Raw genomic sequence first — 72,089 nt, forward strand, 5'->3', positions numbered from 1 at the left:
GCAGTTATGTGAGGCAACGCGACCAATAAGTTAGGTTCAGGGAAAACATCGTGGTCCAATTGTGCACGTAAACTAAGTAAAATACAAGAAACACAAGAAACAAACATGTCATTAACCTGACTTAAAAAAAAACGACAACACTTTGAGAAAGGTCTCCTGGTTGGAAGTCCTGTTTGTTTGACCACTCCACCACCTGACCACCATATCAGACTTCCTCACTTATACAAAGGATAATATATTTACGTGGATGGATAAATGCATCTGTGAATGATTTTAGAGCATTTGATCCAAGTAGGATGTCTGTTCTACTTTTATCAAAAGTTACTCCGTCTGGTCTCCCCGTACACTGACTCTCATTTGAATAATTCGCTCGACAAATGTCAAAGAGCGGCGATCCAGAAACTACAGTAGACCTTGAAATGCAATCACCCCTTAAGTTTGAATTTCCTTTCAGGCATGATCCGTTAACACCATCTGTGACTGAACATCTCAGCGACAAGTATCGGTTCAGACGCAGGATGTGATATCCCTTCTCAGTCATGTGTACCGCTTGATTCAGAGAAAGTCGCCCGTTGGCGCAGACTCTGACACTGAACGGTCCGTACAGTGAACCCCTGAATGCAATTAACCCAAATCCACATCAGGGAGTAACCCAGGCAGCAGCTGAAAATACAGTACAGCAGACTTCCAATTATGATGCACAATCTGGATGTGAAGCAGACCTCCACATATGATGAGGTGAACCACTGACGAACTGTAGATCTAGGAACAAGCTTCTCATTCTACCATGAAAACACCAACAAATAACAGAATCGCAGACTTTTTTACCATGTGAGAAAATGAAAACCTTCGCACCCACAAACTTGAGTGAGTCGTCTGGATTTTAGAGGCGGAAAATGAATCATAATCTGAATACGATAAACTGTCCTCTCCAAAATTGGATATGATGAATAGCTGCAGTTCATCTCTGTGAAGTGCAGAATCCTGTGCACACCGATCACGTTGAACTCTTGTGCAAACAAGAGCTGGATGCTCCGTGGTTCTAGCAATCCACTTAACACAAAACACCACCGGCTTCTCAGCTGCAGTGCCATTCATTTCTGACCGTCTGCTGAGCAGAAACACACTGAGGGACACTGCTCCAGACACTGAATGATGCAGAGTAAACAGGACAGAGCACTGCCAGTCATGACTGTTCAGACTAAGCTTGGGGATGCGGTAGAAGCGCAATAGTGTACACAGCTTCTCGCAGAGCTTCTCGTAGAGCTTCTCGCAGACCCAGAGAATAATACAGCAAGGCAAAATCTGCCACATCACTGAGACTGAGCCGTTCCTCTCCAAAGTACAGAATCAATGTTGCCGAGGACGAGCAAAGCAGAGTGAAAATGCCACAAGGAAGCAACACAGCAAAGTCAAAGTAAAAGCAGCCTTACCTCCTTAGTCAGATGCCAAAATCGCAGTCTTGGACAAGTCAGAAAACCATAGAGCTGGTTATTAAGCAGCTGGTGCTCCTCGAGATACAGTGGCACAGGAATCTCTGGCTTGTCAGAAAGGAACTCTTAGGATCCCTAATTTGCGGATAATCTCAAGTCTGGTTTAGAGGCTGGAGACCAGCAGAACCAGCAGCAGTCGGCTCATTTCCATGTGCAACACGGGTGCCTCTGACATGCTTCTTCTTCCCTTCAGGGCGCCTCAGACTGCGATCTGGTTGGGGCGGAGAAGTGGACGGCAGCAGCGAGAGTATTTGTAGTTGTTGGAGTAATATTCCTGATTTTGGAGAGAACTGAGCATCCTTCAGTGGAGATATTAAGAGGAGGAGAAGAAAGATGCAGCGCACCAGAACCGCAGAGCGCACAGCCGGCGCAGCACACTCTCTGTCGCTTAAATCCCCCCGAAATGGGCTGATTCTAGGCAGCAGGCAGGCAGATCAACACAGCGCAGAGGGAAGACCTTCTGTTGCATCAACATTGTTCTGAGTCGAGTATTCTTTTTCTTTTTATGAAGAGCAAAAAGAAAAAAATCACAACTAAAGCTCCAAAAGAATCACCACCAATATCATCTCCTCTCCGGGGCTCCTGAAGTCTGCACAGGACAAAGTGTGTCTGAGAGAGGGGAGACAGCGAGAGAGGGGGAGAGGGTATGCATGCATGTGTGTGTGTGTGTGTGTGCGTGCAATAGAGGGAGATAGGTGTAGAGAGGAGAGCGGAGAGCAGCGAACGGGCAGGAGGCTGCGAGCGCAAGTGGGGACGGAGAGCGGTGTGAGAGGAGAAGAGGATGCTCGGAGAGGAGGGGGAGGAGGAGGAGGAGGAGGTTGGGGGGAGATGCACAGGAGAGGGAGAGGGAGAGGCACAGAGAAAACGTGTGCGCGAGCGAGAGAGAGAGAGAGAGAGAGAGAGAGAGACAGAGAGAGAGAGACAGAGAGAGCGAGAGAGAGGCTCACACTGTCAGTGACTACATTAACAGCGCTGAGTAGGTGGAGTTTTCCTTGCACCAGCAGAGGGGGATCATGATTTGAAACCCAAAAAGAGAGACACACACACACATGCACACACCCACAAACACACACACACACACACACCTACACACACACACACCCCTCACACACACTTATAAGAAAGAGAGAGATGGTGAGACAGAAGGGGATGCAAAGGAAAGAATGAGAGAGGAGTAAGAAAGGACAGAGGATGGAATCAGGATGTTTAGAGGTTAGAGGAAGCTGTGAGAGGAGTGGCAGCAGCTGAAGGGGAGAGAGTGAAGCAAATGAGTGGCGAGAGAGAGGAAAGGTGGTTGTGTGTGTGTGTGTGTGTGTGTGTGTGTGTGTGTGTGTGTGTGTGTGTGTGTGTTGGGGTGGGGGGTGCAGAGTCCCCAGCTGCAGTGATGCTGGCACAGTGACAGCCCTCCTCTTGCCAGGGGTCGTAAACATCGATTAGAATATTTAAAGACGCACGCGCTCATGCACCAAAAGAAAACACACGGACACTTACAAGCCTTGGCACACACTCAGACACACAGTCACGTACAGTACGTGTACACGCACACACTTACAGCACACCAACTTACTTCATAGAGCATTCGTATGTCCTGGTTTATTTCTTTTTTATTCTTTTCATTACATTTGTTCATTATTGTTTTTCTATTAATTTGGGAATATATTGTTTTATTTTATGTGTCTGCAAAGCATTTTATAGATTCATAGACTTTCAATTATTTTATTCTGATTATGTTATGTGCACTACTTTGCATAGATGTGTGTGGGTGTTCGTAGAAAAGCATTTTTTAAAATAACTCAAATAATTTATTTCTCGTGCTTCCACCGTAAAGCAATTTAGATTTTAGTTCTTGTTTTATTTCCATTTAAGTGACATTGAGTGCACTTGTATTGAAATGTGCTTTGCAAGTAAAGTTGTTTGCAATAAAAAGATAATGTTCAATAATTACATTTTAAAGACTGTAAGAGCCCAACGATGTTTGAAGACGATTTCAATATATCAGATACAAAAAAAAATCTGATGTGTTGACTATCCTTCCAACTAAACTTTTTAAACAAAATTGTTGTTACTTCAAACATGTTTTGGTGTATTTCTACTGCAACTTCTTCCTTAAAAACGTCCATGACTCCCACACTGCTGAATGTGCTGAGAGAGCTAGAGAACCAAAATACTCAAAAGCTTTAAATATCAGTGTTGTTGCTGTTTTAAAGTGATAGAGAGTGAGAAACAGGATTTTCTAAAAGTGCTTTAGGCTCGAAACTTTTCATTGTTGGGGCGGCTAACGGCGTGTCTGGGTTGCACAAAGACACGCTTCCTTAAGTCAATATTAACCGCTGAGACTCTGCTGGCTGCTGATTATCCATTATGGATCTGCCTCTGAAGAATTAGTGCTTTCCAGGACACAGAATGCGGTTGAGGAAAGGAGATCATTACTGGTAACAAAACGATAAACTGGTTTGCCCCGATGTGCATCGTGGGTGCAGCCTGAGAGGAAGAGCGGAGCTAGCTGTGACACACACGACGCAGCTTTAACTCTGTTGCATGCTCAGCTGCACACCCGGCTTGAAAAAGAGCTCATGCTTTTACTTTTTCATTTATCTGAACCCATCATTTTTCCTCCTCAGCCAAGAAAGACTTTGCAACAAAGACAAAACATGTCTTCAGTCCAAAATTGTTTTCACTTTGTCATCATCATTAATCATTATTTAATCACTCGGTTCAAGTGCCTGGGTACTCAAAGCCAACAGTAAAATGACCTTCTGTGTAGTAAAAAGTCAATCACACTTTAACTAAACATAACTACGTGGTTTCATTGGCTTAACATGAACTTCCTGTACAGCGAGAAGTTTATTTTGAAAAGACTCTACGGACGTAACAAATGAATATTGACACGCGACCACCAGCAATACTGAGGCTGGATGGCAACGCAGAGCGTCATAATTAAAGATTAGACGCACTGACCAAGCTCACTTATTTGACGCATTGGTGTGAGAATCTGTTGCTTCTGGGTCAGCTTTAATTAATCTACTGTACTTAATGTAGTTGTGCACAGTTTTCCTACGCAATACCAACATTCCAGGTGTGTTCACTTTCACTTTTACACCCAAAAGAATCGGCTTTGATTATCTGGAAAAACTGTTAATGTTGATTTTTATAAAGACGATGTTAAGCTGGCATATTTTCTGTCACCACCGTCAATTTTGGAAACATCAAGCAACAAAGCATCATCAAGTACTGATCAAAGTGAACCCCCATATTCAGCTGATTTGTGAATAAGTGAGTGTAAAGAGAGTCTTCCTGACTGAACTTCAACTTAGCTTCATTTGGCTGTTTGTAATTAAAATAATACATACTATCATATAGTAAAACTTTTACATTTATGCCACAATATGTTTCCATGTTATTCGGTTTCTGGTCGCAAAACAATCTAAATTTCAGTTCAATTAAGTGTACACTTGCAACAGAAACATCCATTTGTACACATGGTCAGTCATGATTTTTCTTTGCGTTCTTTGCAGAAGTTGGAAATTTCTACTGGGGGAAATTCCAACATCCAAGTTGTCTGGAACGCAGCATGAGTACAGCCTCACAGTGTCGCATTCAGACTAAAAGAAAACAGCCCGACATTAACGCAACAGGAAGGAGCTGAATTGGGGTGGACGTGTTGCTTCTGATGAGACAATGAAATATGGAAAGAGAAGATCCAGGATTTTGGGGGCTTATCAGATTAAAAAGTGCAGCACTGTTTATTATATGCTGAGACTACATTTTACTACTCAAATGAAAGTTAATCATGATGTGAGGAAAGAACCATCATCATCAAAATGATTTCAATGTTTCATGAATCAAATGTAACCAAATAGATTCAGTTTACCTTCAACAAAAGAAATGAAATGGTAGATGTTTCACAGGTGTTCAGATGGTTTCTATCTCACTCTTTTGTCTGTGCTTGTTGCCTCTTACAATAATACCTGTTTCCTGTCGGGATGGAGCTACTTGGCAAGTGAAAGCGGGCTGTGAGTGCTGATGGTGAAACAGCTGCATGAAAAGCATTTCGTACCAATGGAAACCGTGCAGCTTCAGCATAGGATAAAAGATAACGCTCATCTGAATAATGCATTCATGTAATGTTTTGTTGCTGGCACAGAAACACGTCGCTTTAATGCTCTCTTGGAAGTGGCAAACATGCAGATGCTAGGGGGAATATATATATATATATATATATATATATAGATGTTTTGTTTGTGTGTCACAGGAAGCACAAACTGCACTAAAGGAAGTTACACATGAAAAGTCATTTACATGTAAAAAGATGTGATAATCTGAGACACATGGTCACACTGCAAAGAGGCTCTTGAGCACATTACTGATTTAGGCGATATGCCTTCAGAAAAGATGAAAAATACGTTTTGTTTGACACAAAAATCCGGTTGTATCCTTTTAGTATCTTTGAAGAGTTCCTCTAGTTGACCAAGACAATCAATGAATGCTGATTTAAGGAGGGAAAACACACCTATACATATATATATATATATATATATATATATATATATATATATATATATATACACATATCATGTATGTATTATTGTCATTGTAAGGCACAGATGTGCCTTCAAGATATAATAGATAGAGAGAAGGGATCTTTTGGACATTCATCATAATTCTCTCACCATCTAACAGTTGATGATGTAGTGATGAGGAGAAATAATGACACAACCTCATAGATGAGCTTATTTAATTGTGTTTTGGCAAATTAAAGCTTGTAAAAGGGCACAAGGGACATTTCTCCTGAATAAACTACGGCTGTCTTTATGACAAATCCGTCTTTCACACTCAATTCCTTGTTTTAAAAAGTTCGTCAATCATACATTTAAGGTTTTTTTCCCCTTTTCTTATCCGTTCAAACGGTGTGAGAAAACTCATATATGTAAATAATAATAAAATAAAAAGATTTGGAGTATACATCAGTTTTATCTGTACAAATATAAACACACACACATGGACAACCTTACAAAAGGGAAATAATGAAACAATCCCATAAATGAGCTTATTTAATTATGTTTTGGCAAATGCAGGAACTTATTTATTTTTCCATAATAAATCAATGAGGATTTCTTTTTCTGCCCGACAGAACAGTCTTTGACAATAAAATATTTATTTTTTAAAACTTTTTCAACAGTCGTCCATTAGATTTGTATCCTTTCAAACAGTGTAAGCCAGCTGTTAATCTGGATTTACGAAACAGCTCCTCTTTTGAGTTAGAGCCAAAATGCAGCAAAAACAGAGCACAAAATGCTACATTGGTTTCATATGCACACATATATACACACACTTGGACGAGGCTGTATTGTTCGTACTGAAAACAAGTTGTAAAAATCAAGATACATTTTTCACTGAAACTAGTTTTTCCAGCAGCATTAGTGAGCTTCACAGGACCACAGTCTGAATCACACTGACAGGGACAGAATGAAGAGTCGGCAGATGGGGAGACGGCAGTGAGAGAGAGTGAGAGAGAGAAAATCACGAAAACACAAAGAGAATCAGGGGAAAAGGTGAATTTGTTGTGGGCGAAGTGGGCGAAGCGCCGGCCATGGAGGTGATGATGAAGAAGGGGACAGATCAGCTGTTTGCAGCCCGGGAAAGAGACGTCTGGGGATCTCATCTGCTGTCACTTCCCATGCTATACCCTCTCACTGGACAGTGTGTGTGTGTGTGTGTGTGTGTGTGTGTGTGTGTGTGTGTGTGTGTGTGAGAGAGAGAGAAAGTTAGTGTTTGGGCATGTGTGAAACTGTAATATTGATTCATTTAATAATGTGTTGTATGTACATATATGTGTGTTTGTGCTTACATGTCATGAATGTCTTTTTTTGTCTGCTGGGATTTATATATTTGTGTGTGTGTGTGTGTGTATGTGTGTTGTTTTGGTCGCATCGAATCTCTACACAACCCAGTCGCCAGAAAAAACAACAACATGTTGACATCAATGGGATGCGTTTGACGTCAACATTTCTAAATCAAAAATCTGCCTCGTGAATACGTTTGATATGAGCCTCGTATGACGCTTGGTTAATGTTGTGAAACGGTTGGTTAGGTTCAGGCAGCTTCGTGAAGACTAGCAAAAACTGTGACTGTGACTACCGTAAATAAACAACAACCATGAACTTTGTAAAGTAACTTTATGTAACGAGCACAAAGCCACTGTTTACTTCTGGTTTCACACAGGATGCGAACAGCAGCCTACTGGGTGAAAGTCCTTTGTTGGACCCATCCAACACACCTCACACACCTGCCCTTTGTGGTCACTTGAAAGGACTTTGTTTTGTTCGGTGAGGAAAAGCATCATGGGTGGGCTGAGAATAACTGCATACAGTCAGGTTTAGGAAACAAAACCACGTAGAGTTAGTTAGTTATTAAGGAAAACAGTCACAACTGTTATAAAACCGTCAAACACAGGTCTCTTGGTTGAAAGTCCTGGGTTTGTTGGACCCGTCCACCATAAGTGGTCTTTTGTGATATTTGATACTATTATTTTTTATAGTCACCTTGATGCATGTTTCCACCATGAATAATGATCCTAACTGACTTTCCATTGGCTTTGTTTTTCTCCTGAGCAAAACTGTATGTCCACACACACACACACACAACATAAAGTTTGCATGTCGTGCCTATTACAGGACCGGCCGTGATACTGAGCTGGAATGTGAGGATGGGATTTGATTTTTTCACAGTGCACATGAATTTTGCCGTATTACCTCGGTTTCACGTTTGTCCGATTAGGTTGCATCAGCGGTTACAGCAACTCTTTCAGATCAGTGAATAATAAAACCAAGAAGCGAACATGACACTGAAACTGTTCAACAAGTGTAAAAGCAGCAGATTCATTCCTCTACGGATGCATTATTCATAAAAACCTTCCCGTATCCATGTCGGCTTTTTTTTGTGTAGTTGGGTAAGCAGCGACCACATGCAGGAACACAGCAGCAGCATCCACTCTTTAAATTCAATTACTCTCCATAGAAAGCAGAATACGCTTCTTTTTTTTTTTGGTCATTGAGGGGGGGGGGGGGGGGGTTTGATGATTGCGATGGATTTCTCACCGGTATCACCTTCATCATCATCAGCTTCATTGCTGTTTCTGATTAGCTGCTAATGGGTTCACACGTCATTATGTTCAATCATTGTGGGAAGTCCCTATCGCTCCAGCTGAGTTATGCAGCCGCTGCTTTTGGCTGAGGAGGGCAAAAACGCTTCCTGTCTGCGCTGAAATGACAAGAACAAGAGCTCAGTGGAGGCCAAGAGGACTGCTCTTCTGCCATGTCTGCCATGATGATTTCCCCCCAAGTTGGGATGTTGTCTTAAAAGAGGAAAGAAGTACAATCTAGATGCTAAATACAAAGAGCAGGTGCATGAGAGAAATAGCAATAATCCCACATCCATTGCATTTTGTTCCCGGACTCCTTGACTAATATTCATTGACCACATTCTGAATTTTTCAAACACTGAGAGCCAAGATTGTTTAATCTCAGAGTAGGGGTACAACTTTTGCTCACCGTGGTGCTGATACGCTTTGACAAAACGGACACAAATATTTCACTTCCACTCTTGAAAGCTAAAATCTCAGTTTATTTTTTTGGCTCCGTTCACATTGTTTTGTCACATGCATTGGGACAAAACAGCACACTTTAAAATGAAATAAAAATGATTTTCGTCAGACTGGAAGTCCAAGTGCGCAGCTGATACACGTCGAGCGACGGTAGGCTGCTGAGGAAAGGGGCTGAACTGAGGAGACGTGGTTGGCCAAGCCTGTCTGCTGGAAATGAACTTCACAGCCATTACCCTGATTGTTCATCTAGGCTGACGTTTTTATGTTCTGCGTTGCCCTGGAACTCGATATTATCAAGAGGACAAATCGTGATGACGATGATGTTGATCTCCAGCCATCGGCTTTAGTGTCAACAACAGGTTTACGTCTGTGTTCCAGAGTGAAATATAACAACTGGTGTTGGATGCCTAACAAAGTGATTTGTTCACACTGACCATATCAGCAGAACACGTCAACACATTTATTCATCAAGGATTCTCATTAGTTTATTCTCAGTTTTATGTTGAGTGTCGAATGTCAACATCAGGTGTGTGGGGCTACTTTTTGAATTGGTTCTCATTGTGTTCTCTCTACTCCATCAACCAACTCATCAAACACAGACGCTTGGTCAGTGCCCATAGGCGTCTGATATCGACACAGCACACTTTCAACGTCCAAAAAACCCCCATCCCCTCAGAGCCAACTGATGTTGTATAAAGAGAGAGATAGTCAACATGTGTCAAACAGACAGAGGACTTCCTTCCAGGAGTCCACTGTTTGTGTCCCATGCAAAAGTAATTTTGCCATATAGTCAAATGAGTCGTTCGTGTTGTTATTCACATGACTTGCTAGTCAGTGAAGTTAACCTCATCCGTGGTTTTGTTGCCTAAACCTAACGTCCTGTGAAGATGAAAGTTTATTTGAAAAGACACTATGCATGTAACTAGTGGACGGAGGGGTACTTAGAGCGCCATTGTTTGAAGCTTATGTTGTCATCCTAACAATGGCCCCCTGACAACATGCAACACATTGTTGAAATGCTCGTCCCTCCATCTGCATTGCGCAGTCGGCTGCAGCAGAATGCGTCCAGTAGAACCCCAGAAGTGCATGTGAGCATCGTGCTGTGACTCAGTGGTTCCTTTGCAGGATGGTAACACGTGAAATTATCCCGGGCCATGTGGAGCACTGACTCAACTGTGGATAATTAAAAGGAATCTAAATGTAAATGCAAGTCCAATCCATATTTTTAGTTTTTATTGTGGTGAGTTCCCAGACAGGAAGCAGTATCCTAAAACTGCAGAGCAGTCCTCTAATTTACAGGCTACAACAAAGCATGAATACAAAGTCTAAATGTAAGTACACCGTCCTTTTAAAACACCACAGGTCTCATCAGTGTTTCAGCCTGAACAGAGTGGGCATACGTGATGACAGGTAAAGGCAGTGGAGGATCCACTTGCTCTCGAAACAGCAATCTCTCAGACGGAGGAATGTGGCTGTTCACACGCCTCTCTGTGCCAAAGGAGTGTCTTCATTTCACTGAGAGCGGTAGCATCGTATCAAGGCTTCCAGCATCACCATACTTCAGATCTCAATTTTCAAGATTTGTGAGAGAGAGAGAGAGAGAGAGAGAGAGAGAGAGAGAGAGAGAGAGGATAATCAGAATGAGGGAGAGGGAGAAATAGAGGATGATGGAAAAGGGAATAAGTGGGACATGCAAGAGAGTACTGTAATCATATCAGGAATGTTTTTTAATTGAGTATACTTGAAGACGATTTTCAAAAACAGAGATGGGGAAACGGGGGGCGGGATGTCACAGAGAGGATAGAAAGATAAAGACAGCAATTCCAAGCTCTCACCAAGTAAATGACAAAGTAAAGCACAAGGGTGTATCGTCTCCTTATTATTGATCACATATGTTGTGGTACTGAATGGTGCTGAAATATTTAAACCAAGTCTGACTTTGAGTCTCTCTCTCTTTGCTGGAACAGTCAAAGAAACGACGTCTTATCTCTCTTCCTAAACACTTTATCTTGACCTCGATGGAAATCGTCATGAGCTCAAGAAAAGGGAATTCATGAGGACTTGTGAAAGACAACCATGGTACGAAGATAATCCAACTTTACTCATGCCACAGCAAATTGTTTTTATTTTGTTATTAAGGCAACTTTATTTATAACACATACAGTATTTGTACAGTGACAAACTCAACACTGTACGATTCCAGAAAGGATTCCTGTCCGGAGCAGAATCACACTTCCTCAGAAGGATGTCTTCAGTTCATCCATAGTGTTCACTGACAGCGATGGCTGATGACCGAATGGTGCGTCACTTTGAATGTTGCTGCCGCAAGGAATTGTGGGATGGCATTATCTCCTTTCTTTTCTTAAAGGATGTTCCAGTGCACCCTATGCTAAAGGAGATAAGAAAGGAAGCTTATTTCCTGAGCATTTAACGGCTTCGTCCAGCTATTATCATACCACATAATGCTTTTAGGTCATTTCATGCAGTTAGGAACCTTCCTAAGCAAAAGAAAACGATTGGACTGCAGCCTCGTTCTCTCTGTGGGTCTCTCTCCATGGTGCTGAAGCAAACTCTTCGGCCTCTGTTGCTTTCTATTGATATTCAGTTCACCCTGTAAACACACTCACAGGCAAACTAACGTGACTGACTGGATGACCTACTGACTGAATGCCTCTGTGACTTACTGAATGTCAGGCTGTTTACTAACTCAGTGCGTGGCCCCCGGTAGTTCACTGACTGACTGACTGGACAGACTACGGGCTGCTACTGACAACAACAAGGGGGGAAAGACAACTTTGGTAGTTTCTGAAATCTGCAATTTCAAAGTTTTCAGTACAGAAATTATAGTGTTTTCGGGCGCGACTGTTAATATATATTTGTACCTCCTGTTGTCATATTCCTCTTGATTACCATGTTAATGGTTCTCTAAACTATTCAGCAGTGATTGAGTTTTATGGTATTATGGTTTTGTTTTGTGTCTCATTTTATTCTATCCAGCTCTTTATTCACTCGCACACAAAATCTTCCCGCTCAATAAAGACTGCTGTCAGCTTACGTGCTATTAGCACATTTTGAATGAGGCAGAAAGTGAGACAGAGCGGGAGAAGAACGACACAAAAGGGCTGCGATGTTTGTCACTTTCACATGAAACGTTGCACACATAATGCAGCTATAGACCCCATGGCTCTGCCTCTTATGTATGCACACACATGCTCACAATAATCATAGCTGTGAACAATGTCACCATAATTACCTTTGAAACATGAATTGAGTCGCAGACTTCAGACACTTCATACACACAGACTTGTACACGCCCACTCTTTTACAATTCTCTCCTTTCAAATTAAAGTTGACATGACATTTTCTTTCTCTTACCATCCATTGTCTTTTCAGTATTCTTTTTTTTTTCGTCCTCTGTTATGACCTGCAAGTGTAGCTTGAATAAGTTATGCGTATGTGTGTGTCCTGTTTTATATGTGCATTAGTGATAGCTGCCCATGCAGGCGTGGGGGATAGCAAATTCAGTGTGGTTGCGTGTGTCCCTGTGCATGTTTGTGGATGTTTTCCGGGTATGTGTGTGCCACAGCCAGAGGCGGTGGTGGGAGGTTAGAGGTCAGATGCAGCTGGCTTTTTTTAACCAGAGGGACAACAACAACAAACACCCCCTCCCCATCTGTCTGTCCAACTCAAGCCTCCAGCCCAGACAGTGCCAAGCTCAGGGATCACTGGGTTTTTGGCAAAGACACACACACAAACACACATACACGTCTCCTCGAGCTACAGCTGTGCACTACATCCAAGAATAAGACCTCAAAGCAGCACCAGAACAATCCAACCACCTTGTACCGGAGAGCAGGGGGATTTCCGGTCAGAAACGCACCCTCCAGCAGCCGCGTTGGAGGTGTTGAGCTCCTGGGACACGAGGATATTGATTTCAAATGCATACGGTCTGGACTACTTCACTTGATTTACAGTTTGCATATTTCTCTCTGGGGTATAGACTGAGCGATAATTCAATATTATCAGGTATTATACTACCATTAATCTCCATGAACAGATTCTGCATTCAGCTGTTGGCAACGGGACAAGATTTTGGTTCCGGTTTCTGTTTGATGTCTGAGTAGTATTGACCAATCACCTCCAAGCAGGCTGGGTTGAATGCTGGTTAACAATCCATGTGATGAGCAAAAGAGGCGTGACACATTGGCGGAAATGCAATAACGGAACCCATCGGCTGTCTTCTGATAATGATTTAGCTTTTTGATCGGTTAGAAATTAGCTGGTAAACTGGCAACTTGTGTAACAGTCCGGTTGTACATGTTGTCTCACAACTCCAACTCCAGTCTCGCAGAGCAAGTTGCAAATCTGACTTTAAATTATTAGTAGCGCACGGAAAAGGAAGTCTTATCTTCCGAAGTCTTAGTCTTCACCAGAATGTAAACACAGTGGTCCACCCCAAAGACAATCAAAAGCAGTAAGTGTGTGTACCTGCAGAAAACAACACACACACACACACATCATGGATATGACATGCTCCATCACGATGTTGCCTGGCTGAGTGAGCAGAGCCACCAGAGGCTTACTCCCAGGCCTCCTCTTGTGTTTTATAACTGACAGCTGTTCCATGTTTCTTTTTGTAATGTCATTTCTGCTCTACTTGGTACACTGTCTGTGCAGAGTGAGGGTCAAAGTAAGCACTGGTCAAATAGTAGAAACGGCCAAAAGCAGCTAGCAGCCCCCTGGGGGCTTTGTGATGAGATACATCGTGACTTCGGTCGGTGTGGCTCCCAATCAGTCCACCGCTATGAGATTAACTCCGGCTTTTTGTTACTACTCTTTTGCACAAATTGGAGTGGTTAAGATTGTTGGTTCTTACTCCTGTTACAAGAGTGAACCATTTAAAAATTCACAACCTTGCACGGTTGTGACGAATATATACACAACTGGCAAAGTAGTACAAACTGGTGTCTCCAGGCCTACTTGTTGCCGTGATGGACCACAGACTCACGGGGTGAAAACAATACTCGTGCCGCTGCGGTCGCTCTGAATGTGGAACTTGTATTGTGCTACTGTTTGAGCCTGGGTCTGCTCGAGTGCTTGCTGATGGTGGGAAACTGTTGGGTCTCTGTAAAAATATGGTCTAGACTCGCTCTATATAAAAAGTGCCTTTTTAAATTCTTTTATAATTTGGCGCAATATAAATAAATCTGAATTTGACACACAGAATGAGAATGAGAGTGAGTGAGAGAGGTATGGAAATGTGGGAAAAGGGAGCAGCTGAAAAAAAACAGATTCAAATCCCTCCACTCTCTCGTCCTCTCTCTCCTCCTCTCGGCTCTGTGCGGGGAGCTGACACTCTGCCCCACCCCTCTGGGATCAGCTGGCAGGCATTTCTAACAACCTAACCAGCTGAGAATTGAGAGCAGAGGACTGTTACACGCTGGCGCTGGCAGCAGAGGCCTTTAACCTCCCGGCTGCAGCGCCACTCAGCCTCGCCGAGGCCTCGCTGGACCAGGGAAGTCACGGAGAAACCGGTGACTAAAGACGATACGGCGGAGCGAGTTAAAAATAGCATCAGCAATACAGACACACTCAGTGCACTCACTGCTAAAGTTCCAGGTTTTACTGCATGATAGTTATACTGCTGCTCCCAGAATTACTTTTTTGTTTGTTCCAGCACTCAAAGGATCCACAGAACAGTAAGTATGTATAAGGTGTACTGTACGGTAAAGGTAGTATGTCAACAGTCTATCAGGAGAGGACCCAAAGCACCTATATGCTTGAAAATGTCTGTCTTTGCCTTCTCATAGTTATTAAAAGACTAAACGTCCCCGGTTCATGTCAGCATTACAGGTGTCAAGAAAAATGGAACTCTCTCAAAGGCAACACTTACAATCTTTAACATCACCACGCCACATGATGATTTGTTTCGTTTTGATCACCCGACGGCGGATTCAGAATGTGGTGCACAACAGGCTCTCCACTTATGTTCACGTTGAACTGCAGCTGGCAATTTGCCAACAATCGGTGCCGATGAACCAAGGATGCAGACGTCATGGTGGCTGATTGGCACGTAGAGCGTCTTACCGACCCATATATAATGGCTGTTCCCTAGTGGTTTAGTTGCATATCAAACTCTGCCATCAAACTTTAACACAGAGCTTTCACTCTTAAGTCATTTAAACTGGATCTGACCCGGAACAAAGGTGGACGGGACAGCAAAGCCTCCAGAACAGGTTTAGGTTAGCAGGGCTCTACTCAGCAGTCTTAAAACATAGTGGCAATAACTACATATCCTCACATAACGTTATTTAATGCGAGTGTAATTTATGTCTGTCGGGGGAAATGCAGCAGACAGAGCCTGATGGGAAGGTGTCGGAGATTGAGTCAGAGCGCGGGGCGAGGTGGTGGTGGAGATGATGAGTTTTCAGCATGAATTGGAAAATGAGATTCTGACTGAGAAAAGAAGATTATTTCACCGCTCAGGGAAGAGGTGGACCATGCCGAGTGATTGGAAGAGAGGGGGCGACCAGACTTCTTTGGCTTACCTGCTTCTTTAAACATTGCAGCAGATACAGTTGTCTTTCTTCATGCTATCATCTTATCATCTTGTTGCCCTGCATGCCCTTGCAGTCTGCAGACACTTTATGCCATCTGTTTCAACATACATTTCTACTGTATCTAATCCAAATAGTCTCCAGAACGTTCAACCTTTGAACGATGCCCAAACATTCCTGTTAAAGTGAAAGCTAGCTTTCATAAAGTCTCCTTCTTCCAAACTCGACTCTGCCGAATCACCGTATCTCTATCTATGTTGCTTCACAGCCACACACACTGGGAGATTTGACCTTGCAGAGCTGGACTATTATTTTCTCCTTTTTGCTGTGACTTTGAAGATGTTTTTAAGACACATGTGACAATCTTTCACCTGTATCCGTTATCGGTAGGAATTTAGTGTTTTTCTTTGGCTTCTTTCTCTTCTGTCTACAGTGACATGTACTTTATCTCTCACTGAGTCCCAGACACTTTCCCCTCATCCTCAGCGGCTCCTAAAATGGAAAATGACATATTTTCTTGCCCCAGAGTGACCACTGCTCATATCTACTCTAGAAAGATATCAAAATAACACTTTATTTTCTCCTTTAAGCTCCGCTGCAGGCTCCCATCCTCTTAACCCCCTGACATTACACATGTGTTGCGTATAGAACTCTAGCTCTCAAGTCTCTTGGTCACAATCAGCATCCAGGTAAATTCGGAAACAATTGTTATTATGTGCTACCAGAGGGCACATGACTACATGACTGAAAAGACACCCAAAAAGTGTGTTCATGCAATTCTGGAACAAGTGGGTGAGATATGTAAAGCCCTTACAGACATATATTGTGGAGGTATTGAATAAATGACCTTGTAATATTGTTTATGCGTACACACTCCCAAAATGTTAACCAATTTTGAAAGATTGTGGCCGGCAGACGAAAGAATATGTTGAAAACACAATGCAAAGATTCTATTTCCTGTCGACTGGGACGGGTTGAAATATCGTTAAGATAAATGTTCATCTTACAGATGCAAAATTAAAGCAACGACGGGCACAACGAGTTCACATGTGTGTTAAACTGCTGCCGTCCCAGAGAGAAGCTAGATGTGACGGATCGTACGGATCGTAAATAGCAGCTTTTTGGACGGTCTCTCCTGAAATGCATTCATGTTGTCCCACTCGGCTGGAAACATGACAAGTGACAGAAGCAGTTGTGTGAAGAAGAAAAATCTGCATATCTGGCCAATCCTTGCGTAAAGTCGGCTTGATTGTTTGGTTGTCAGTTGCAAAAATTGTCGTAGGCTGACCTCCAATTACAACGTCTGTGAGGTGTGGATGGAGAGTGTTTCAGGCACTGTTACAGTGTTTAAAGCGTACTGACTTCTTTACACACTTTTCTAAATGGATGTTGGGACACTTCATTGTAAGAAATAGACGACAGAGTTTAAAATGTATGGTTTGATTGTTATAGGAGAACGTGTTCACGTTTAATGATTTTACAAGCCTGTTAGTGATTGTCAAACTTATCCTCTTCATTTTTTCTTATTATAAGATGTTGTCGTACAACAATTGCAAATTACACTTTGTATCTCACAGGAGGGTTACATTGTTTCCCCAAAATCCTCCATCTGATGACGCAAAGACGAGTCTAGCAGCAGCAACAAAGGATCATTTCAGCTCTAGGAAACGTCCACTTTACCAGATAAAAGAGAAAAAGAATAATGTTAGACACAGAAATGACAAAAACATCATCACACTTTGAAAACAGAGAGGAATGACAAGTCGTCAAAGAAGACAAATGATAGTGATAGAGGTAGAAAGATAGAGGAAGAGAGAGGGAGGCAGCGAGAAATGGAAGGGGAGTAAAGGGGGGAGTGGAGACAAATGTGAGCAGATAAACTAGAGAGGGAAGAGAATGAAAGTGAGAATGAAGGGACGGTTGAAGAACTGCAGAGAGAGAAAACTGAATAATAGGAGGAGGAGGAAGTGAGACAAGAGAGAGGTAATGAAAACAGAAAAGAAGGATGAACACGTTATAAGAGGAAGGAAGCAAAATTGAGTTGATAGTTTTGTTTTTAAACCTTGTTTACTAATGTCACCTCGGTTGACTGAAAAACAACCCTCACAAATGTTGGTTTTCGTATATTAAAGCAATAGAACAACATGAGGATGTCTGTGGGTGGGTTGATACATTAGATTGATAGCAGGAGCTCAGATATTACTTTCCATGACGCAGCCTGAGATATCTTCAAAAGTTCCTTCAGTCTCCACCTCAGGGCAAAATGCCCCTGCAGCAGCTGCAAACAGCAGCTAAAGGTACTTCAGCATGGCTGGGTCAACCCACCAGCTGGCCCTGGTACACAAATGAGCCACGGGGGCTTAATCGACCACCGTTCCTCCAACTGTCTTTATATTGTGTACGTATTTTGTCCCCTTCAGGTACCTGTGTACAGTGCACCAAACTACAGCGTACAGAGCACATTTGCTCTTAATGACCAGAGACCAGTTGATGGACAGGGAACCTACAGCTATCTGCCACAAGGCCAAGGCCTTACTCTACCAGGCGGGTAATCCAGCCTTGTACTTGTACTGACTTATTTCATTATATTACAAGTATTTTGATGATGCTTTTCTCCAAACCGACTCGCAAGAAGGGCGTTCAACTATGTGGGTAAAACCCCAAAAAGTACAAGCACAATAGAAGTACATTAACTTCATCAACTACTTTAAGTGGTACATTTAGAGACAATGATAGATTCTTTATATGTTGGGTGGTTAAATCCATGCAATGCATCATATTTTGTGAGGTTTTGAGTGTCAAATGTTGCTCTGTCGGGAACTATAACAACAGCAAGGCTGTCGCATAAATACAGTGCCTTCGGAAATGTTGCGTAGTAAATGTAGAAAGTAGAATTAAATGGAAATAAAGGACTCCAGAATTGTGCAACAGTACTTTTCAGCGCTGCAGTTTCAAACCTGTCTCACTGCAAACAAAAACAGCAGCTTAGTCAGAGCAAAAGAAAAAAGTCCAAAAACTAATATTTCCTTTTTGTTTTTGGAGAGACCAACTCATCTCCAATGGAAAAATGAACTGGCTTAGAAAACTTTAAAAAAAAGAACCAAACTGCCTCTCGTTATATATATATATATATATATATATATATATATAGAGATATATATATAACAACCAATTTTCCACTCTTAGCATCACCAGCCTTCACCGATCATAGAACATCACTCACATATGACAGGTCACCAGCATGCTCGGCTGTCAAAATGCAGATATGTGCGAGGACAGACAAGTGACGACAGCAGGTAACAGCGAGCAGCTTTACAGAGATAAGAAGCATTCGACACCTGAACAACCACGGCGTGAAGACGACGGAGCAACAGGAAACCGCCGAACGCAGACTCTGACACAGACAGATGTCATTTTCACAAACATGCCCACACAATTATCTCTTCCATAGTTTTAATTATGACATGGCCACGGAAAAGCAGATGTTGATCTGTTGTCTTACAAGTGCAGCTCACAACAAACAGGGGGGGATATTAATGTGCAGGCAGCCATAGCTACTTCAGTTAACACGTACGAGTGAAATTGACGTACTGTAAGCTAACTTTGACATTATTTTTTGTCTTTTTTAATAATAATAAATTTATTCTTGGAGAGGCCTCACCTGATATAATAGCGGGATGAGCACCTGCACAGGCAAATGAAGAAGTCGTTTTCTTATTTTGCACAACAATTCTCACCTACAGACATCCACCACAACAACGGAGCTCGATCACAAACGCCCATGATGCAGTCAAAATAGCTGCCAATCCTTACTGTGAGTTTGTTTTTCACCACCGCTTAAAAACACATGTTCAAAACCTTCTGCCCAGGCAAAGCTGGATTGGACGTTGCGGTTCCAATCCCAGCATTCTATTTTTTAGCTGTGTCTCTTTTGCACTGAGTCTGAAGGCCTCCCTCACCGTGAGGTTTAAAGGTCTGGAGTGAATACAGCGGCGGCGGTGGTAGCGAGGGCGAGAGGCAGGGCGGCGTGAGAAGGAAGCAAATGCAGCCAGCTGTCGGTAGTTATCACCGTGCTTGAGTGTGCAGGCAGACTGGTCGACGGGGACTTCATCTGCTCTGCCACACAGGGGGCCTGATGGCAGCAGGCTATTTCAAGGTGAAGGTGAGCAAAAGGCCACCGACTGGAAAGAGGACCGACAGACCGACTGCTGTTTGAGAGCTGACATTGATCTGGGCGGGCTGCTTAGTCGAAGCTCATCTGTGCTGCAACGCACCCAAGAGTCGTTCATTTATTGAACCTGCTTTTAACATTGTCTTTGAAAAACACTGTGTAGGATTTAGAATACCCGCTCACTCCTCGCTTTCCAAGAAGTGAGCAGCAGAGTGCAAAACTGTGCTGGCCTCAAATGACTAATTTAGGAGCAACGGCGGCTGGCGATACCTGATTGCACTCTGCAGCTCACATTACTGTACATATTAGTGTCACCTTGTGTGAGAGAACTACGGTGGCCTTCAGGTAGCATAGAAATGCTAAAGGCCCTTCCTAGAGCTGGATTTTGGTTTGTCTGCTCCAGGCTACTGTAGAAACACGGCTGTGCAACACGGCAGACTCAGTGAAGAGGACCAGCTCCTTATATGAATATGAAGAGCTAACAAAAACACTATTTATTATTTGTATACACTAATGAAAACAGTTATGGATATCATATTCCATTTCTTCTAATAGAGCTGCCAAAAATGCGTAACACTGGCCCTTTAATTGTATATCTATAATGCACTGGATTCTTTTTAAAAAACATTTTAAATGTCTTTAATTTTTGCATTGCACGAAGCCCTTTCTCTTTTACGTTATAACCTTTAAGGTGTGTTCACACAGAAGCAGCAGCCAATTATAAATGTAGTGTGTGTGGCATACAACGTCCATGGAAGTCTGCGAAAGGGCAAAAATGGTCGCAAATCCGCTGTAGGCGGAGTGAACTGAGGCAAAGATGCATCTGCACGGGTTGAAAATGCATCAACGGCAAAAGCAAACGTGCTTATCCCAGGGCTCTATTAATGTTATTCCATCAACATCGAAAGACGAGGAAGAATCAGGGGGACTGGAGTTCTGAGGTCATTCAGAGCCTGAGCTCTCGAAAACACAAAGACGTTCCTCTCCTGATTCTACTTTGCTAGCTAGCTACAGCTAACACGTATACAGTCAGCACACTGGCTGTTTGGGCTGAATGAATACCAACAACACCAATAGCCCAGCAGCCAGACTCTGCTCCACGATCTGTCTTAAAACACATTCAGAATAATCAATAATGCACAAGACTCCAACAGCATTCATGCTTTGAGGTAATGGTGCAGCCGCAAAGAAGGAAAAGCGTGATTAGGATCTTCCAAACTTCAATGAACAGATACCAAATATAAATGGCACTGGTGTAAACTATGTGATTTACTTTGAAATCACTTTAATTACATTCATTAATTTAGTTAATTGCATTAATTTAGTCAATGTCACAAAAATGAGAATGTCTACATTTTGAGGTTGCTCATCAAACCTTGTGTGTTTGCAAACACAAACCCGAAACTCTTGAGGATGGAGCTAAGCAGCATGTGTAATAAAGCCTGTGCCTCCATCCGTCCTGTCACCCTCAATATTTGATTGACTGCAAAGTTAAACCTTCTTTGATCTGCAGTGCATCAAAAAAAATGGTCATGTTGTCAGCTGTAACCCTCGTATCGGAGCTGCTCCCCTGCTCATCTGAAAAATTCATACCAAAACACACCAACAACAAAGGGATGAGGAAATTGTCAAAGTATTGCAACAGGATTGCAGCAAACTTCGGTCCTCAGAAGATTTTTCTTTCTATCCATCCATCTTTTGGGTCTGCCTGTCTGCCTCTCTTCTGCCTCCACTTCCGCGATTATCTCCCTCCTGAACAAACCTCCTCTTCGCTCCTCACCTCTCATCCCTCGCTATGTTTAGGTGAAGGACACTACATCGCTTTGGAGCAACTATCACAGCTCAAAACATCTGAATTTATAACTGAAAATGAAAATGAATTGAAAAGCTTTTATATTTTCTTTGGTGGAAACCACAAAGGAGAATGTAGGGTCTTTTCACACCTGCAAGAAGCCCGGTTTCAACGGACTATGTTCGGGTGGGCTGGTAGAAATAATAAGTTGGCACCTTGGACTGTAGGTATTGCAGCCTGGAGGTTGATCAAGCTCCTGCAATTATGCCCCTCAGGCCTCTCCAGCTCATGGCTCTGTTGGTGTTTGAGGCGTTTCATGGGTTAAATGCAGAAGATTAAATAAAACCTGTGGGGATTAGTGAAGTAGAATTGTAATTTATGGGTTTTTTATTCATAAAGACCAATTTGAAGCAGGGAAATTGGAAGGTTGTGAAGCAGAATTTGCTGCTTCCATATAATTTGAGTCAGTGGAGGGACCATTGATTTACCCTCCATTAAAAAAAGAAATTCCTTCATCCATATTTTAACATAATCAACTCTATGACATGTCTTTCTTCATTGAATGAGCTTGGTTCTCAAATAAAATGAAAACCTAATCCAGTGAGACTTCTCACCATAGGCAATGTTTACAAAAGAAATGATTTATTGTTCAAACTCAAACTGGAAAGTGACAAAGAAAACAACTTAATCGAGCCTATAATCTACAGGTATACTTCAATGTAAACCGCCTTTTTCCTTACACAGCTAAACTGCAGAATGGAGATTACTCGAGCTGCTGCTGAAATCTTTCTCTTTCCTTCCTCTGCTTCCTTCGTTTCCTCCACCTCTGTGATGTTGTCCTTCCTTTACCACCTTCACCATCACCAGCTTCAACATTATCATGCATGCATTATCATGATGTGTGTGTGTGTGTGTGGGTGGGGGGGGATTACATACTGTACATGCATGAACTGGGTGCATGCAGGTCTGTGCGCAGATGTGTGCGTGAATCGTGTCATTTTTCTATTAATTGAGCACAATGAATGTTTCGGATTAGCTGTGGCGACACTGGTGCTGACACAGTGACACTGTTCAGTTTCACAGCAGCTCACGCACGTCTCCTGACATTTGGTGAACTAAGCACAGTGTCATAACACAACATGCCCCTGTGCATAAAGTAGGAGGGGAATTCATCTCCCACCCGGAGAGGATTACACGGAGACGTCGGCTTGGAACTATCGCAGAGCAAAGAAAGTGTGTGCTAGGATTAAAGACAGAGAGACGGATTGGTGTTTCATTTCCAACTAAAGGAAAAACATTTTGAAGTGTAAAACTTCCATTTTCACACAGTTTTTCCTCTCTAATCATGAAGTGATTTAAACATGTCTTCAAACTATAGATTAAAAAGTAGGTTCGTCTTCCAAAACCATCAGCGTGTTCAAATATGTAGCTCCAAATGAAGATGTTAATCAGAAATTCAAATATGAATATGACATTACATTAATTTACAGTCAGATGTAAGCTGTAAGCTAGCAGAATGTGCACTGTCATTGTTTGTGTACTGTGTGTCTTTGTGAGTTGATCCATCAGCATCTAACAGATCTCAAAAACACAGTTCTTTGTGTTATTTGCCTCCTTTTCTTCCCATATTCAGACGGTCATGAATCGGAGTCTTATCAAAGCAAAGTTGTATGTTTTTTTGCTCTAGACCGGCTTTATATGCAACTGTTAAATCTCTAACATTTTCCTAATCCACAGTCTAAGCACACATAGTGAATAATCTATAAAATGAACTATAATTATCAAAAGAATGTGAAGAGGTTACAGTGAGTAGAGCTTACGGCACCTCAGTGAGACGCACTGTCAGTTCGCTGTTCGAGACGGAGCATCCCAGCACCGGGTGTCTGATCCGAGGGGAGCCCCCCGACCGCCAGCCAAAAAATAAATAAAATCCAAACGTACGTTGGCCGTAGGTCAAGCAGTGATATTTTGACCGGCTCTCAGAGTTTCAGCAGTTTGGTTGAATTGTGCGTATTCTTGCTGTTGTTGTAAACTGATCGATGGAAAGTTGGACAAACACGATCACATGTCTAACGAACTATGGCACACTGTGGAAAAATAGTCAGGAATAGACAGGGAAGTCTACAGGATTATATTTTTAACATTGTTAGATTCCTTCTGTTGTAAACACAGAGCGGAGCGGCGGGTGGGAGCGCCATGAAAGGAAACGAGGGAAAAGAAAGGATAATTGCACGTTGTGCGTCAACTACTCTCTCCCTTCTATTCTTTTGTCACCTTACTGTGGACTGTGTAACATTAGCAGAAATTACATTGAAATTATAGTAGTTCCAGTCTCTAAAGCAGCCCACCTGCTAATCTTGAATTGTTCAGAACCTCTTTGTGCTGACTCACTCATTGGCACCTGTCACCTTGTACTTCCTGTGAACAAAATGTACCAAAGCAGAAGTGTGATATTAAAAGGGTCACGTGAGGTTTGACATGGAAGGGAATGGGTTTGGACATATTTATTAAGAATGTGACAATCCGTGGATGCTGAGTTTCAACATTGGACTGGATCACAGCAGCCAACCAGACTTTATTAATAACTTGGAAAGGACACGTCTCTTACAGTAACTCCAGCAGGTCAGCTGAGAGCCAGTTGGATGCAGATTGAGAGAAAAAGACGGGAAAAAAGTCAGTGGGTGGAGAGAAAAACAGAAGTGATGGGGACTGACAGATGAAGAGACACGAATGGGTGGCCATATCATGTACGCTTTTGTCATCCCGGCCTTCCGAGGCCTCGGCAGTCATGCTCCATTTATCTGACGCATGTTGAGAATCAGAGAGGCTTGAGGTCTCCTCCCAATTTCATTATCTTGTCTTCCTCCTCCTCCTTCTATTCTTTTGTGAATATTCGATTTCCCCTGAGCTACGTATCACAAATTACAAATCAAGAATCAGGAAGTTAAGGAGAGAAGAATAAAGAGGAAGCGGAACAAGTTGGTGTGTACTCCACAAAAGAGATATGAAATGAGACAGTAAAGCTCACTCTGATCTCTAAAGTTATTTCATCTGAATTAATTCTAAACACAGGAGAAAACAAAAGCAAAGAGGAGACTAAAGCAGTCAATGCAGGATAGGATAACACAGTTCTACACTGAGAGAAGAAACAAACGGCAATTGGGGAAGAGTCGTTGCGGAGGCCAAGACAGTCAAGGAGGAAGAGGAACCAATGTCAAGGGGAGACATGAGGATAGAGAAGGAGGATAAGGGGACAGGGCAGTTACGTAGAGAAGACGAGGACCAGCAAAGGCGAGGAAGATGAGCGAACATCCCCAGCAACCGCATCAAAAAGCTGTTTCATCACAGCCTGAGAGGTGTCAACACATATCACCGGCATTTATCATTTCCCTCTATGTTCTTTTGTAGATAAACACAACAATACAGCGAGTCATTACACAGGTGTCGAGATAAATCTCCAAACAGATTTCAGCGCTCCCTTATAAGCCAGACAACCGCCGCAGTCATTTAGATTGAGCGTTATGTGCGTGTAGGGATTTCTGGAGTTATGAGAGATTGGTATTTAAAAAGAAAAAAAAAAACTGAACGCAATGTGAATTTTGAGCAAAGAGAGGAAGTTTCCGTCATCGCTAATGTTTGACGCAGTAAAAAAATAAAAAAATAAAAGTTCCGCAGGGCGAATGTGAGGAAATATGCGAGCAGATAAAGACACAAAAAGTAGCGGTGTGTTTGCATCCCCTTCTCTTTCTCTTCATGTCTCTTTTCTCCTCGCTATCACTCCACCCCCAACACCTCGGGGAGGTAAATGACTCTGCTGTGAAGGTAGGAGTCGAGGCTGTTTGACCTTGATAGCAAACCTGCATTCCTAAATAAATATTCAGTAGCTCAGGAGCGATGGCGCGTGCCTTTTTGCTCCGCCTGATAACAGGTTATGTATGAGGCACATGCTTCAGTTTTGGGCCCAGCCAGCACCGCTACGGTCGACAAAGGGAGCATACGGGATGTAGTGATGTTGCAGTATATTACAATAGGTCTTTTTCACTGAAGACAATAGGCTCATTCGAGATTAACTGCTCCTCGACTGGAAAGTAGACGAGAGCAGGCGGTAGCAGCAGGGGGCATTGACAAATAAATGCGGTGAAGTCGGACAGTTTTCAGCCGCCTGCAAAGAATAAACAGGAAGTCACAGAAACAGTTACTTTCGGTTAGATCCGATCTGTAGGCTACTTGTAGTTTGCATACTTTGTTCGGATTTATTCATGTGTGTTTGCAACTATATATTTATGTGGAAATGTGCATGTAGCTTCCTTGTATGCTATCTTTTGTTCTTTTTATTGCTGCTTGCTTTTACATGAAAATTTGGATTTTCCACAAAATGTGGTGTTTGTTTTCAAAGCTAAGAGCCAATCAGCTCTTTGATCCGGCGACAGCCAGGCATTTCCCATCATGCCCTGGGCCATGCAGTCGGGGGAGAGCAACTGCGGCGCCTGGATCTAAAATCTGCGGCCGCCTCGCTCTCCTGAGGTTATCGTTGCCCACGTGTCCATGACGTCGTAGCAAGTCTGAGTCTACCCTAAAAGTTCTGTCAGGCCTAGTGCACAGAAGGAGCACCTGAGCAGACACCAGTGTTGTGCATCAGTGTGCTAAACGTGCTCATGTTTTTTGGGGAACGATGAACTGAATGTATCCGTGCAATTAAAAGGATCGGAGACAGACATCAGCCGCTGTCTATTCAACTTTTGCTCGTGTGGAAAAAATGTGCTTTTGCAAGAACGGCTTCATTTAACAGCCTTGGTATCATGCATGCTCGGTCAATATCGCTCTCAATGGGACATTTAAATAGAGCAGAGCCATTGTTAGTGTTATAAGTAACACCCGCGTGAGTCATAATATCTGCTGTGAATAAAAAAGGTCTGTGGCCCCGTCTGCATTGAGTTGAATAATCATGACTTGCAGGTCAAAGAAAGCATTTAGACATCCATGTCAAAACTGGGAAGAATAAGGTTTAAAGTATTTTTTTTAAGTGGTAAGTGCGGTTAAATGCCGCTGGTGCCTGAATTCTGATTAAATTATAACGCTCTGATCTGTCTGAGGGAGAGCGTTATTATCTCATTGATATCAGCTCCGTTCTTTACTGTTCAAACTGAAAAAGTAGGAGTCTATGCATGTCTCGTTTCCTGTGAATCCTCCGGTGGACTCCACCACCTACACTGAAAACTACTGTGACGTGAATGAGCTGTGGTGCTCACTGGTAGACCAGTGACATGAATGAGCACGGGACTCACTGATGACTGAATGGGAAACGGACGTGACTGATTGCAAGCCTGTGAGAGTCACGTAGCCTATCAGAGACTAAATTAGCTGTGCCTCTTTACCTCACAGGTGGATGATTAAGGCTGAGACTATTGTCACATATCGGAATATACAGGCTGGAGGCAGTTACACAAACAATTAAACCCCCAAATCCTGTGTCACCTGGAATAACAATAATAGAGTTTTTACCAACCGCAGGCTTATCTGCAGGAAGTCAGCTGTTTCCCGATCAATACTTTTGACTCAACCATTAACTCAGCAGATAGTTGGCCATGAAACTTTAAGAACTAGCTTTCCTGTTTGGAGAGAGAATCTCCCTTACAAGCCAAACTCCTGATGAAATTCCCCCTTCTTGTAATCATATATTCATTTTATTGTTGATATTTCTTAATTACAAAACATCCAACATGAACACATCATGGAAGTAGTCCCACTGCTGAGAAATTTGCATTGGATACAGCATCATATGTAGTAGGTCCAATATGTTTTGCTTTACTGTCAAGATATTTCATTGTTACATGTTTAAAAATTGAGAAAATTGTCTTCAATGAAATCCTCGGATAATTGACGTCAACTGCTCCTTGTAACTGAACACCGCAGCCTCTATGTTGACTGAAAATAATGTCAGTTGAGTGAATACGTCGCTCCCTAATTCCAACTAACAAGTGAGGCCAAAAAAAAACAAATCAACCCTCCTTGCCAGACAGAAAAAGCTCACATGATGAACAAAACCTAAAAATCCTTTCTACACTACGTGCTCGGCACAAAAATGCAAACCCTATAAAGTTAGCTGGTGAAAGAAATGGAGCATTTAGCAGTGTGTGTTGCTCACCATGCAACTCCCATCCTGCAAACCAGCCTTGGATCAGCACCACGGACAGCAGCCAAAGAGCCACATTAATTGAGGCTAATTTAACAGCCGGCCCTGGACTGGGGGGGGGGGGCGCCCAAATGTTATTACACACACAGATTACAGTGTAGGTGGACATTTTCCAACATATGAGAGGTAACAATTGCATTGCTGTAGATTAAAATCCCAGATCCTACTCCATTTAAACAAAGGCAAACCTGTGTTGCTCACCCATTTGGAGTTCATCCCGAGGGCCTTGCGCTCAGCCAAGTCAATAACAATACTGCTCAAGAACCTTTGTCCTGACAGAGTGCAACACAAGCGATCGTCAGCGACAGCATCAGTAAGATTGCATTGTTTTCTAAATGTCTTAACTGGCCAACAGCGATACAGCTCTATGCAGCACAGTGCTGCCTCTGCAGAACTTTTGTGGGACTTCCTGTTTATCTTTAATCATGTCGCTTTGTTCTCATTTCACTACAAGAACCTAAATAAGGTTGGACGGTGATCGCCAGGGAACTGTGTTTTCTACTTGCTATATTGTATTCCCATTTCCAGTAGATATATCCCAATACAAACCATGTGTTTTCTGTTTAAAAAGAACAAACGCAGGAAGATACGTGGTTACGTCTCACGTCTGATCTCGAGCACCTGGCCAATAAGTGGTTAGTTTACGTGATGGAAGTGCATCGTAACGGATTCACGGACACGGTGTTGGAAGGCTATTTCTGGGCCTCTCGCAGCTGCACCGGTTGCACTGTTGATACTTTGGCCGATGATTGGAGTGACATCTCAGGATGAGGTTTGTGGTTGCAGTCGACATCCTGCTGGGCATATAATGCAAATGATCTGCTTTCTTTTCCCTGTTCATTTTACATCCAATATGCCTCGACATAGCTGCGTCCCAATAAAACACCTCAGATTTCCCTTCAGATCAAGCTTCCTTTCTGCAGCGAACCCTATCAAACACAACATCAGAGCCACAATCATGCAAACATGAGAAAACCCGACGACAGGCAAGAGGTGTTGAATGAAATACATAAAAAAGCAAAACAAAACGCAACGAAAACAAACAAACAGCAGAAAGCGTTACACCTTCACTCTATATTATGTCACCTGTAACAAAACACGCACACCTTGGAATATGTAATTCTTATTTTCAATAACGAGGTAAGATAAGATGACAGATAAGATAGATTTTACACTCCCGAAGGAAATTTGTCACAGGCGCCTCCAGCCGTTGAATTAATATGAAGATCCAGAGTGACACAGCCTATATTGCTCGCTGGCTCACACACTATGCTAGTTTAACATTACCCATCAGTCAACACACACCATAAGTTCGTTACAACAATAACTGCACTCAGAGGGAAATGTTTTGTTTTATCAGGATACAAAGGTGAGAATAAACTGTGAACATGTGAAGGAAGATTCTCATTTTCATCTGACATACAACTTGGGCCTCATGGTGACAGTTTTGGAAACACATTCACAAAACGGTTCAAGAAACACAAGCGTGGTTGTGGACAGGTTGGAAACAAACCAACAACAATTATCAAACAACAGCTTTTTATTTATTTACTTCATAAAATGCAACATTTAATCTTAGCCTTTGTTTTCCGTTTAGCTACTGCTAAGCTTTAAGCCGAAAGTTTGAACACAAACAAATTCAATCTCATCCAAACAACAGTTTTAAACCCATTTATCCATTAATCACACGTCATACTCAGTAAAATAGTTAATTAAAGTTGATTTGTTTTTTACTGTGAGGTCATTGCAGGTCTCTCAGCTGCCTCTAATCTTCTTCTGTAAATCCAAAAACTGCAAATCACTTCAGACACATCAAGACAGGACAGGACTCTTTTACTTCAATTCCTGATCCAAGCGTCCTCAGCTGCTGTCGACGGTCTCTGAGGAGGACCCTGAGTGATCGCAGCCTGCCTTCACCTCTGCGCTCGCAGCCTCGTCTTAATTTGTTTTCTCACCAGGTAATTAAAAATGCAGCGTGGCGGAGCAGGCTGATCAATGACACCTGGCAGCCACGGAGGTAAAAAAGATCAGTATGTCCATTCATCCATCTGTGGAAACCTAACTGTCCATTTATCTGTCCATTCACACACACACACACACACACACACACACACACACACACACACACAGCTATTCCTCATGGATCATTCCGTTCCGGCACCTTCACCCACTGCTGACCTTGGGATAAATGTGTGTGTGGTTGTGCGGCGTTTGCAGATGACTCACGTGCTCCAGAGGTTGAGGTGATTCGGTTGTTGTGTGCAGGTCAGTGTGTGGAATCGTCTCAAGAGGTCGAGGTTATACCGGTTAGGAAACAAAGGCAAGGCTAGTTTACTTGTTCCATAAATGATATAGAAAATGAGATTAATGTCATTACCTGCTGTCTTTTTACTGTGAACAGCCCGATGCTTTGTTTTGTAAAATGAAATTAGATAAATATGGATGATGCACAAAGGCTGAGGTAGCTGTTCACATGGGAAACCTGGGAAAAACTCTTTAACAAGATCATTTGTAGATAATAGTTTTTAGATGCAAACATCTCTTTAGGATTTCGTTTTTGTATGTGTAAGACTGGAAGATGTATGTAAAATAGTCCCGTAATCCCACGTGGGATGGGCCAACTCTTTGGCGTGGCACAAATTATTAAAACATGAATTAATCAATTTAGCACCTTTCAGCAACAGAACAACTCAAAGTGCTTTACATAAAACAGACACATGCAGAGGCACTCAATCTCATGACAACCTACTGTACAAGGAATGTCCTCTTTGTCCTTCCTGGGTGACATTTAAGTCATACAGTGTCACTCTCCTCTTGATTATTATTATCATAACACACACACACACACACTTGTGTATTGACTTAAAGTGATTTCATTAAGGGTTACACCAATAACCTTCGGGGGATCTATAGGCAAAAATGGAATATAATATGCATCACTATGTTTTAATTATTGTGTAATCACATGGTTAGCTTGGAATAATCTATTTTACTGCGGTGACTGTGGTACTGCAGCCGCTACTTGACTTCCATTTCTCCTGAAGTAGTGTTGTATTGGCGAGTGTGGCCTCTGGGCGAGACACAGCAGGGAGGAGTAAGCTGCTGGGTATTCAGTTGGCTGCAATCTGTGCGTTGTTCCTTTAATACTAATTATATTATTATTCCACATCACTGTGAATCAAATCGTTGTTGTGTTTCCTGCTGCCAGAAGACACTGAACACTGCACTTTACAATACACGTCATACTATTGTAGAATCTTGGATGAATGGATGAATGGAGACGATGGTGGGATGACCTGATACAGGAGGAAGGATGATATTGTTGGATGGTCTGATCAGTCAAGAGACGTTTAAAGAATCCATTTAGGGAAGTCTTCAATCAAACTTAATAACCACCAACCGCTTGGAGGCTCCCACTCACCACAAACGGTTATCCACCACAGAGAGATAGTAAGTATGTATCCGTGTATGTTTATTATATGTGCATGTACACCTATGTCATTAGCCCAATTAATGACTTGTAAAGAAGAACTGAAGACTTCAAAATGTCCCCTGAGCACGGTGATTACATGTGTGCTAATGAACCAGATGCTGCACACGCAGCTAACCATGTTTGTTAAATGTGTGCTCTAATAACATGACCCGCACATCTTCAGCAAAACCGTATTAATTCACTTCTATCCCAAGTGTCCATGGCTAAAATAATTACATGCTGATGATGAAATCATTTGAATAAGCTTTTCTTTAGATTTACATGTTTTTTCTTTCTTTTCTTTTTGTGTCAAGTATAGCATTGTTCATTATAGTATTGCCAAAGTAACTTATAACGACAACATTTCATGAATATTTCGTGGAAGTAAGAAACGGTCGATGAATTGTTTGTGTGGTCAACAAAAAGATGATTTATCCTCTGGGAACCATGAATAACCACAGTCAATGTAATGAACATCTGGCAATAAATGCTTGCTATCTTGAGCATATTGTCCTAAAGTTGGTGTTTGGGAAGCTCACAAAGTGTTTGTGAACATTGTCAAAGAGTAAAATGTAGAGTCGGTTCTGCGTACCAGTTAGTAACCGCCCACATTGAGCACTGGTTCTACAGCGCTGACAAATGATTTGATGTCAAATGTCAACCTTGTCTAAAAAATGATGTTCCTTTAACTAAACACAAACTGCATTCTCAATGTTAGAGGGAATTTTAGATTTCATGCAGGACATTAACAGTGGTTGAGGAAGTCCTGTGTTGGTCGACCCAAAAATCCACCATGACCTTCTTCCAATGAAAACTTCAACAGACTTTCATTAGATATGTGTTTGTAATTTGTCGAAAACAAACATTATCTGGGAGACAATATGTTTCCTGTAGATCAGAGGTCTTCAACAGGGTGTTTGCGACCCCTAGGCGGTTCGCGGAGGCACTGCAGGGGGCCCGCGAAGTTTTTGGTTGATTAGACAATTTTATTTATTTACATTTTTTCACAAACATGAATCTGTCCATTATTTTAATAGTTCAGTATTGTATGCAAGATAACAGGTATGTTCATGCATGGCAGTGGCACTAATAGGCCATCACTCATTGTTAGTTTCCACATAATAAAAACGTCAATTTCAATAGCTTGCATGCATGATTATCATGCATTTAACAGACAATGTTGATGTTGGCATTGGTATCAGTTGACAACCCTGCTCACTGTACCTTGCACATGTTTAAAATAAAAACATGAATATATGAACCTGTGTATTATTAGAATAGCTTAGTATTGAATGCACAATAAAGAGGTATGTTTATACATGGCACTAGGCCCAGTTTAATATAAAACACAATTTTATAGAATATATATAGTCGGGGGTCCCTGCTCCATCTCTCTATCAGTTTGGGGGTCCTTGGCCTGAAAAACGTAGAAGACCCCGGCTGTAGATGATACAAATATCATCAACTGACATGGTTTTTGATTCATTCTTGAGTCAGTAATATGAGCTACATTTAAAATGAATTACAGAGAGAGTTCATCTTCACAGAGACGGCTTCAGTCTTCCTGTCAACTGGTTTGGGACATTACAGATTTGTTTACTTTACTAATAATTAGTTTAAATTAATATATGTTTGGACTGGAGACTGAAGTCAAGATTGCCAAAAAAAAGAAAATGGCAGTTCATAACATAGTAACCCTGCTGTCATTTCAAGTACGAAAGTCCACGATCATCTCTGCGTCTTCACCACCAACATGTAGTCTGACCGTCATCTTCTTGGACTGTCCAATTAGCAGAAACCATTCATGATAAGCAGAGCACGTAGGAGAAATTACAAATTAAAAAGCGCTGCGTTTGAGATTATGAATTATGCCTCTGCAGCCACACAACCTTTCGATGACCTCTCCCTTCCCTTTTTCTTTCGCTTGTCTTTTCTCACTCCCTCTTTATAATTCCACTGTCTCCTTTGTCATTTTGTCTTTACTTGGGTGAAGAAAATGAAGATATTAGTCGGTGGCAACTTGTAGTAAAACAGGCCATTATCATAACCCACAGAGGACCGGTTGGACAGTTATTCAAATGCTGCTTTGCTAACTGAGGACACATGAAGAGGGCCATGAAACTAAACCCATGCATGACATCAGCAAGACACACAAGTCCAACAGCAAGGCTACATTGAACATACGGATGTGCCACGGAATGTATCTTAGTTCAGGCTACAGCTGCAGTGCACGTACGGTGTAGGGTTGTGTGAGTCACAGGCAGAATACAATTTACATATTTCTTTTCCACTGTTCTTTGGACCCAGGAGTGTGAAACGCTCTCGCCACGGCCACTCCCTGGCTCCGTACTAGATACTGATCCATGTACACATATCGCAGCTCTAAGTATCATAACATTACTTTTTGAAATTTTTTTGAAATTTTGCGAAAAAAGAGACATTTTTTGCATTGGAAAAAGGTGGGAGTCTCCCGTACATTTATGTCACATCTAATCAAAACGATCAGGCTGACTCGACTATATACACTTTACAGTAATTAATCTAAGCAGCACATCACAATGTTAAATCAAAGGCAAATTGCACAATTACTAACAATCAGGTTGGGATACAGGAAATTTGAGCACATGCCAAGTGAATAGACTATCATTACCACTCTCACCCAACAAGAGGGTTAATCATGTATGAGTAGTGGCGGTGATGAAGCATCTGGGACGAGTGGGCGAAACATCTTCGAGACAAAAACAGCAAAACCCATACATTGCCTTTAATAACAAAGTAGTTGTAGATACCTCAGCTATGACTTGCGCAATGGTGGGACACAGCGCTGCACGTCGATCACAATCTGGGGCTGTAATGAATGTTCATGGTGATGATGAATTAGTGATTTCAAACACAGACGTGCACATTACATACTTGGCTCAGGCTTGGAGCTAAAGCGACTCCTGACTCTGTATCTGTGTGTGGAGAGATGGAATGCATGTACGGATGAGAGAAAGTGTGAGTGTGGACTGTTCACCTATCCTAAATGAAATTGACTGCCTCCCAACTCAGCAACTTTGGTACCTTGTCGAAGTGGATTAACAGAAGGGAAAGAGGAAAATAGACCCACAGTGTAAACCGGACAGAAAACAATGGACAAAGCTTCAACAGACATTTTCTGCACCCTTTTGCAGATATCAAAAGTTGTATGGCTGGAGGAAATGACACATAAGGCGCTGATTAGGATTCATTGACAGTTTGAGTGCAAATTCAATCAAAAGTGTGCTACTCCGCTGATATACTACTCAACCTGTTAATAAGGTATGCCGACCATTGTAACAGTATAGAAATAGTATATCCTTTTGCCACATACATAAGACAACCAACACCTGTTTTCCCAACAGTGGAATAGTTCAACTGGTGAGAACTGACTGGATGGTCAATTCCATTGTCACTAGTCTGCAACAGTACAGCTCCAAGCTTCCCACCTCTCAGGTGCAGCTGGTTGCTCTGATGACTCACAGGTTCCTGCAAGAAAAGAAAAAAAGCACAGGAGGCTAGAAGATGGCTGGGCCATCAAATAAACTATATATGCACTCAAATCTACTTTTACTAAGTTTCACTTTTAAATAGAAACACAGAAAAGTAGTAAATGTGTTTGCTATATTGCACTAATATGCCATATTTCCAGGATACACAGTCATGAATCATTCCAACCACTTCTGAGAGTCTGACAGGAGGGAGTGTGTGTAATGTCACTAATAAAGAGGATGCTTTAATGCTTTAATAGAAAAGTTATTTCATGAGAGAATAGGCTGAGCGTTGCGGTCGGTTATACTGGACCCATAAGCAGACACAGAGATGGCAGAGTAGGGGAAGGAGGTGGGTTTTAATGAGTTACTCGTAGAGCAGGGGGAGAATGCAGGTAGGGAGGTGAGGCGGTGTGAGTGGCGGCGTCTGGGCTGCAACGTAGGCACAGGGATCTTGAGACACAAGAAAAACAGGTTCGTCGTAATCTCAAAGATAGAAGTACAAGAAAATCGCTAGTCGAGAAAAGTGGCCAAGGTTCTAGCTACCACTGAGCTGACGAAACAATGAGATGAACAATGGCGATGAGAGGGAAGGAAGCCGGGGTACTTCATTGTCTGATTGCCGGCAGGTGCAGAGATGAGCCCCGGCGCCGGGTGATGGAAGCCGCGCCCATGCCTCACACACACACACACACACACACAGAGAGAACAGAGGGGAGACACCAGGAAAGGGCCGTTGCAGTACCACCCCCTCAACTGGTGCCTCCAGGCGCCCCAACGGGCTTGTTCGGATGTTCCTGATGAAATATCCCGGACAAGGGAAGTTACATTTTGTAACTATGCACCATTTTCTCTAAAATCTCATTCTAAATTAGACAAATTGTCTAATGAATGTGATTTGAAGTGAGCTCATGAATGAGAGCCCACTCATCTAACCCTAACCCTAATCATAACCCTAACCCTTATCCTGTGCTTGGCCACGCCCCCAGCCCAAAGCAATGGGAGTCTATGACAGCTATACCAGAATAACAAGCTACAGCCACCAAACTTTAAACAAAGGTCTTATGGAGTGCTGGGACTACACACACACACACACACACACACACACACACACACACACACACACACACACACACACACACACACTTCAGGAGTCTAGCACAAACTTTCAAAAAGTTTGTACTAGACTCATTCATGAGTGAGTAAATGGAAGACTACTTTAAATGTGGCTTTACAACAGATTGAAATACTTCAATTGATTGCTCTTTCACATGGGATTGGACTGAGCAAACGCACCCTTGAAAGGACTTTAAGCAAGAAGCAGCTCTGGAGTATAAAGAATAAACCCGATGTGGCTGAGGTGGCGACCTTCTTTAAAGAGAAACTGGAAACATCTGGCCTGTGTCATGGTTACAGATGGATGCAGCAAAAGTTTTTATTTTTGTAACTTTTTTCCTCCAGGAAAAAAAAGAAAAACTGACTTTTTTTTCCGGCGATACACCGGCCGCGTTCATCGCGTTTGGTGTTCACACACCGGGTGAGGTTTCCCCGGCCGTCCCTCTTAATCATGGCCCCAGTTCAGAGAAAAACCCACAAAATAGAACCTGTAGCCACACAAGAGTCCACGCTTCTTCCTGATGTTCACATTTATTATTGTCCTCTCATGGAACACCGGGAACACTAGAGACACAAAACAGCTTCATGTACAAACAACAAAGAAACAAATACTCTGTCTCTCATCACCTACAAGTATAACAGTGCTTTAATGAGTGAACTGAATAAACGTCACCGTGTTCTGGTAGACCAGCAGTAGAATAACAGACGGGGAAGAAAAAGTTTGCTGTTTTCACCTTTCTGAGCTCCGCTTAACTTCCGGTTTAATGGTCACGTTACAAAAACAAAAGCTCGTCTATCATAAGTAAAACAACGGCAACACGGTTACGAGTTTAACACAAGGTACCCAAAGTGGCAGTAAATGTAATGTATTATAATTGCAGAAATAAACTAAAGATAATACAAATCTCAAACCAACTGCAAAATGTTTGCACTGCAAATGGTATTGTCTTATATGCATTTCACACAAAAAAGAAATGAAGGGCTATAAATGACCAACCCTCGTGACACGTGCCTCCATCCTCATCCACCGGGGCACAAACATTCCTCTTCAGCATCATGACCTCTGCTGGTCCCCGTCCACTGAATCTGTTTGTCAATAATTGATTTGACCTTCTGTTTAAGCAATTAGCCCCATCACCTCCCGTTCAATGTGCATCGACCGTCCAACAAAACAATTCCTGTGGGAAAAACGCTGGGAATGAATACAGACGTCGAGCGCGAGCAGAGCTGCGATCTGCCGTCGGCTGGGGGCTGAGGGGAAATTTACTGTTTCAGTGCTGTATCTGTTTTAATGTAATTATGCGTGCATTGATTCGCTGCATTGACAGGCTTACAGTAACAACTGGAGCTGAATTAAAGAGGTTAATTAATATGACAGGGTTTCGGTACATGCCAATGTATAATGATGCAGGAAAGGCTGACTGTGTAGACGGGCAGCAGTTGATTACCCTGAGGGAAGAGTGATTTTATGGCCAGCATGCTTTCCAATATCCCTGCAGAGCACCGCTCTCTCCCTCTCCCTCCTGTATCTTTACATCTCCATCTTTCCCTCGAAGCTTTTCCGCCTCTTTCCTGGTCGGCCTTTAAGCCACACTCTCCCTCTGACTCACGACATCACGTGCTTGTACCCTGAAGTGCTGATTCCTTTTCCTCTAAAGAGGAGCCATGTTGCCCCAATTAGATGGACAATTTAATCTGATGTGAGGTGAGAATATTGGTACTTCCTGCAGAGATTTCACGCTTTATCATTTACGGAGCACCAGTGAAAACTCTTTTTTTCTTTTTCTCTCTTTCTCCTGAGGCGCTGTGGCAGAGACACGAGAGACATGCAGCATTATACGCCACCTTGGTTTAATTTCAGCAGGCAGCATTTAGGCTGTGTAAGTGTGATTGCTGCTGTCAATCACCTCTAAACTGGTTCTAGGGGGAAGTAAACTGCAGTTTTAAAATTCAGAAACAATCACATTCACCCATCTATTAGTTTTCACTCTGCAAATGTTGCTACTCCAGAGTGCTGGAGCATATATCCCAGCATGCACTGGGCAAAAGGCCAGGAAATGGTAACGGCAAACATACGAACTTGGATTATGATTAGATATGTGCAGAATTAATACATTCAAAATGAAAGAGAATAAATAATAAAGATGTTTTTTTTCACAAAATGATCAAGGATTTGGGTGTGCATCCAGATATTCTTACCCACCCACAATCATACGTATGTCTCTGACAGACCAGAAACCCCTCAAAATAAAAACACAGTGATACACCACACAGTATGTGTGAACAGAGTTATCAACTTAATGACGCGATGACGAAGAAAAAGTATTGCTGGGACGTTTTTGATGACATAATAAGCCTTTTTAGAATCAAATATGCCAAAAGAAACAAACGTTTAAATTACCAACACAAATTGAGGGATTTATATTTTATATTCATTCAATAAATGAACCTTGATAAAACATCATTACATTATTACAGTGAAATTGGATTTACACAGAGACAGTCGATGTGGCTCAGAGGAATGTCTTCCAACACATATTAGCCCTCGGTCTCTCTTCACCGGTCTCTGGCACTTGTTGGGAGGAAAAAGTGCAGACCAGAATTGAACCCAGGACTGTAAATTAGCAGGAACCTAAAATCAACTAATCTATGTTTTTGATCATTGTTTCACAAACAAATTCACAACTATTCTCCAAAAAAGACAATGGTAGAAGTCTATGATTATGAGTAAGAATGTCATAAACGACCGTTTGCTTTAGCTTTCTTGGTGCTCCAGTGCTATGCTGAGGTCTTACACCAACTCAAAACACAAAATACAAGATTTCATGGATGCAAGCCAAGGAAATTGACTATAGGCTACAGCCTACATGCTACAGCCTACATGCTTTGCACACACATCATCATCGACAGTAAGTTCACTCACACTGCAATCACCAACAACTATGCCCAGCAAACAGAATCCACACAGCACACTCACATCTCTTTCTCTGTAACCGCACACACAGGTCTTTACTCGGCTTCTTCTCGTTGCCGTCCTGGTCTCCAAGAACAAAGAGAAGCAGAAAAACCTGCTTAAATCTGGGTTCTTACAAACGGCACTCGATCACATGTGTCCGTAGGAGGTCAGTTTACGTCCACAATCAGAAGGGAAGACCGGCTCTCTTCGTGCAAACCTACTGTGAAAAATCCTTTCTTGCTCTATTAATAATTTACAATTTTAGTAATTACTACTGCTTGACATAGTAGCCTAAGCTCTCAAAAGTAATTTTTGTGACAATTGCAAGAGGAAAACGTGTTCACTGAAGACTGCTACATGGATGTACAAATAATTAGCAGTGTCTTTAATATATTACACCCCACAGTGTAATGTCTGCATACAAGAATGAAATGGAAACCTCAGCAAAGGGGAGTGCTTGGAAGACGTAGATGCCATTTAGAGGGTTTGTTTTATATTACGAGGGCAGCAGTTTGCGGTTTGAGTGAGACGCCTCCATCCATTAACTAAACTCTTCCCTGCCAGTCTCCCGACATTTAAGTATTTGGGGAAGAAACACAAGCGCGGAAGATCCTCAGTGGCGTCGGTGCCTACAACGGCGTCCACTCACCACGGTGCTAACCGGTAAACAGATATGACAGCTCTCGGCAAAATGGGCCCTTAGTCGCAGATTTTAATCTCCCCAGGTGAGCTCTGGCCTGCCGGCTCACCTTCGCTGTATTTGCTCTGCGAAAAGCAGCGGCAGCTCAACACAACCCCAGAGGAAAGCTTAATATAATTCCTCCACTTTGAAAGATCTCATCTTTTTTAAATCTCTGCTAAGTGGGAGGAGGAATGGAGGGAAGAGGTGGAGGAAGACGAGGTGGAAGTGGTGGAGGAGAAACATGCCAGTCTTTCCCTTATTTATTTTTCCCTCCCAGTCTCGGCTTGTCTCCGTGTATGTGTCTCTTTTCCTAAACCTTTTCTCTCTTCCTCAGCAATCAGAGGAGCGGTGCAGAGATGTTAGCAGTGTTACTATCATTCCTCCTCCATCTTCCCTCTGGGAGAAGAGAAAAGCAGAAAGCTGCTTACTTGGTTTTCACTCTCATTACCTGCAGAACCGAAGGTCAGACTGCCAATGAGCTCGGGCGAGTTCATCTTTAGCCAATGCCTCTTTCAAAAATAGTGAGTATAAAATAAAGCAGTTAGCCGCCCCTTTGCCATAATCTGTAATGTCAAGCTGCAGGCTCAACAAGTGAAGGTTCAGTCCAAGTGCACCGAGGTGGAAAGACTGACGAAAGGGTATTGAATAGGAAAACAGTTACACGATGAGTTGCATGTTGATTAGGTACTGATCCACCACTGACAGAGTTTGACAAGTTTTGCAAATATCAACTTTTGCATATTTGTAAATCTGCTGGATAACTTTCTTTACCTTTCCAGCGCCTCCTGAAAGTCAATATACTTATTCGTGAGAGTTGAGAACATGGCTTGATTGGCTGAAACGTTAAAAGATGTGTGTGTGTGTAGGTGTGTGTGTGTGTGTGTGTGTGTTCATTTGCAATGTTGTGGCTCCACCAAAATTTCTGAAAAAAAAGCTTCATTGTAAAATATCTTAATTCTCAACAAAAAAGTGACACTTTCTCATCTGTGAAACATTTTCATTGTTCAAAGTAGGATTTCTCTGATTTTGCGTGTGAATAAATAGGTTGAGGTGGACTTTTGCAACTGTTATCAGACGAGAGCTCGTTAAGTTGTGAGGCAGCTGTAAAACATTTTCTTCTGCTCATTAGGGGAAACATAGTTGTATTTCATCAGTGAAGTTGTTCTTACTCCCCTGACACAGTTCAGTTTAATATTTATGAAGCATTACAGCTTCCCCAGTTGACAGAAATAAGTATGACCATCTTTGATGTCGTGTCAACATGCAGCCAATTAAAAATCTATTTTTTCTCTAAAACATGAGAAAGCAGACAGTATGATTATTCAATAAAACATTTTCAATATATCTGCTTGAAATAATTCACTGTTTCATTACAGTTCATGCAACAAAGTCCATTCAGAGGTTCAACATTTTACACATAACTTTTCAAAATGCTGAGTTTGTAAAGTTCTCAAGATTACTTAACATCTAAATTTAAATTATTAGTTTTTCTCTGATGTACAGTAAAAAACAACATCATCAGGAGAATTACTTAGAATAATTTAAATTTAGAAAATGTTTTATCTGATAGGATATTAAACAGAATCATCAAACAACTGGTTGCTTATTAACTTCAGAGAAACAATAGGTTTTGTTTTTTCATTTGGTTCCCCTGTGGTAGTGATGCTTTAAAGCCATGATAGATGCAATACTGGAGGCTTCTGCTGGAGTGGTGATCGGAAAGTAATTCCTCATTCATGTGTTATCACTTTACTCCCAAATAGTCAAAACAAATGAGCAAAATTAACAGATCACCAGAAAAGGGTGTTGTCCCAGAATTTCTTGGCTTGTTGGCTGTAACTTTTGAACGCTTTCACGGAGAGAAATCTGGATGTTATCGCTGAAATCTGTGGGAAATCCTCGTGCTGTTGGGTGTGTCATTTGCCGGGGGAGATGCAATGGCCTCCATGTTGGAAGCATTTTCGGAGTAGTTGGATCGCTGGCTGTGGCGTAAAATACATGATACTGTGGCGGATCTTCTTAGTTAGTTAGTGTAATAGTTTATAATGGTGTTTGCAGTGTGTAAAATGGTTTACATGACTAAGATGCTGAGACTTAAAAAAAAGAGGTTTTAACTTTCCATTTGCCCCATCGTCAACATTTTGATTTGTCCAATATTGTGATACAAGGTATTCTTCTTGTTTTTGGAAACATTGAAACAAATGTCTGTATGTTTTTGAACCACGAGTGACTTTTGAACTGTAATGATTATACCTGTGTCTTGGTGTCCTCGTATTGTATTTATTTCTTTTATTTTTTTTTCTTATTGCCATATGGACTCATGTTTCTAGAAATAAAGTTGAATATAGTGTTTGATGACCAAATACCTGCAAAACTGATATCATTCCCATCAGCCTCAGCTGTACTTTCATGAGAGCTAATTAGCTAATTAGCAAATGCTAAGATGCTAATCTAAGATGATGACCAGAGTAAACATTGCACTTGCTTAACATCAGCCTCTCAGAGCTGATAGTATGGTTGTGTATACATGTTAAACTGTAGTAGTTGTTAGTTTTAGTTCAACATTTAAAATTTACTTTCCTTTGACAACTAGGCTGAAGAAGGAGGTTTGGGCTGAGGGCTAGCTAGCTGCCGGCTGAGAGTTGACATACACTAAATAAAAGTACAACTCTGCAGGAAAAAAGGGGATCTGAGTGTAGAGTATCTGTGTAGAGTGACACTGCTGCTCGGGAACCATTGCACTAATATTTGAGGGCATGATTGCAGTGGGTCAACATACTGCAGTGTACAAATGTCATTGTCACTTAGAGCTCCACCGTCCAGATGTCTTTCTGTCCCTCCCAGTTTCTCTCCGTCTGTCTGGTGGAAAAGGTCACCTGTTCAAGAGGATCACAGTCCTCTCTGGCTGATCTCTTCATCATGGAGCTGCCACACAGATCCCATCAGTAAATATGTTGCTGTCTGCTGAGACCTGACCTCCTCCTGTACCTTGCTCAGCATGAGGAAGGGGAACAGCTCTCTCCTGACAGACTTCCTCTTTTAGCAGATGTAACATTTGCTATGCCTGAATAAGGAAAACAGTCTTTGATCAGACAAGAACTAAGGTGGTTGACAGCCTCCACAGGGCCATTTGTTTTTTTGTCCTCAGTCCAAATATTGTGGGCTGAAGGTATTCATCCAATCTTTGGTTGCTTTGTTGAGAAACGCATTGCGCATTTTTTCGTTCATTCTCTGTCTTTCTTATTTGTCTTTGCAACTTTCTCCCTACTTCCGCCACTGATGTAACCTTTGCACAACCTTACATAGGTGTCCCTCATTGGGTGCTAATGGGTTACTGTAATAGGCCAAAGGCTTGATGGCCTGAGCCAATTTGGACCTACAGAAAACAATGTATATTATTTTACTCTGATCCTGCAAATGAACATCAGCTCAAAAAAACTAAAGTCTTGCAATATTCATTCATTACAAACTTTAATGAGGAGCGTTTTTACACACCTGCACAGCCCCGAGGAGTCTAATCAGGTAAAATGAGTGAAGAAACTATAAAAAGTGTAACTCTAGCCGCCTTATTGGTCAGGAATTAAAATAAATATTGAAGCAGTGTCCAGGCTCATAGGCAGGCATTGAAGATGAGTGAGGTTAGGCTCAATACTGTGAAAATGCATAAACATTTTCTCCACTGCGTTACAAAACCTTTTAGCACAATTAATTAAGAAACATGAAGCGGAATAAAAACACTCTACGTCCACTTGTTAAATTATAACTTTTAAGGAAAGAATTTGAATGTCTTTTACACCGCTAACATTACTTCTAAAGTAGAAGTAGTGTCAACAAATGAGACGATAACTGAAGTGTTTCACAGCCTCCTCAGGGCCACTACACTGCAGTTTACCAGGAGTCCCACTCAATTGGTTTTGGTGGTGCATCTGCTGGGCTTTAGCACTTATTATGAATGAAGTGTGTTTATTCTTTGCAGCGGTAAATCAAACAAAATTCCTATTTTCCTGTGAAGAAAATACAGCTTCTTCCAACTTTCTATTATGCCACATGTGGCAGCAAGCTAAACTGTGTAAACTTGCTCCCTTGCCATTTCATCGAAAACCTGGGTTATAATGGCAAACGTGCAAATTTGAAGGAAATGTCAACTTGGAATTTTAATAATATATATTTTTTTAAATGACATTGTGATATGGAACTCGTGGGAAAACTATAGAGCAGGAGGGAAACCAAAAGCCTGAAGGATGAATCATTATTTATAAAATGGGTCCGTGTCTTATGTGCATTAGTGTCGAATACAAAGTGCGCTGCTCTCTTTCTCCTCAGGCGCAGGGTATGAATATAAATGACGGTATTTCACTTTGTAAGAATCCAAGCACGAACAACACACGCATTTCAGCCTACGCATAGACGTCATTGTACTGCACATCCACATGTGTAAATAGACAGGTAAATGCACACGCAACCATGACATTATATTCACAAAGAAAAAAAGCACAGTACACACAGACACAAGCATAAAAATAAACTATACACACACGTCTGTGTGTGTACGTGTGTACACCTTTGCCGTGGCCATATTTGTGCGTGTACATGTATTTATATCCACACATTTATGCAGCAGTTTGTGTGTGTGTGTGTGTGTATCCAAGAGTAGCTTTTTTTACTGTGCACCTGTGTGAAATTGTGATGTTGCTAGATGAGTGTGCATGCATCTGTGTGTTTGTCTGTGTGTGTGTGTGTGTGTGTGTGTATAAACCATGTGCAGGGCTACTGATAAGGATTATCCTGACCGGCCATTGGTCATAGGTGTGTGTGTGTGTGTGTGTGCACTATGGGGTCCCCTTGGTCGCCACAGCGTTCACTCAAACAAAAGGTGAAGTAATGACCCTCTGAGCCAGACATTTATGACCACATAAACACTGCTTGGCTGTTTTATTTTTGTCTTCTGTCTTCCTTCTGCCTTCGTCAGTCAACACAGTCTCACACCCAACCCATCAAATACCACGACTTGGTCATTGGTCATTGGCCACGAGCTTCAAACTACGACGCTCTAGGTCCTCCTGTAACATCACTTTTGGATGGTCAGAGGAAGTTATGTTTTAGGAAAAGAAACGTGTTTGACGTTAACTTGAGGACGTAACTACCAAGTGACCAACAACTCACGTGGCTAATGAGTGACGGACAAGTCACATGACTCAATCGGCAAACTATTCGATGTCTCGTGCCCATTTTCAAAGTTTATTTTTAAATTTTTTTTACAATGCACAATTTAAAGTCGTGGGGGCGACTGTGGCTCAGTGGTAGAGCAGGGTCCTTCAATCAGAGGATTGGCGCTTTGAGTGGTCGGAAGACTAGAAAAGCGCTTTAAGAGTACACTCCATTTACCATTTACCATTTATATACGGTATTTACTGCTGCTGCATGTCTTTCATCCTAACGGATCCATTTGCTTTACAATGCTAATGCTACCACACCAATACATACCTTGTAGCCTACTATATTGTAGGCTTCAGCTTGAAGTATGTCATATACGACACATATGAATTTCTCTGAGACGCTGCATGCTAGAGACTCTTTTAGCCGAAGAGCTAGTCGTTTCGATGAGGGTTCTGGAGCTTTGTAATGCAGCCTTGAATTGCAGCGTCTTTTGAGATCCATCGCTGAATGTTTTTTTGTGATTATTTATCTATTGATCCATGCTGATTACGGTTATTGGTGTTGTTATCTTTATAAAACCCAAACGGTGAGTCAAACCATCTTAGTGCTGAAGGCCTCAAAAATACATCTATAGTAGATGTTTTTTTCAATGTACCATCTCTATCTAGATATTTGAAGTGAACCCAATGAAATATTGTTAAAAAAGGTTATTTTCCAAGGTTTGCTTTTCAGTTATTTCCATTATTAAAAATGTCAATGTGCACAGAAGATCATAGAGGAAATGTGATTGCTTGCATGACGACAAAAGTAAAACAGAGAAAACTTTAATTACACTTAAGGTAATGACAGAGAAACTCAACCATTGTATCTCCTTTCTGCTTCTCTCCTTGGGTTTGTTAACAATTTCCAATTTCTTTTCTGCTCTCTTGAATTTGTTTTAATTATTAATGTATTGTCTAATAATTTAAGCCTCTGTGTTTATCCATATTCATAGCACTCTGTTGCATGATTTGCCATATATTTTCTTCTTTCAGGTAACATAGAAGAATACAATTAACTGTCCTTTCTCTTGCTTGCTTTCTCTGCCTCTTTCTCTCCCAGGGCGGTCTCTCAGACAGAAGAGTCACAGACCACATTAACCTTTAAGAGCTAAAAATCAATGTCCTGCTGTTAATTTGTGCTAATTTGCTTCCACTTAGTTTTACAGCAGTCTTGTTTTTTTTCCCCACTCCGGATTTCAAAATGTCTCCTTGCAGCACATGAGAACATATGGCAGTTCTATTGCCTGCACGCCTCCAGACGTTAAGTTTGGTCTGTCCTCAATACATGTGTTCAGCGCCCCCCGGGGCCAGCTTAGCATAAAAATAACCTTAAAATGTACAATTGTTTTTTTTTCTTGACTCTCTGATGAGGATAAAACACAGAGAAACCTACATATAAGAATCAGTGACGTAAAACATATTCGTTATCAACTCTCACTGCAGCTCAATATATAGAACACCCACATCAACTTGCAAATACAATAGTTTCCACTTTAGACAGAGTGAGTTTAACCAAAGTGTATTTACTTATTTAAATGTCACTTTTTACCTCCATGAATTTTAATATGAAACCACAAGACACAGAGAAACAAACCTCAGAATAGGAGTCCGTAGGTGGTGATTTGTACAAAAAAATACTGTTTTTAGGTATGCATGAGTAAAAAAGTTGTACTGAAATGCTTCACATAAAAGTACGCTTTTCATTTTTTAAATATTTAATTATTTCTACTGATGCATTCATGTGTTGGCAACATTTTACTGTTTTCTGGTCAAACACAGCAAAACTAATTCTCTAAATAACTATTTTACATGCTGTATTGTTTCAACTTATTCCAGAACTACAAGGTAGTTAGTAGCATTAAGAGTATATATGGAGTATTGTGTTAGTACATGTTTATAGTGAAAAACAGTTTGAGCACTTCAAAATTGTAAAAAAAGTATAATCCTTAAGTTAAGTTGTTACTTTTCACCAGTGTTGATGTGGATAAATACAAACTAGCTTAATACCTAATTGCATGGTCAAACTTTTAAAAAATGTCAGTCGTATGGTTTGTTAGTGAACATAATTATTTTTCATTGTTACATTTAAATGTTTGGTTTTCAAAAGTAAAATGAAATGTACATTTTCCCCATTGTGAAACATCACATCCGTATTTGATGAATGAAAACTAATATGTGTCCCAAACAGCAGATCACAGTGGTTCGAATTTGCTTGAAATTTTGGAACATTGTCTCTATTTGGTGTTCCGCCTCGCCTGCTGACCTCAGTGATGTAGGTGATTGCCTGAAAAAAAAGGGCAGAAAACCCCATCTGAGAGCAAATATTTGTGCATGTGTGGCTGCATGATTATCATCTCTCAAACTTATTTGTCAGCTCATAGATGTGCAGGCACAATGTGTGTGTGTGTGTGTGTGTGTGTGTGTTTGAGTGCACTCAGTGTGCCTACTTGAAAACCAGCCGCAGTTTGTGCTCTTGTTACAGGAGCATCTCAGGTAGATGCATCAGAGCCACACTGTGTTCAGAGACTGGACCCAAAATCCATAATGGATCGGAATTACAGAGGTTTCTGAGACTGTGTGCATGTTTGTTTGAGAATGGACCAACTTCAAATTCTCCCTCTGGCAGACAGGCCTCCTTTTTAAGGGAAAAATGCATTATGGATGGCACTTTGTCACCATCAATAGGCCTCTGGACTTGAGGAAAAGTCTTTTAGGTGAGCACCCTTGTTCACAGTGTATAAAAAAAGAATGGATGGTAAAACGGATGGATAGATGGACAGATTCATAGGTGGATACGTAAATAGTGGAGTGGATAATGGATGGAAAGATGGTAGTGTGGATCAATGGTGGTTTAAAACTATGAATGGATGGATAAGTGAATCCATGGTTGATGGATGACACATTCATGCTGCCAACCAGTCAAATATGGCAGCTTGGTCAGTGGCCTTGAGCTTCAAACTATGGCGCTCAAAATATACTGGTTACATGCATTATGTCTTTTAAAAAAATAAATAACTTGTCTTCAGAGGAAGTTAGGCTTCAGCAACAAAACCACTTTGGGTTATTGTTAGGAAAAGATTGTGGTTTAAGTTAACTTAAATGATCACGTTAACTTGAAGTCACGTGACTAGCCACTCATCTAACTCACGTTACCAATGTATGGCTAATGAGTCCCATTACTAATGACTGACATGACAAAATATGCTGACCTTTGTCTCACATGGGACACGAACAGCTGTCTACCAGATAAATGTCTTCTGTCTATTTGACCCATCCGCCACCCCGGCCGAGTGTTCGTACTTTCGCGTATTTTTACTACATCAGTGAAAAAATATTTTATATAAATATATATATATATAGATGAATAAAGTTTCACTGCTGAAATCTGGGACAATCTGTTAGGACAGGAAACATGAGCGGTCAAATTGACACTTTCACCAAATTGTCAAAATGACATTTATTTTGTGAGTGAAAGCAAAAGATTTAGACGATATAATTTAAGGATTTAAGGTCTTAGTCTTGCATTATTATGTTTTTCCCAAATTGTCCAGAAATGACTTGCAAAAAACAAAACTAACAATGTATTAGTTTTCAATGAGACACTTAGCCCCAAACCCATTGCTTCCCTCTGAATTTTTATCAACGGCTCACAAGTATTGTTTCCTTTTTTGGGAAAAGAATCTTCCTACAACAGGCACTGAAGCTTTTGTTAGGCACTACTTTTTAACACCAGATTAATACACAAAATGAACTGCAGTGGGTGTGTTCATGAAAGAAACATGTCTCCCAGTGCAACAGGCTGGCTCCAAGCTGGAAACTCTTTTATCTCCCTGTCCTCAAGTCTTTACAGTTAGTATGGTGTGTAAAATGTAATGATACATAGTTAAATCTACCGTATAAAGAGCCAGGTGTTAAAATCACAGAATTTTCCTCAAATGAAAAAATCCTGACTATAGTGTGTTCTCATCAAGTGGCAAATAAAGTGGTTTGATTGTGTATATTTCTCCTCTCAGTTCAACTGATTCAGCACTGCGGAAGGCTTTCTTAACTCAGATGATGTGGGAGTCAGAAGTGCTTCAGTAACTTCGTTTCCGAATCGGAGGGGAACACTTATCTGTTTAGATTTTTTTGAAGGAGGACAAATTGCTCCTGACTGCAGTCTGTCACCTCTGAACTCCATCATGGATTATTCATACTGTGATGTGAAGAAGTGCTGGTGAAATGTTGTGTGTACGTGTGTTTGCATGTACATTTGCTTGTACGAGCTCATGAGCTGGCCTGTGTATGCACGGAAGTGATCTGTTTGACACTAAAGCCGTTACTTTCGTAAAATTTAAATTCATCTCAAACTTCAATTTGATGATTTATGTCTCCCAATTAAATTTTTCTCACCAGCTAAAAACATGAATCAGTTAACTAGGTGATTGTGGCCGTGTTGATCCCATCATTACTATTATTACGCGCCCATACATAACAAATATAAAGGCTTTTTCATTCAATGAGTTGTCCAATTCCAGACCTTGCTAATTCATTGTATATCATCCCAAATACATAACTAATTCAGTTTGACGATTAACTGGTTTTGTTTGCAGGAGTTCAAAGCTGGAACCTTTGAGTTCCTTGTTTTGTAACTGTGTCCTTTAATGTTCAGCGCACAATTTAGCCATAATGGCTGTGACTGCTCTTACCAAAACCCAGTTATTGTAACGTTTATTTCAAACAAAACAGGTAGCTAGAACTATTTTGGCCAATTATGAAAGAGCCTGAGCAATGTCAAATGAGTTCCGTCACTGAAGGACCAAATGTATCCTGGCTGTGTCCGAAATAGCTTCCCTTTGGTTTATCTCGTTTTAAGGGTTGCATACTTATTATTTGGGCTCAGAATCAACTCCAGTTAGGAGCCAACTGTACCGGTGTCAGCTCCCTGGGTTGGACCAGTGGTCTTTGGCCAACTGAAATAACTGCCCTCCAGCGCAACACATCACTTTTGGATCAGACACCCCAGGATGATACTATTTGTCAGTGCCTTCCAAAACTGTTACATATCTTTATTGCAGGTTTGGTTAGGAATAGGAAAAGATCTCCGTTTGGGTTGAAATGACAACTTGATTGAACAATTTTGGTCATGGTTAAAACAATGTTGACTGTCGGTAGGAAATGGCAAATTAACAGCAGTCTCCCGTGTCAGTCTGTCCTGCCATGTCATGGCTTATCTGAATAACTGTAACCTCTTTGACCTGCTACTGTGATATTTTTAGCATCTTTATGTCATTTTCTTTTTCCTCTTCCCCTTTCTGATTCCTGTTTTTTTTGTTGTGCCATTTCTTTCTCCCTCTTCAACTGTCTTCCTTCTCTGTTTCCCATTACGATTTCTGTCTCTTCTTCGCTAATAGTCGGGTATCTGCCCGAGACGCTGATGAGGCCCATTAGCGCGAGTGAGCCGCAACAAAGGAGGATCACAGCACTGCAATGTAATGTGATGAGCCTCCTCTCTCTTATCAATTCCAGGGAACATTAAAGGAGTACGGGAGAAAAAACTCTCATTTCATACACCCATAATTAAATGACACAGACGGGTTGATAGTCTCTGGACCATTGTGAATCCAAATTACGCAAAGTAATGAAGGAAAGCAGTTTTAAATTGCAGGTAAAAAGCCAGAGAGGCTTTGAAATCATCCGTATGCCTCTGCTGCCTTTTTCCTTGTGTCGTGTGCATTTATAAAGTTGTAGATGTAAATGTATCTAAAAAAAAATAGAGAAATAACAACCTTACATTTCAATTATAACTGGTTTTGATGTAGCCATGTGTTTTTTTTTACAGAGTAAGTTATTCAGAGTACATATTCATACCACAAAGGAAGTCTTCCTGACTGAATATTTTAGAATGCACATATTGCTAATGCACATATTGTATGCCACAGATGTGCAGAGGGCCTGAGCTTGAGAAACAGCATTAAGAGTCTGGGACTAACAAATGTGAAAATACTAGCTTGAAAATGTGTTGCATCAAAACTATTCACACTCTTTTTAAAAGTATTCGTGACAAAAGCAACAGTTTGTAAAAAATATATCCGTGCACATTTATCGCACAAATAAAATTGCCCTGGTGTGAAAAAGCAATGCACTTTAATTTTTATACAACCCCATGTAATCAATTTGTATGTAATCCGCATCATTGTGAGCCATGATAGATGCTGTATTGTAAAGAGGTATAGTTAGGTCTAAAAACAGTCGTCACATAACTTCTGCAATGCAACTTTAGTTATTTTAACCCAATAAACAATCTATTTTTAAACCCGCTCAAGTTGTTTTGTTGCCTAAACACTACGCAGGTGCACTTGTGTTGCTGAAAACAAAGCTCAGCAGCAACAAGTAAAGTCTTCCACAATAGATTTTCTTTTTGTATATATTATAAGCTGCAGGTTGGACTTTGATGTGTATCACATCTTGGACTACATACAGCGGTCCGACTAACCTTTTTTCAAAGCTCAGTTTTTCTTATAATATCAGGTGTACTTTAAAAAAGCTGACGAAGGCTCTGTTCCATTCAGGTGTAGTGAGCCAGCATGCACTTATAGCCCTGACCTGAATGAAACGTTGCTTGTTACACCAATGAAAATGTGGGGAGAGGACTCAAACATCCAATTTACCAATGTTGCAAAGTGCTTATTGGGGAAAACAGCTTTTTTCTTTGGTTTCACTTGAGAAATTGTTCTAAAAAATCATTTTAGAAATTGTAATTTCAAAGATATACTCAGATGGCCTTCTGTTTTAGGTACATTAGACACATAACATTGCCTCAGTGATAAAAAAAAATAAATACAGTGTGCGTTCTGAAAGCCTTTTAGAACTATTAAAATGTTTGTCTCTTAAACTAAGTTATTATTATTGTTTTCTGTCTCAGTTCCCATGGTGAGAGGAATGTAAGCTTCATGATGTCTCCCCCTTTTGAATATTGAATGTTTATTGTGGTGATTTGACTAATCTGTGAAGAGAGTAGTTTCAATATGGACCTATTGTGGCTAAACAGATTGGACAGAGCTTGAATATGCTCACTTCATCTGCAGTGTAAACTGAAGTATGAATTGCAAATAGCAGAATTTCAGAGGAAATGGTATTGCAAAATCTCAATTAAATCGACCAAATTAATGTTTTTTTCTCCCTTTGCTTAAGGTGAGCCAAGACTGTGAATGCTTATATTTGTATGAAATATATTATGGCAGATACTATATTGATGTATTACAAGAGAACAAGACTAAAGCCAAAGATAAAAAAACAAAACAAAAGCCAGCTTCAGTTCTCTGGGTGTAACAGATGAACAGATACGTTGAGAGAAGCCCAGCACTCCCTTGGTGCAAAAGCACATCCTGGCTCAAATTCATCCTCATTAGTTTCCCATGATGAGTTTAATGAATACCTTGTTGGGAAGGTTTTGCTTGGCCCACGGTCCTTTGGGGCTTTTGGCATCACAGGCCCACGAGAGCCCCTCCGACACAAATAGTGAACGATGCGACACCCACCATCAAACAGAGGCAAGAGGAGATGGTGAGAGAGAGACAAAATGAGGAAACAAAAACCCAGACAGAGAGCGGAAAGGAGAAAACGAGGGGGAACAACAGCAGATGGAGTTGAGAGAGGGTCCCCCAGTGGATGAGGGACAGGCGGGATCTCATGACTGGCAAAGCCACATCCATTATCCTGCAGAAGAGAGAAAAGGTGAGGAACAGAAGAAAAAAAAATAGACACAAAAAGTGACGAGAAAAAAGGTAAAAAAGCCTTGAGGGGAATCTCATTTTTGTGACAGAAAGCAATAAACACAGGACAGAGAGTCTCTGACAAGTGCACAACAAAACATACAAGTGGCAAATATTTGCTTAAATTTACCAAATATCTATTCCACAAACAGGAAAGACCACATGTGTATTAGCTTTGTTTAAATATTTTTTAGAAATCAGCCCCTGAGGGGACATGGAAATCTGTAGCACATGCTGCCTGATTGCTCAAACATTGATAATGTACAACCCAAACAATCATCGCACAGTTCTATTAATTCAGGAACTCAAAACGGCTGCTCCTGCTGAGGCCGGAAGGTGGAAGGACTAAGAAGAATACCTGCTGGTAATGGTCCATTATCTTATTTTTATTTGTTTTACTTTTGCTGAACTTTTGCATGCTATAATCTCAACTAAAACTATGATCACATCATTTGCTCACTAGTCCATTCCCCACAAACTGAATTATGAGTAGCTAATGACTAAAAGGTGGAGTTAAACTAAATGTAATACAATATTTATTTCAGGCCCTGGAGACTACAGGTTGGCTCTTGGGTTTCAGGGGATTTGAAATTTTGTATTTTGGGGACGAAAAGTGAAATTCAGTTTGTCATACTGGGATATGATCTCATAAATAAAACAATGTTACTGCTCGGGAATGATCCTGCTGGTCATTCTGAATATTCCCATCATACCTGTTCTCAAAGGTTCTGGCTTTTACTTACTTAAGCTGTATTTACAGATTCCTTAATTTTTCACTTTTAATTCAGTAAGAAAAAATTATCTTGGAAATCTATGAGTTATAAGTTGATTTGCCAGAAGAGCTTTTTGGCTCACTTTCCTTATTTCACGACAGTTTGTAAGCAACAGAAATGGGATGTCAGACCAAATACATTTCAAGAAAAAGCACATGAACATTTACCTAGTTCGTCTCTACTTTTTAAAGCTCCCCCTGTGCTTCATTCCTACATTTACCACAATGCCTACCAAAAACATTTAGAGATCAGGTGTGATCTTGCCGTTTATGTGTGTTTTAGTTGCAGGTGAAGGATTACGACCTAAGGAATTTTTCAAAACAACAAAACTGGTCTCTCTGCGCTCACGATCATTTCTCGATGTGTGTTTTTTACAGATATGTGTGAAATGGCGAGTCTGCAAAGATGTCATTGATTCTTTGCCATTGAGTCCCAGTTTCTACCCGAAGTTCCTTCCTTCCTTGTTGAAAATAACGAGACACAATGATCCATATCTTAGTTACTGTTTTGTCTGAGATCTGATCTGAATCACAGTGGAAGGAAACTCTTTCGAGGAGCTTGGTAGCATTGTGTCTTAGTCCTCTGTATCCATGGTCATCCACCTCCCCTTCCTTTCTGAGGAGGGGATTTCTGGGATTATTTTGCTTCCCTTTGGACTTTCACCACAAGGCTTTTCTACCAGAGGTCTACCTCCACAGATCTTCCTCTTCTTCCTTACTGGAGAGGAGATCTATAAGATTCCTTTGCTGCCCTATGAAATTTCCCAAAAAGTTTTTTTTTTTACCAGAGGTATACCTCCACACATTATGCTCTTCTTCCTTTCCTTTTAAGCCTTTTCTTGAGAACAAATGGGGCAAATACCGATTTTGCTGTGTGGGAATCACACCATCTAGTGACAACCATTAAAGGTCTCATTTAAACCTTATTATATGCAGCAATAACCAACGCATCTCTATGTTTTAGTATTTAAATTGCCTTGAACCATCACTTGTTGTTCCTTGCTCATAAAGTAATTAAATATGTGCAGATTCAAGTTTCAATTTAAGAAAGTGCTGCAGATAATTGTGTTTCCAACCTTTAAATTAAGTTATAAAACAGAGAATTGCCACCACCACTTTCTCCAATCTCGTGGGCTGCTTGTGCTTGATAGAGTGAACACAAGTACCATTAGAGCCCTGGTGAATTGGTTGGAATTAACAGAGATGTTTGTCATTACGCGTGAAGTCAAGCATTTGCTTAGTTGAGCAAATTCAAGTAATCCGGTTTACCAGTATAATTTTGCCTGTGGCAGAGAATACGAGTAAGCAAAAAAAAAAAGGAAATAAGGAAATGAATAAATAAATGAAGCAGATGACAGACTGATGGAGAACAGAGGCAAATAAGACAGAACATTAAGAAGCAGGGAGACCTTTGTGCAGCTTGTGCCAGATGAGAAAAGAACCTGCAGGGGGTTATTCAAATGCCCGAGTCATAGCCTGTCAAGAAATCCAAATTCAGCTTGAGCACGTGTCCGCGCTCACCCTCTGTGGAGTCCTAACACGCTTTATTATTCATTTCCAGGCATCACTTGTGGCTCCTGGCCATATTTTTAGAGAGCAGAGAGGGAGACATCCTTGAGAAGCGCTGGGCAGCGAGACAGGGAGTAGTGTTAGCACTTGAGCTCACTCCAAAGGCACTACCAATCCCTGCTGACGAGCAGAGCCCCACAGACGAGTGGATGGGACGTCGAATAGCATATGGCCAGCCATATCATTCTAATTGCAGCTGCCTGTGAATGACCGGCTTCTGCACAGGACACTAAATCCACCTTGCGTTGCGGAACGCACTTGCATCTGCTTATCACTCACCATGAGCAGAAGAACACTTCTGTGCTTGATAAACAGGCCTCAGTTGAGAAGCTGCTACACAGAGAAATATCCAGAAAAGCAGGAAAGCAAAAAATACACCATTAGCTCTCAATTGTTGCTTTAAAGCACATTCGACTACAAGTTGAAAAGTTGTTACTGGGCAAGTGCAATCTGAGTTTGAGTACATGCTTTCTCTCTTGTCCCAGTGTTTTTGCTTCCGTTATTATCCTGCTCTTATTGCATTGGTAGTTTTGAAGGCGATTACAGTGTTTGAAGGACCATGCAGGGGTTCTGCATATCTTAGCCCATTTACTTCACAGTATGGAATGCATTTGAAAATGGCAGTAGAAAAACACTGGTATGATAAAAAAAATACCCCCGATTCATCTACCATCCTATAAATGTAACTGTAAAATCTGGACATTGCTTTTCTCACCTCGTCATCATTAAATACATTACTGATGTTGACAAATGGTCACCAGCATCAGAAAACATCCCTGACCTGTCTCATCCCATTCTAAAACTGTAACTATTAGTTATATTCATTTTCATTTTTTTATGGTTTAAACATTTTTTTTAATGTTTTCTTCTGGTCTTTTGATTAATGTATTCAATATATTTGAATGTCCCTGTAAAGCACTTTGAAGGTCATGTGTCTGAATGGTGCTCTATGGATACAATTACCTTGCCTTACCTTGTCTAGAGTGAAAGAAGATTCTGTCATCACACAAAAAACAATAGCAATAGACATTTGTATTAAAGCCAAAATGGACCTATTTCTTTTTTTTCCCCGTTTTTTAAAGGCAGTGAAGATATCTTACTGGCTGACCGATTTAGCAACTGAAAAGCTTCCAGACGCCTACTCTAATTCAATTTCCTTTCCTACTCATTAACTTATCATTAGTTAAAGGCAGTGCTGTTTGGATTGGCTCAGCATTTTGTGTAAATTAAGAACAGGATGGTTTGTCAGGCTGATATGAGATCAGTGGATGAAATCCTCTGAGGTAATTGGAATTTGTCAAAAAGCTGCCAAACATATTTTTTTGCCCTGTTAACAACAATTTATAAAGACGTTAAAGAGACATGTTGTCTTAATTATGTTCTAAGAATATTGTGGTGCCCAGCTGGTGTCATCAAGGCCGAAGTGGAATCAGGACTAAAGAAAGGATGTGGTATAAAGTAACAGCAGCAGGGCTTTATGCAAAATGGCTGAGAAGTCAGAGCAATTACTGGCAGCGTGGTGCATTGAGAAAGGACACATGAAGTGTGAAAGTGCTATACAGTACTCAAGGGCATTTTCTGTAATGTACTGCTCTGCTATGCTTATGAGTGTAGTGACTGTGATCACTGCATTAATGCACAAATGGATGTTGCTATACACTATAGATTGGCCCATGTTAGTAGAACATTTGGTCTACGAAGGAAATCCGTGTAAAAAACCACAAGGCGAATACCTGAACAGAAAAACATGGGAATGGAAATATATATATATATATATATATTTAAAAAAAAGGTTTTTATTGGGTTTACTTCTAAAAACTACTAACAACACACACAGACATAGCATGCTGCAGTATTATGAAGTGGGAGTTTGATTATAGTCTCATAAAGTGGCACACCACGGGGCAAAGCAACCTTTAAGCTGCCTCAAGGCCTAAATCTAAACTGATGTCTAACCTCCCACATAGCACTGCTAATATACTGTCTCTGTAGAACATAAGGAGAGTAATTACATATTACTGCGCTCTTACTCACTGTGCAGAAAAGCTGCCTTCTTTTTCCATAAAAAAATGGTCTGACCAGGTGTCCTTGCCAAAGCTATTACTCCTTTTTAGCTTCATTAATTTGTTGTTTGGAAATTGTGAATCGGGGATGATTTGGAGAAACTCACGGAAGTCTCCAAGGGGGGGCTATAAATCAAGAACAGGTGGTTAAATAAATGATGCTTAAGGCTTACGTTGAGTGAGATATGAAGGCCTGATTTACTGAAGGTTCGTTCAGACTGAACGCAAAGTAGAAATTAGAAGCAGAATGAATGTAAAATAAGTGGAAAGCTATGAAAATAATTCACAATGCGTTCTGGGAAGGGAAATCTGACATTTTTAATTAGAAAACAATGTGCATAATTGTTGGCTGCATAACAAAGACAGAATGCAGCATGAGGAAGAAAACTTTGGCACAACACAAACCATTGCACAACAAATATAAAGATGAATGCTGTAAAAATGCCTACAGGGGCACCGACCCTATTGGTATTGGCACCGATGGAGCACTAAGTACTTGATATAAATTGTATTAATTTGTTTAGGACAAAACAAATACTTAAACTGCACTTTGATGTCAGTGAAGAATCTTCTCAAAGCAGACCCTTTTCCCTCACACCAGATGAAATGCACGGCCTTAAAGTTCATGCCATTTTGTTCCATATTTTGATATCTAAAGTTAAACACACACCGTTCATAATGCTGATCACTTAGATTCAGGGAGTACACAGGAGCAAATGTGATAACAAAATATGGTTTTCTGGAGAGTTTACAACCATCAATGCTTATAAAAAGGACAATGGCGTATCACAACAAGTCAATGTGCATGTCATGTCTGAAGGTGCCACAAGTGTGTGGGCTTACACAGCAAAAAATGGTTACAAGTATATTGAACTGTCTCTTACGCCACTGGTGTGTTTTGCCGGTTGCTCAAGAGGTATCAGAGTGGTCATCAGTTTATTAGAAGTTTGGTGGTTTTATTCATTGCCCCTGCAGTCTACATGTCGAAGTGTCCTTGGGAAAGACACTGGACCCCAAATTGTAGGGTGTGTATGTATGTGTGTGTGGGCATATGTGTGGATGATTATAACTGAGGTGGCCATGTATATGGCAGCCTCTTTCACAATCGTATGACTGCTTGTGTGAATGCTGGCTTGTGTTGTAAAAGACCTTGAGCTTGTCATAAGTGCATTCCATTTACCATACACGTCGTATAATATAACTACCTGGAAAATAGTCACACGTATCAGTAGTCTACTCTGTGGTGTTTACTGGGCAATATAAATGACTTTATCCTTTAAGGCAAGTACCCCAAGAAAACCAAGGCCGGGGAGAAGCCCTTTGTTAAGGGCAAACTGGAAACTTAATGTCCCTTGACATTGGCATTTTTTTCAGGTGGAAGAAGAATGGGTGAACTGAAGCTTAGATTATGTACCTTTTGGAGGTCCAGGTAAAAGTGCGGTGACTTTTAACAAATAATTGTACATATAACTTCTACCTTACTTTTTCATGTGCCAGTGTGCATTTATGTTGCTGAGTGTTTATCATTCGTTGGTCAGCAAGTGTGTCGACCACCTCACGCTGATGCCTTTTACTGTTCCAAAGTGGCAGAAGTTGACAGCTCCATAAGCATTTATTAGGAACGTCTAATGGTAATGACCGTTGACATCAGCTGTCATATATGGTGTGCATCTACATCGCTGGCAATAACAACATAATTACACGCCTGAGGAGTAAATTAAATTAAAAGGCGTTAGCGTTTCATTGAAGTAACAACTGAGGCTGTAAAACCACAGACTAAATATGAAGTGAATTGCATTTTAATATCGTATTTACTTTACATAGAAGTCCCAGTTATGATTGCTTTACAGCTATTTTGTAAACATTGTTGCAGTTCATTCCATGAAGTGTAGCTGTCTGAAACCAACAAGTTGTTTCTTTCCTTTCAGTCTTTTGGGCATTAGACAGTTTTTAGAGTCTCTGTTTTCCCTGTTATTTAATGCCAGGCCATTACTTTCTGTGTGGAGGACAATCACAAGTTCACTAACTCTACACAAGACATAAATAGTTTCCATAGAAGCAAACCACATTCCTTTTTCACTCAACAAATATGGAGGCTCATTCGATGTTTCACCAATAAAGCCTTCAACATTTAAAATAACTCCCAACATCAAGATCAAAAATGTGCAAAAAACAGGCAGATAAACCTCTAACACAGAACAAACCGAGACACTTAACTTTCAAATTCTGCATTTACACCTGAACATGCACCGATTTCGATTCAATTAAATTCAACTTGAGCTTACTCAAATTGAGCGTGAAAAATAAGAATTTGCAAACTTTCTTTTTTACTTTTTTCTGTCCTTGATTATCAATGAGTCTCCTGTGATATCGCCTGCCACGTGTCAAGCTTTCTTACATTTATTTTTAGCTTTTAGTGTGAAATCCTGTGTTACAAGGACTGCAGGCAAGACCTCAGCCAGAAACTCCATGACCAAAAATAAATGGAGCTTAGCTTTTTAAGAAGTCCCCTGCTTGGATGGTGATGGGTGCCTAAAGGCTCCTATGCCAACCTGAGACCTGACCAGGAAAATGAATCAGTAACGCTTTTCCTTCCCATAACAACAATCATGGAGGTTCCTCAAACTGGCCACTAAAGTTTGATCTGCCAACTGTGCATGCACTGCCTCCAGGTGTCGCCCTGTGTATTTTCATGAATGCAAAACACAAGTGTACTAAAACAGTAAGAGCAAAAACATCTGCAACAAAGTCACAAGTTGTGTTATCCACATGGGAAGGAAATGCGTGAAACTGTTTAGATTTGGGTTGCAAATTAGCTCTGAAGCTGCTTCGACAGCTGAGAGAGTCTCGAATGAGTTGAGCAAGCAAGCTGTGTTTCTGTTTTATGCACTGTGAACCCACCATTTTGTGTGCCTTTGCATGTGTGACTGCATGTCAGATCTCTTTTTACAGAATTTGTTGATCTTTTTTTTCACAGGCAACTCACACTCCGCCCTATAATTAACGGAGCACTGGCAGCTTCTCCTCATACGCACCGACTGAGCGCTCGGCTTCCTCCGAAGTCAAGAGCCAAGAATGGGATTCAAAAAACAACAGGGGAGTGAAGTTTGAAAAAAGCAGGAAAATATGGTCGTGCGCAGATTCTTACTGAACTTGAGAGATACACTTTAACTTTTATTATGTTATGTGTTTCCAATCTGAGGGCAGCAGATTGTTTTTGTATTTTAATCTCTGTGGGCGGGCCCCTCAGCGAGCGATGTCATGGCACAGACATCTTTGCAAACAACAAAGTGCTATTGCTGCCAAGTAGAGATCAGTGTAAAAAAACTGTAAATCAGTTGTACAGAGACTAAAGTCCAACTTTTGTCTGTTGCTACCGTGCTTTTAAACCTCACCTCACAATGTGAATGTGACCTGATGCAGACCAAAACCTTGTTTATAAAGTAAGTTCATGTGACGTGAATCCAGCGTTTTAGGTATGATTTTCTTCCTGCAGATCCTCGGAGTAGGCGTGATTCATACGGGGAATCTAATTATGATTGCTTTCATTTATATTGAATCATCTTTATTGGCGTCATTGTTATTTCTGGTGACATTACTCATGCAGTTTTCAGGTGTGTTAAACTTATTTCTCTTGCTATTTTGTTTTTAATATGACTCATTTCCCTGTCTTCATTCATGGCAATGATACACATTCATTCTTTGGAGCAAAGCGTCAACTAATTGAAGGCAGTAAAACTATAATAATAATTTTTTATTGTCTTTGCTCTTTGCTTCAATTTGCCTTCTCTCTTCATTCTGTGCTAGTTGGGAGACATGTGAGAAATGATCTGGATATGTCCATCAGTCCAGTCTGCCTCACTTTAGTCTGTTCATTAGGAGCTGTTGGCAGTCAGATATCAGCATCTGTCTCCTTTTACAGACAAATCCTTGTGTTTTGACGTTGTTGCCTCATTACATGCTGACTGTTAACAAACCCCACCAGAGCTTGGTTGTCAGAGGACTAAGACCTCAGTTTTCAGGAGTATTTACAAGTTGTTCTCCTTACGTGGGTTCAGCCCAATGAGAAATCACCGTGACGTTGAGCTATGCAGCTACATCTGAGTCCCTGTGACGATACCTGGCTTGGATTATATTGGAAAGACAACAGGTCATTGGTTTCACATCAATTCCTGAAAGCTCCTGAAGTGCCACAAAGCTCCTTCATATTAACAGTGCCAAAAGACTAATGAGAATTGCGCGATAGTTACATGGAACCTACCTACAAACCTAATTCAATAAAAGAGTAATTTCAATCAGATAACAATCACTAAATATTACATGGTTCATATGTTACAAATAAATATGTAAATCCTGAGCAGACCTGAACTAAACAAATGTGCAAGTAATGCCATCAATGTGTGTCATCAGTCTGCAATACTTTAAACTTCAATGTCCACAATGTGGAAAATTGTCTTTGGCTTCACCGCAATCAACATGATTTACAAATAAAACGGTAAAAACATCGGGATAGCTTGGATTTGCAAACAAATACAGTTCAGCAGACCTATCACAAAAAGTACAATGTGCAAAATCTGCAAAACTAAGAAAAACATGCAAATTCAACGAGGGGTATGGTGAGGGGGTGCCCCGTACGATTCACTATGTATTTAATAATTAAACTGTGATCGGGACAAATTACTTCTTGTAGACATTTTGGTGACTCGCAGCCTTCCTGAGGGAAGCAATTTAAATTGTGGGTACAATGGATGGGACGGATCACTTGTTATGTCAAGAGCTTTCATTTTGGTATTCAGTACATGCCTACCCCCTTAATTGCATTTGTGGTTTCCCTATAATTTTACTGTCCGTGTTAACCGGTCATGACCGTTTCCTTTACATTTGACGTTCAAGTGTCATTAGTAAGAGACCATGTTAAAGGAGAAGATGCTTTCCATCAGATTATTGTACTACAACTCATTTAACTTCATAAGTAGGTGCAACCTCTGCATAGCATTTTATATGAAATTAAGATGGCTATCTATATATTTAAAACAACTTTTCAACAGGGTGCCCTATGTTTTTAGGGGTTAGTTTACTGGATATGACCATTTTTATGGTTTTATTAATCTTTATCTCAAGAGCACTGACACCAGTTCTTGAGAGATATTACATGATTAAAATACAGACTTTCACCTGCAGTGTCACCTTCGCAAAGGAGGCTGATGAGAGCCACATCATCAGCATATTTAAATAAAAATAAAAATAAAAGCCCTAGAAAATAACTGTTTCCTTGGGGGCAACTCGGGATGAGGCTGCTTTTCCTTTCAAAATAAAAGCATCACAGCAACCAGATTTTGCTACACTTCTGTAATGGGATGTCGTCTTTCATTTGGGGCAGTTAAAAATCTCACTGTGGCTTGTTGGTCAAGGATCCTGTCTAAATCAAAACTTTAACTGCTGCAAAAAGAACTGCACACCCAGGAGTTCATTCCACCATTGTGGGGCCAGGACAGAGAAAAGCCGTGACCGGGTCGATCGGCCGCAGGGACCTCTGAGCGACGGGGGAACCAATCGCCCCGAGGCAGCAGAACGAAGTGGTCGGGCGGGGGTGTAGGGCTTGACCATGGCCTGGAGATAGGAAGGAGCTGTTCCTTTCACTGCCCTGTAGGCTAGCACCAGAGTCTGAAACTGGATGCGAGCTCTTACAGGGAGCCAGTGTAGAGCACGGAGAAGGGAGGTTGTGTGGGAGAACTTGGGGCGCTCGAACACCAGACGAGCTGCAGCTTTCTGGACAAGCTCCAGCGGTCTGATGGCCGACGCCGGGGCTACGGCAAGTAGAGAGTTGCAGTAGTCCAGGCGGGAGATGAGAAGAGCCTGGATTAGCACCTGCACTGTCGTCCATGTAAACTGTGATCTGAACATTTTCTCTGTGCTGAAAAGTTCTATAAAAACATTTGATATGTGCTTTTATAGAGTAAAATGATTGCAGTGGTACCCAATAATATATATATATACAGTTTAAACCTCCACATTGTATTTTTATATATGTAAATATAATGTGGAAGTTTAAACTGTCCTAAAAAACTAAACCTCCTTGAGCAGGGCTTCCTGTTTACTCCACACCTGTCAGCCAATAACAGTGCCACCTGTGTGTTTCCCACTTTGTCTCAGGTCAGATACATCAACCACAGGTGGCTGGATCAATGTGAAACGTTTAATTATTGTTGTGACAAATGGCAGAGGCATTGAGCAGGTTTTGCTGAGCAAATGATCTCAGTGATTGCAGCAGGGGAGTGTGCCATGATTCACAATGACAAGCCATGAATTATTAAGCCACCAGAGCTGCCTGATGCCCCGAAGCCATGTTTCTCTGTGAAGACGGAAGCCTAGCAGGGGCAAACAAAGGGGACACAAAGGGGATTTCAATTCTAGCCACCCACAAAGCTGATGCTGAGGGAAATGTAGGTTGGTGTTGGATCTGCCAGTTGAATGAGGGATTAACACATTCCTCCAGCGTAGTTTAGGAGAAGAGAAATGAGTCATGAATATTAAAAAAAGATAAGAAATATTGCTAGTTGAAAAGATGCAATTAGGGAAGTCGACGCCTACACACCATCAAAGGTTTATTACATAATTTGATTTAAGTAAAACACATTTGGTATTTAATGATATGACCCAATTTTGCTCCATTCCTTCACATGAGAAAAACTTGGATCTGTGACAAAAGTATACATTAAACAGGTCCAGTTACTACTTAAGTCAAATGGCGTAAAATAAAAACAAAATTACATGTTAAACCAACAGCCATTTCAGAGCTGTTTTTTTACTAAATAAATCCATACAAGCCACTCTCTAGTTTTTACTGCACATTTGGCCGGTTCTTTTCTTTTTTACGCATTTTATTTCATGAATCACTTCCTTTTATATATAACCACAGCTCTTTACTCTGTTGATTAGAACAGTCACTGAAGGAGACCTTGTACTAAAATATTGTGAATACTGATGATTAATTCGGACAAGGTTGATTTTGCAAAGGTAAGCTTGCATAAACAGCTACATCACACAGAGCAACAATTGAAAAGTCAGCTTTGGCATTAGCCTGGCAACCGGTGCTCTGCAAAACCAGAAGCATTATGGACGATCAAAATCATCCTTTAGAGGAAAAGCTTTGTTTTTACCCCTAATTGCTTGCATTTTTATGAATTATTCTCAAGCACATTGTTGTGCTATGTGTAAACAATTTGCATATTGCATGTTTTCTGTACTATTTTATTAAGTTTCCCTTGACAGGACGATGAGGTGAAGTCAACTATGAGTAGAACGGAATGCATTTACTCAGGCTTAAGTTGGAGCAGTTGGGACTTTAGTATTGCCTCCAGTTTTTCTGTATTATTCATATATATTAAACTTACAAAACTGCTACGTAATTATTATGATCCTGAAAAAGCACTTCATGGAGCAAAACATGCTAATTATATGCAGCAAATCTGTAACCTGGTGCTAATAAGCACTAAATAGGAGACTACTGAGAGAAAAGCCATAGTTAGTGACTCATACATCACTAATATATGCCAGCTAATAACCGGCAAATAGGATTTTCTTAATTGAAAGTGTTACCCACCAGGCTGATGGGGTTTTGTGTTAGTCATCATAGTTTTCAAAAGCAGAGCTAACTGCTGAATAAGCGAGGAAGAGTGACATATTTACCATCGACAGCCAACATTTATTTGTAATACAAAGTCCTGACACATGATGAGCTCCGTCTTATTTCCTTAACACTTTTTTGCAGCGCTGCCAAATTATGAGTCATGGGGGTGACGTTTCCCCAGCAGGGTCGCTGAGGGCTGTGATTCCCCCGCAGCATGCCACTGCCTCCTCCTGACCTAATTACTGCAAATAATTGCTCATAATACTACGCCGGCAGGATTCCAAGAAGAAACACTCAAAAATAGCACCCTCAGCAATTATTACCAGCTGTTACATGAGCATGTTGTATTCTAAAACAACATATCCACTGTTTAACAGAAGAGCACACCATATCAGAGATTGTCGTCATTAATACAAGCTTGCTGAATGTATTTTTGGAGGCTTTGTAAAGAGGGTATACCTGCTGTTTTTGCCCTTATTTTTTTTTTAAACTTATATTGAAGAAGGATGTTATTTCATGAGACACTTCCATGATTAATGCTCATCAAAGAGGCAGTCAAGCACCAGAACAACCCAACTAAAAGTGCAGCTATGGTGTGACCTGAGGGCAAAATGAAATTACTGTGCATGAAGATGTTCTCTACACAACCCGAGCCCTAGAAAGTTGAACATGCTTCTGAAACTTTGTCTTTTTTATCTATATGGTAACCTTACTGCCCCCTACCATCCACCACTGCCAAAAAGCAGCTTAAGACAAATTGGGTGTTTTCTGGAATTAGAAATCTGTCAAATTTGGTCAGAGTAATAACGCTTGGGGGTAAATGTCTGTTGTTTTCTTCATGCACATACCTTTTAGAACATTTTAGTGAAATTCATCATGGAAATAAATGTGTCCTGGAGACAACCACTGTAGTGGGAACTACCACAGAAGCAGTTTTGAGTTCTTTGACAGGTTGTATATTTCTGTCCATGGACATATTTTGTCACTGCAATTGCGCCACAACTGTGCAAGACGCAGTCACGAAACTGCGTGTGTGTAGTTGCGATCGTAATGAAGGCCATCTTTGAAGATGGACTTGTTTTTGTTGTATTCAGGCAAAAATGCTTAAAAACAGCCTTACTCATTTTGGTGCAGTTCAGCCTAATAGTCACTTCATCCTCCATCTATGGACACAGAGTGACTTCACAGTGAAGTTTCCCCTCCTGATGGTGAAGAATTCCAATGATCCCTCAGTGTGTCCCCAACTTTAAACAGATTGCACGAGCATTACTGGGAGCTTGGCCCATTGGTCACCTTACCCAACATGTGACGGGGAGATTGGCACTGATATCATCTCTGCTTTCTGTACGGTGTGCATCACACCCATCTGGCTGCTCTAAGTAGGTCAATCTAGATTCAAAAACTTATATGCAAATCCCCATTTGAGTCCTGCGGGTCTGGTTCCTACGATCACAGTCTACGGGATTTGGTGCCGGATGAAAAGTTGAGGTTGAGACGACTTTTGGGATGACTTTAACCACAGTTTTTATTCTCCGTTTGTCTCACAGCAGAAACACACAAACACGCACACGCACTCGTGAGGTTTAATTGATTTTCTGTTGCTGTAGATAAATCCATGTTCCACATCTCATGTCACTGGCTGCGGCCCTTGTCTTCCAGCCTGGTAAACCCCATTCATCACACTCGGCCTCTGCATACGCGACCCTCGCGGCAACGCCTCTGTTTCTGAGCTCGCTCAACCTCAAGCTGCCCTTTCAACACGCACACACACACACACACACACACACAACAATGATGATGACAACATTGGAAGATAATTATTTCAGTTATCCTGAGGGTACATGTAGCTGTGAAGTACATGCATTCACACTGATGTTAACTCTTATATAATCAGATCACACAGATACATGTTCTCACACATACAGACACACACACTGATGAGACATTATGTACGCCCGCTTCATTTTAAAGCCAAGGGCTGATTTTAGATTCTGCATCTGTCAAACTGCACTCCAGGGTTTGTAGCTGGACCCTGAGCTTGTTAGCAGACAGTTACAGTAAGAGTGAGTGTATGGAGCTCGACCTCATTCCTGCATTGTCACTGCATACAATTTGTGCCCTCACATTTATACGGCAGAATTTGATTAATGCACTCTTAAACAAGTTCTCAGAACACGTTTCAAATTGCTTCGGGTTTCTTAAATCCTCTCGCTGCCATTATGAAAGAAAGGGCAGCAAACGTGAGCTTATATGTTCACCTTGACCGCAGAATTTATTCAGATTTTCTCGCAGTTTACAGAGCACGTCATCTGTGTGCTTGCGTGTTTGTACATGCAGATGCATGTGAGAGATGACAGATAGGTAGCAGAAGATGTTTAATAGAACTACACTTCCCTGCTGGACAGCATCACACGACACTTCACATCCAGAACACAGTAATACGGAAAATATTTAGGTCAGCTACGCACAAGTCATAGAAAATAACAAAACACACAACAACATATCAAACAAGATCTTGACTGTATTATCTGCTGGTCATTTCAAAAAATGATATAATTTCTTATTTATCTGAATAGCATGCTTCGAAAGGTTTAAGTGTTGGTATAGGTTATATCAGTTGGGGTAATGTCCTTATAAAATACATATACTTACCAGATAAAGTCTTGACTACTGAAAAAGAAGCCCTGTTATTGACTTGGGCCTTGGAGGATTTTAATGTTTGAGCTCCAAACGAGAAGATTCATAAGATGGTTGGAATGCAATGGATGAAGACAGTTTACTGTGTATTATTACAATTTTAAAAAGGTGCTGAGTACGAGATTGGGAGCATTTCAGTTGCCTCTCAACAGCTCTCAACATGGCAAACGGCTGAGCCAGCGGCTTGCAGCTAACGGTGCTAACAGCCCTAACAAGTGCAAACAACAGCAAAAGCACTGGCAGAGCGAACAGTGTTTATCTGAGGGGAAGCGGAGGGTTGGTGCTCCACTTCCGCAGTGGCGCCATCGGTTTGAACAGCATTATCTGCAGTAATTGCCATATGAGGCAATGCAGAGCGACTGCCCTGAGCTAGCTCTCGGTGCATGCTCACATGCACGAACATGCAGGGGGGAGAGTGACTCAATTCTCTGCTCAGGTAGACATTACTCCAATAAATCTTTATATATGTTTAGTACTCTATCGCTATTTTTGTCATTAATCAATCAATTTTCCCACAGAACTGTGTGTTTCCCTTTCTTTGGTTTATGAGCTGGTGTGAACCATCTGCTTTTTCCGTGGTCTTCTGGCTTTCTGTGAAATTCAATTCATTTTACCTTGAAAGCTTAATAAACTGGAGTCCCCCTACAGAAAGGGAAGTATGTGTAAATGTACTTTACATGCTGAATGAATTGATGTTGCTCATATACTCAGAAAGCAAAGACAAAACAGGGTTATCGCTGTATACTTTATTCATCTTCCCGTGGAGAGTTCAGCACTTCCTGCTGAGGCTCTTGTGAAAAATGACAGAACTGTCGTTTCAACTCAAGCAGGGTGAGCAACATGTGCCGCAATTCATTTTCCTTCCAGCTCTCAAAACGCTGACTGCTGCACGGAGAAATGAGATGTGCCATCAAAGCCAACCCCGGCCTTTATTCTTTCGTGAACCCAGCTATGTTTAACCAGCCGAGGTCCCGCAGGGCTCCCGGCAGGAGAGATGGAATCAAGAGAAACTTCGATCCACACACACAGCGAAGGTCGGCGTTCCACCGGAGCGGTTAATTCAATATGAAAATCCAAACACGGAGCCCGCCGCGGCCCGCCGTTTGATTCCTGACACTTAAAAGTGTAGTTCTGAAATTTGTGTGAATTGAGCCTCAGTCCTGTCAGCGGGGACGACGAGGAATGCAATTTGGCAAAAACCATGAACACGAAGATGAAATCTGCTTGGAAAGATTACTGCGGGTGTTTTCATTCCTCTTTTCAGAGATTCATATTTCTCACCTCAAAACCTTTTGTTTCATGAATCAAGTTTGACAAACTGCAATTAACAAGCTCATAGGTAGGTTTATTCTACAATCACTTCTATTTTCGACCCAAACATACATATATATATATATATATAGAAAGAAGGAGAAGGGCGCTGTCATATTAATCATTCAGCAGCCACTCTTCATCTCCTCCTTTAACCACACTAAGTTAGGAGTGACTCCAGCCTTGTGTTACTCTTTCCTGACATGTCATTTTGTCAAATGAGGAGACTTCCCCGGAGACGACGCACGCCAGATTTAAAAACCTTCACTGACAAAGACGTGGACTCACATCATGTGAGTTCCAGTGAGTCAAAGATGTTGCAGGTAGAGCTTCTCTCAAGGAAGAAATCATCTTATTTATATCGTATCTCATTTTTATCTGCAGCATTCGTGGAAGTCCTAGTTAGTATGTGAGCAGGTGAGAAAACTCGTCCCCTTCGAAGTCCTCCTGAAGTGCTTGGTATCAGTTAACATGAGTGCCTATTGGGCAGTTGCTTGGGGTTCCTGTCACATCCTGTGTTACTGAAGAAAGATGAAGAAATGAGTTTTAAAGTGTTATACCGAACTGATTTTTAAATCTAGTTGCATTACACAAATAAGAGAATCTTCACAGACGTTCTTCTCTCTAATCTCAAACATGTACACAAATCTTGTTGTTCGGTTGGACGATTTGACTTTTGGCAACTAAACCAATAGGTTTAAGCAAGAAAATGACCTCGTTGGGTTATAAGAATACAGGTTTGTCACGTAACTTCTAAGTTAAAAAGTTCAGCTTGTGTTAAAAATAATTCATTTCTTACATAACTTATTTTGTAGCCTACACAGTTTAAAAAGACTCAACATTGAATTTCAGTTCGACCCATCCATCCACCCAATATGACCTCACAGATATGTGAACATTTCTTTTTAAATATTTTGCCTCCATCTTTCTCACTGTTTATATCACGTCACTAGCTCTAAACGTTGCATATCCATATGGATGCAGTTAATTTGTGTGTCCACCACGACAAAGGATTCTAATTGATTTTCCATCGGTGCCCCTTCACCGCCACATAACCGCAACACAGGTTATTTCACAAGTTTCTGTGAGATCCTGCTGAAAACACGGTAAGATTGACTTTTTATCAAAGTCTATACGTAGTTTGTGCAGTTCCCAGTTGCCCTATTGGAAATAAGATAATATTGTCAGGTCAGAGTGTAAATCTTCTGATTGGAAAACGGAAACATTTTAGATAGCGAACAAAAAATTAAGAAAAGCACAACAGCGATTTCAGTGAATAAGTGTCAGCATACGTGCATGGATGTGTTTTGCTTGTCAGAAGGATTATCCATCGCCTATTCCATTACAGAGAGAGAGAGAGAGATCACTTAATAATTCCAAAAGCCTGCAGCCCTCAGGGGTTGTTCTTACATGTCGATTCAGCACTGGCACTGAGTTACTCACATTTACCTAGTGTGCGAGTGATTGCACTCTTAGAAGCCAGCGGTTTTTGAGTTTCTCTCGCATGCTGAACTCTTGCTGAGTCAAATGTTTTAAAATTAAACTTTTAATGTCAGCAGAATCGTCACAGGATATAAAGATAGACCTTCCGCCGCCTAAGATTCCTGAACTGTAGGTACGGATGTTGAATGATGAAGTTTGGGTAATGAGTGCGGTCCAAAATGGATTCAGTGTGGTACTAAATATAAATCTCCATGGCAGCTCTCTTTATGCTTTAGCTGTAATACATATCACAATTCTGAATTCATTTTAGGTTTTGGAATTACTTACAGATAACATATTTCCTCACAATTGTGACTGACGTGAAAGAAATGTGGCCGCAGTAATGACTTGGATTTTGAATCTGCAGATTTACTTTGATTGATGTGAGGCAGCTGCTCAGAGCACACACACACACACACACACACACACACATATTAAAAATGTGAGCTGTACTACACATGATATGCGAACCACACACAAGTTATGTGCCCACGACCGAGGACACTGCACATCATGTCTGCTAATGACGTGTGGCTGAAGACCGGGACGAGGCCTACATACTAATGTCTCTGTGAGGTGATGAAAGCAGGAGAGCGTGTGTGCTATCTCGTAATGAAAAGAGAGTAAAGGACTCAGAACTTGTTAAGTGGATTTTTAATACCAAAGCAGAGATGATAAGGAAGAGCCCTGTAAGAGGAAATTCGATTTAATGTTGAGCACAGCAAAAGTGACATCAAATCTTATCTGGAGATGATCATCAGCTGCTGTGATGAAGACCTCTGCACAGAGGGAAATAACTTAAATAAGTGGTACATGACTCACTCTGACATCGGATACATTAACATACATGGAGTCACCCTGCAGCTGGCTTTAAGGTCTTTTTCATATGGGTCATTACAGGTCTGAAATTCAAATGATTTGTTGTCATACATTAACTTAACCAGTACATGAAGTAAACAAAGAGCCCTTAAATATTGCAAACTCCATATGGACATGTTCTGCAGCGAAGACGGTGGACGAGAAACCATGTATACTACCTCAGGTGGCAGTGGATGCATGCAAACGTTGGCAAAAACTCAGGGGTGGGAAAAAAATGTACTTCATGTGGTTCCGCTCGTGGCTTAACTTGCGAGGCCTCTGGATTCTCGTGATGTCACGAGATCTTGCGAGATTCGAGGGCCTCAGAAATCGTTCCCTTTATTCCCCCTCTTATGGGCAGGCCTGACAGTAAGAGCCACATTCACACTCTGATAATGAGCTACTTCACAGGCTGTCAGATTAAACGTGTTCCTGCAGCTTGGAAACTGCTCTTTTGCTGCCACTGCGAACTCAGAACTCCCATAGCATTAAAGGAGGATCTTGATGTTGACTACAAAAAGAAACATCAACACTTAGGAGTTGTGGAGAACTGGAAATCTGATTTCTTGTACTGGAAGTAACATCGTGCTCTGCAGGAGGTGTGTGTGTGTGTGTGTGTGTGTGGGGGGGTGTCCGTTTCATCCGGTTTTCTGGCACACCACTCTACCTATCTAATTGGTTTATTCATGGCAACGGGGAGAGTCAGTCAGAGGGTATCAACGGTTCATGTAAACTAACTTGACTTCAGTCGAGAACAGCAAATACCTGCGTCGCTTTGAACCCAACCCGAACCTTTCCTGGGGTCGGGAGGTGTTACATAAAGGGCTACATGTAGTAATAATTAAAAGGAGGGACATGATGATGAAGAGGAAAACTGAGGATGAAAGGGCCTTACAGCTCTGTGGAGACACTGTGGAGCTTTACACTAGAACTAAAGCCATTTCAAAAACTTCATTCAATCAGTAGAGGTTCATACAGCATAGCTAATGTTCCTGGTTTTGGGTATTTGCCACAAGATAAACACAATTTATTTTCTTTCAGAACATATCAAGTTAAACTGATTTCCATCTACTGGCATGCAGTGTTGATGTATTTTCTACCCGGCACACCATTTTTTATATTTATACATATATTAGTTTTTTTTATAGGTATTTTTTTCTCTATCAAAGCTGAAAGTAACCAGGCCGATGGGATCACACCAGCCCAATGCC

The sequence above is a fragment of the Pholis gunnellus genome (genome assembly GCF_910591455.1).
Source record: "Pholis gunnellus genome assembly, chromosome: 13".
In the NCBI taxonomy this organism is placed as follows: domain Eukaryota; kingdom Metazoa; phylum Chordata; class Actinopteri; order Perciformes; family Pholidae; genus Pholis; species Pholis gunnellus.